Raw genomic sequence first — 72,089 nt, 5'->3', positions numbered from 1 at the left:
TCTTGATCAATTGCCAATTCCTTGGTCTAATTGCTCATGAGAAGAGATGAAGTATGGTCACTGATTATACCACATGTATTCCCAAATCAAAGTATTGGTAGGATTATATGTCACCATATCCATCCAAACCCCAATTTGGTCCAACATGAGAAAGTATTTCTAGCATGATCTCTTCATTCCTCTTCCAAGGTCCGAAGAGATCCAAGTATGAATAGCTTCTTTTCCAAGATAACTACCCAATAGGATGAAGATTGAAAGCTTTCTAGTAAAATCAAGAGAAAAGAAAGAAGAAGAATAATGAAAACTATTATTGATCCATCAAATTACAACAGAGCTCCCTAACCCAATGAAAGGGGTTTAGTTGTTCATAGCTCTTGGAATGGAAAGCATAAGTGTAAAGTACATTATAAAAACTAAAACTAGAAGTTGCAGAGAAACTAAAATATACAGAGTGTAGTTCTCCAAAATGCCAAAAGCTTTTTCTCACTAGTTCAAAACTACTCCTATATATACTACTCTTCTGATCTTCTAGTTGGCTCTTCAAGTCTTGGATATGGGCCTTTGGATCTTTAGTTGAAGCAGTTGCAGTCTTTAGTGGGCTCAGCTTTACTTGCAGAGAAAGTGTGAGTTAGGCATGGACGTTAGTTAGGACGTTAGTGGTGTTAACGTTAAGTGAAAATGTGGGTTCGAGAACGTTAGTGACGATCACCTTTTTCACTAACGTTCCTAACCCAAGATGGTCCACGTTAACTTCAACGTTAGTGGCACTAACGTGACCACTAACGTTGCCTCTTGGTCCTTCGCAAACGTTATTGGCATTCACCTTTTCCAATAACGTTTACTTGTTGCCCTTCCTCCCTACGTTAGAGTCCACGTTAGTATAGCTAACGTGACCCCTAACGTTAGTGTAGCTAACGTGACCCCTAAACGTGATCAAGAGATCAAAAGTGTTACAAAGATAGTCTCAAAAATGATATGAATATTAATGAAAATACAATAGTAAGAGGTCCTATTTATAATGAACTAGTAGCCTAGGGTTTACAAAAATAAGTAATTGATGCAGAAATCCACTTCTGGGGCCCACTTGGTGTGTGCTTGGGCTGAGCATTGAAGCTTTCACGTGCATAGGCTGTTCCTGGAGTTAAACACCAGCTTTGGTGCCAGTTTGGGCATTTAACTCCAGCTTTTATGCCAGTTCTGGCGTTTAACGCCAGAAAATGGTAGAAAGTTGGCGTTTAAACACCAGTTTGTGTTATCAAAACTCAGGCCAAGTATGGACTATTATATATTACTGGAAAGCCCAGGATGTCTACTTTTCAACGCAATTGAGAGCATGCCAATTGGGCTTCTATAGCTCCAGAAAATCCACTTCGAGTGCAAGGAGGTCAGAATCCAATAGCATCTGCAGTCCTTTTTCAGCCTCTGAATCAGATTTTTGCTCAGGTCCCACAATTTCAGCCAGAAAATACCTGAAATCACAGAAAAACGCACAAACTCATAGTAAAGTACAGAAATGTGATTTTTATTTAAAAACTACTAATTATATACTAAAAACTAACTAAATCATACTAAAAACTACCTAAAAACAATGCTAAAAAGCGTATAAATTATCCGCTCATCACAACACCAAACTTAAATTGTTGCTTATCTCCAAGCAACTAAGAACAAAATAAGATAAAAAGAAGAGAATATACAATAAATTCTGAAAACATCTATGAAGATCATTCTTAATTAGATGAGCGGGGCTATTAGCTTTTTGCTTCTGAACAGTTTTGGCATCTCACTTTATCCTTTGAAGTTCAGAATGATTGGCATCTATAGGAACTCAGAATTCAGATAGTGTTATTGATTCTCCTAGTTCATTATATTGATTCTTGAACACAGTTACTTTATGAGTCTTGGCCGTGACCCTAAGCATTTTGTTTTCCAGTATTACCACCGGATACATAAATGCCACAGACACATGACTGGGTGAACCTTTTCAGATTGTGACTCAGCTTTGCTAGAGTCCCCATTTAGAGGTGTTCAGAGCTCTTAAGCACACTCTTTTTGCTTTGGACCATGACTTTAACCGCTCAGTCTCAAGCTTTTCACTTGACACCTTCACGCCACAAGCACATGGTTAGGGACAGTTTGGTTTAGCCGCTTAGGCCAGGATTTTATTCCAGAGGGCCCTCCTATCCATTAATGCTCAAAGCCTTGGATCCTTTTTACCCTTGCCTTTTGGTTTAAAGGGCTATTGGCTTTTTCTGCTTGCTTTTTCTTTTTTCTTTCTTTTTTTTTTTTGCCTTCTTTTTTTTCTGCAAGCTTTTCACTGCTTTTTCTTGCTTCAAGAATCAGTTATATGATTTTTCATATTATCAAATAACATTTCTCCTTTTTCATCATTCTTTCAAGAGCCAACAATTTTAACATTCATAAACAACAATATCAAAAATATGCACTGTTCAAGCATTCATTCAGAAAAACAAAAAGTATCGTCACCACATCAAAATAATTAAACTATTTTAAAATTCGAAATTCATGTACTGCTTTTTCTTTTTCAAAAATACTTTTTTTCATTTAAGAGAGGTGAAGGATTCATAGGACATTCATAGCTTTAAAGCATAGACACTAGACACTAATGATCATGTAATAAAGACACAAACATAGACAGAACATAAAGCATAAGAAACGAAAAACAGAAAATAAAGAACAAGGAAATTAAAGAACGGGTCCACCTTAGTGATGGTGGCTAGTTCTTCCTCTTGAAGATCTTATGGAGTGCTTTAGCTCCTAAATGTCTCTTCCTTGCCTTTGTTGCTCTTCCCTCATGGCTATTTGATCCTCTCTAATTTCATGGAGAATAATGGAGTGCTCTTGGTGCTCCATTTTTAGTTGCTCCATATTGGAACTCAAATCTCCTAAGGAGGTGTTGATTTGCTCCCAATAGTTGTGTGGAGGAAAATGCATCCCTTGAGGCATCTCAGGGATTTCTTGATGAGGGACTTCCTCATGTTCTTGTTAAGGTCCATAAGTGGGCTCTCTTATTTGCTCCATCCTTTTCTTAGTGATGGGCTTGTCCTCTTCAATGAGGGTGTCTTCCTCTATGACAATTCCAGCTGAATTGCAGAGGTGACAAATGAGATGAGGGAAGGCTAACCTTGCCAAAGTGGAGGTTTTGTTAGCCACTTTGTAGAGTTCTAGAGATATGACCTCATGAACTTCTACTTCATCTCCATTCATGATACTATGGATCATGATAGCCCAGTCTATTGTAACTTCAGACCAGTTGCTAGTAGGAATTATAGAGCGTTGGATGATTTCCAACCATCCTCTAGCCACGGATTTAAGGTCATGCCTTCTCAATTGAACCGACTTTCCTTTGGAGTCTCTTTTCCACTGAGCTCCTTCCACACATATGTCCATGAGGACTTAGTCCAACTTTTGATCGAAGTTGACCCTTCTAGTGTAGGTGCGTGCATCTCCTTGCATCATTGGCAAGTTGAATGCCAACCTTACATTTTTCGGACTGAAATCTAAGTATTTCCCCCGAACCATTGTAAGCCAATTCTTTGGGTTCGGGTTAACACTTTGATCATGGTTTTTGATGACCCATGCATTAGCATAGAACTCTTGAACCATTAAGATTTTGACTTGTTGAATAGGGTTGGTGAGAACTTCCCAACCTCTTTTTCGAATCTCATGTCGGATTTCCGGATACTCATTCCTTTTGAGCATGAAAGGGACCTCAGGGATCACCTTCTTCTTGGCCACAACTTCATAGAAGTGGTCTTGATGGACCTTTGAGATGAATATCTCCATCTCTCATGACTCGGAGGTGGAAGCTTTTGCCTTCCCTTTCCTCTTTCTAGAGGATTCTCCGGCCTTCGGTGCCATAAATGGTTATAGAAAAACAAAAATCAATGCTTTTACCACACCAAACTTAGAAGGTTTGCTCGTTCTCGAGCAAAAGAGGAAAGAAGGGAGTAGAAGAAGAAGAAAATGGAGGAGATGGAGAGGTGTGAGTGGTTCGGCCAAGGGGGAGAAGTGTTTATAATGTATGAAAATGAAGGAGGTATGAGGGGTTTATATAGGAGTGGAGAGAGGGGTAGGGATCGTGTATTAGGGGTTGGGTGTGGGAGGGAAAGGATTTGAATTTGAAATTAAAAAGATTTGATTTTTGAAATTAAAGTTGATTGCTTGACTAACAAGAAATTAAAGAGAGAGAGAGAGAGAGAGAGAGAGAGAGTTGAGGTAGGTGGGGATCTTGTGGGGTCCACAGGTCCTGAGGTGTCAAGGACTTCTCATCCCTGCACCATTTGGCGTGTAAACGCCCCTTGGAGTGCCAATCCTGGTGTTAAACGCCAAGTTGCTGCCCATTTTTGGCGTTTAACGCCAGCTTTTCTTCCCTTTCTAGCGTTTAACGCCAGCTTGATGCCCTTTTCTGGCGTTAAACGCCAGTCTGGTGCCCTTTTCTGGCGTTAAACGCCCAGAATGGTGCCAGACTGGGCGTTTAACGCCCATTCTGCTTCCCTTACTGGTGTTTAAACGCCAGTAAGCTCCTCCTCCAGGGTGTGCTATTTTTAATGCTATTTTTTATTTTGCTTTGATTTTTGCAGTTGTTTTTGTGACTCCACATGATCATCAACCTAAGGAAAACATAAAATAACAATAGAAATTTAACATAGATAAGTAAAAATTGGGTTTCCTCCTAACAAGCGCTTTTTTAATGTCAATAGCTTAACAGTGGGCTCTCATGGAGCCTCACAAATACTCAGAGCATGATGATGGCCTCCCAACACCAAACTTAGAGTTTGAATGTGGGGGCTTTATTTGACTCTGCTTTGAGAGAAGCTTGTCATGCTTCTTCTCCATGTGTACAAAAGGAAATTCTTTAGCTTTAAACACAAGGTAGTCCTCATTCAATTAAAGGACTAGCTCTCCTCTGTCCACATCAATCACAGCTCTTGCTGTGGCTAGGAAGGGTCTTCCAAGGATGATGGATTCATCTTCATCCTTCCCAGTGTCTAGGATTATGAAGTCAGCAGGGATGTAAAGGCCTTCAACCTTTACCAAGACATCCTCTACAAGTCCATAAGCCTATTTCCTTGAATTGTCTGCCATCTCTAGTGAGATTCTTGCAGCTTGTACCTCAAGGATCCCTAGTTTCTCCATTACAGAGAGGGGCATGAGGTTTATACTTGACCCTAGGTCACATAGAGCTTTCTCAAAGGTCATGGTGCCTATGGTACAAGGTATTAAGAACTTTCCAGGATCTGGTTTCTTCTTAGGTAATGTCTGCCTAATCAAGTCATTCAGTTCATTGGTGAGCAAGGGGGGTTCATCCTCCCAAGTCTCATTACCAAATAACTTGGCATTCAGCTTCATGATTGCTCCAAGGTACTTAGCAACTTGCTCTTCAGTAATATCTTCATCCTCTTCAGAGGAAGAATACTCATCAGAGCTCATGAATGGCAGAAGTAGGTTCAATGGAATCTCTATGGTCTCTATATGAGCCTCAGATTCCTTTGGTTCCTCATTAGGGAACTCCTTAAAGGCCAGTGGACGTCCATTGAGGTCTTCCTCACTGGAAATCACTGCCTTTTCTTCTTCTCCAAGTTCGGCCATGTGGGACGTGTTTATGGCCTTGCACTCTATTTTTAAATTCTCTTCTGTATTGCTTGGGAGAGTACTAGGAGGGAGTTCAGTAACTTTCTTACTCAGCTGACCCACTTGTGCCTCCAAATTTCTAATGGAGGACCTTACTTCAGTCATGAAACTGAGAGTGGTCCTAGATAGATCAGAGACTACAGTTGCTAGGTCAGAGTGGCTTTGCTTAAAATTCTCTGTCTGTTGCTGAGAAGATGATGGAAAAGGCTTGCTATTGCTAAATCTATTTCTTCCACTATTATTGTTGTTGAAGCCTTGTTGAGGCTTCTGTTAGTTCTTCCATGAGAGATTTGGATGATTTCTCTATGAAGAATTATAGGTGTTTCTATAGGGTTCTCCCATGTAATTCACCTCTTCCATTGCAGGGTTCTCAGGATCATAGGCTTCTTCTTCAGAAGGAGCCTCCTTAGTACTGCCTGATGTAGCTTGCATTCCAAACAGACTCTGAGAAATCATATTGACTTGCTGAGTTAATATTTTATTCTGAGCCAGTATGGCATTCAGAGTATCAATCTCTAGAACTCCTTTCTTCTGAGTTGTCGCATATTCACAGGATTTCTTTCAGAAGTGTACATGGATTGGTTGTTTGCAACCATTTAAATGAGTTCCTGGGCTTCTTCAGGCGTCTTCTTCGGATGAAGAGATTCTCCAGCAGAGTTGTCCAATGACATCTTGGATAGTTCAGACAGACCATCATAAAATATGCATATGATGCTCCATTCTGAAAGCATGCCAGAAGGACATCTTCTGATCAATTGTTTGTATCTTTCCCAAGCTTCATAGAGGGATTCGCCTTCCTTATGTCTGAAGGTCTGGACTTCCACTCTAAGCTTACTCAATTTTTAAGGTGGGAAGAACTTTGCCAAGAAGGCATTAACCAGCTTTTCCCAATAGTTCAGGCTTTCTTTAGGTTGTGAGTCCAACCATGTCCTAGCTTTGTCTCTTACAGCAAAGGGGAAAAGCATAAGTCTGTAGACCTCGGGATCAACCCCATTGGTCTTGACAGTATCACAGATTTACAAGAATTCAGCTAAGAACTGATGAGGATCTTCCAATGGAAGTCTATGAAACTTGCAATTCTGCTGCATTAGAGAAACTAATTGAGGCTTAAGCTCAAAGTTGTTTGCTCCAATTGCAGGAATTGAGATGCTCCTTCCACAGAAGTCAGAAGAGGGTGCAATGAAGTCACCAAGCATCTTCCTTGCATTGTTGGCATTGTTGTTATTTTCGGCTGCCATGTCTTCTTTCTTTTCGAAAATTTCTGTCAGGTCCTCTCCAGAGAGTTGTGCTTTAGCTTCTCTTAGCTTCCTCTTCAAGGTCCTTTCAGGTTCAGGATCAGCTTCAACAAGCATGTCTTTGTCCTTGTTCCTGCTCATAAGAAAGAGAAGAGAACAAAAAAGTATGGAATCCTCTATGTCACAGTATAGAGATTCCTTGAGGTGTCAGAGGAAAACAGGAATAGAGGGATGAGGTAGGTAGATAAGAATTCGAACATATGAAGAAGGAGAGAGAGTCCAAATTGCTAATTGAGCATGAGTATTAGTCCTTAAATAGAAGAAGGTGAGGAGGGGGAAAATTTTCGAAAACAAACTTTTAAATAAAACAAAAAAATTTTAAAATAATTAAAAAGAATTTTGAAAAAGTGGTTGATGGTTTTTCGAAAATTAAAAGTGAGAGAGTGGTTAGGTGATTTTGAAGAAGATTTTGAAATCAGTAATAAAAAAGATATGATTGAAAATTATTTTGAAAAAGATGTGGTCGAGAGAATATGATTGAGAAGATATGATTGAAAAATAATTTAAAGTTGACCCTTCTAGTGAAAGGATGAGGATCTCCTTGCATCATTGGCAAGTTGAATGCCAACCTCACGGTTTCTGGACTGAAATCCAAGTATTACCCTCGAACCATTGTGAGCCAATTCTTTGGGTTCGGGTTCATACTTTGATTATGGTTCTTAGTGATCCATGCACTAGCATAGAACTCTTGAACTATTAAGATTTTGACTTGTTGGATGGGGTTGGTGAGAGCTTCCCAACCTCTTCTCCGAACCACATGTTGGATCTCTGGATATTCACTCTTTTTGAGCATGAAGGAGATTTCGGGGATCACCCTTTTCTTGGCCACAGCTTCATAGAAGTGGTCTTGATGGACTTTTGAGATGAGTCTCTCCATCTTTCATGACTCAGAGGTGGAAGCAACTGCCTTTTCTTTCCTCTTTCTAGAGGTTTCTCCGGCTTTAGGTGTCATTAATGGTTATGAAAAAACAAAAAGCAGAGCTTTTTTCCACACCAAACTTAAAAGGTTTGCTCATCCTCGAGCAAAAGAAGAAAGAAAGGAGGAGAAGAAGAAGAAATGGAGGAGATAGAGGGGTGTTTTGAATTCGGCCAAGGGAGGTTTAAGTGTTTATGATGTGTGAAATTGAAGGTGGTAAGGAGGGGTATTTATAGGGTAAGAAAGAGAGGGAATTCGTGTAAGAAGGGGTTGGGTTTGGGAGGGAAATGTTTTGAATTTGAATGGTAAGGTAGGTGGGGTTTTATGATGGGTTTTTGGGGAATAGTGGATGGATGTGAGTGGTGAAGAGATTACAGGGAAGAAGGTAGGACTTGATAGGTGAATGGTATTTGGGAAAGAGTGTTATGGAAAGGTGTGAAGAGGAGAGAGTTTGAGTTGGGGTAGGTGGGGATCCTGTAGGGTCCACAGATCCTTAGGTGTCAAGGAATTCTGCTCCATGCACCTTTCTGGCATTTAAACGCCCTCAGTGTGCCATTTCTGGCGTTTAACGCCAGCTCTGCTGCCTTTCCTGGCGTTAAACGGCAAGCTGATGCCCCTTTCTGGTGTTTAACGCCAGCCAAACACCTTTTTCTGGCGTTAAATGCCAGTCTGTCTGCCAATTCTGGCATTTAACACCCAGAATGCTGCCAGACTGGGCGTTAAACGCCCATTCTGCTATCTTCTCCTCTAGGGTGTGCTATTTTTGATGCTATTTTTGATTCCACTTTAATTCTACAGCTGTTTTTATGACTCCACATGATCATCACCTTAAAGAAAACATAAAATAACAATGAAAAATAAAATAAAAAAGTAATTAACATAGATAAATAAGATTGGGTTGCCTCCCAATAAACGCTTTTTTAATGTCAATAGCTTGACAATGAGCTCTTACAGAGCTTCACAGATACTCAGAGCGTGATGGTGGCCCCCCAACACCAAACTTAGTGTTTGAATGTGGGGGCTCTGCTTGACTCTGTATTGAGAGAAGTTTTTCATGCTTCCTCTCCATGGTTACAGAAGAAGATCCTTAAGCCTTAAACACAAGGTAGTCCTCATTCAACTGAAGGACTAACTCTCCTCTGTCCACATCAATCACAGCCCTTACTGTGGCTAGGAAAGGTCTTCCAAGGATAATGGATTCATCCTCATCCTTCCCAGTGTCTAAGATTATGAAGTCAGTAGGGATGTAAAGGCCTTCAACCTTCACTAAGACATCCCTTATAAGTCCATAAGCCTGTTTCATTGATTTATCTGCCATCTCTAGTGAGATTCTTGCAGCTTGTACCTCAAAGATCCCTAGTTTCTCCATTACAGAGAGTGGCATGAGGTTTATACTTGACCCCAGGTCACACAGAGCCTTCTCAAAGGTCATGGTGCCTATGATACAAGGTATTAAGAACCTTCCGGGATTCGATTTCTTCTGAGGTAATTTCTGATGAACCAAGGCATTTAGTTCATTGATGAGCAATGGAGGTTCATCCTGCCAAGTCTCCTTACCAAATAACTTGGCATTCAGCTTTATGGTTGCTCTTAGATACTGAGCAACTTGCTCTTCAACAATATCTTCATCCTCTTCAGAGGAAGAATACTCATCAGAGCTCATGAATGATAACAGTAAGTTCAGTGGAATCTCTATGGTCTCTATATGAGCCTCAGATTTCTTTAATTCCTCAATCGGGAACTCCTTATTGGTCAGTGGACGTCCAGCAAGGTCTTCCTCACTGGAAATCACTGCCTTTTTACTCTCTCCAGGTTCGGCCACTTTGGATATAGTTATGGCCTTGCACTCTCTTTTGGGATTCTCTTCTGTATTGCTTGGGAGAGTACTAGGAGGGATTTCGGTAACTCTTTTACTCAGCTGACCCACTTGTGCCTCCAAATTTCTGATAGTGGACCTTGTTTCAGTCATGAAACTGAGAGTGGTCTTAGATAGATCAGAGACTATGGTTGCTAAGTCAGAGAGGCTCTGCTTAGAATTCTCTGTCTGTTGCTGAGAAGATGATGGAAAAGGCTTGCTATTGCCAAACCGAATTTTCCCACCATTATTATTATTGAGGCTTCTGTTGATCCTTCCATGAGAAATTTGGATGATTTCTCCATGAAGGATTATAGGTTTTTCCATAAGATTCTCCCATGTAATTCACCTCTTCCATTGCAGGATTCTCAGGGTTATAAGTTTCTCCTTCAGAGGAGGCTTCTTTAGTACTGCCCGATGCATCTTGCATTCCAGTCAGATTTTGAGAAATCATATTGACTTGCTGAGTCAATATTTTATTCTGAGCCAATATGGCATTCAGAGTATCAATCTTAGAACTCCTTTCTTCTGAGTCATCCCATTATTCACAGGATTTCTTTCAGAAGTATACATGAACTGGTTATTTGCAACCATTTCAATGAGTTCCTGGGCTTCTGCAGGTGTTTTCTTCAGATGAAGAGATCCACTAGCAGAGTAGTTCAATGACATCTTGCACAATTCAGACAGACCATCATAGAATATACATAAGATGCTTCATTCTGAAAGCATGTCAGAAGGACACCTTCTGATCAATTGCTTGCATCTTTCCCAAGCTTCATAGAGGGATTCACCTGCCTTCTGTCTGAAGGTTTGGACTTCCACTCTAAGCTTGCTCATCTTTTGAGGTGGAAAGAATTTGGCCAAGAAAGCATTGACCAACTTTTCCCAAGAGTTCAGGCTTTCTTTAGGTTGTGAGTCCACTCTAAGCTTGCTCATCTTTTGAGGTGGAAAAAATTTAGCCAAGAAAGCATTGACCAACTTTTCCCAAGAGTTCAGGCTTTCTTTAGGTTGTGAGTCCAACCATATCCTAGCTTTGTCTCTTACAGCAAAGGGGAAAAGCAAAGTCTGTAGACCTCAGAATTAACCCCATTGGTCTTAACAATGTCATAGATTTACAAGAATTCAGCTAAGAACTGATGAGGATCTTTCAATGGAAGTCCATGAAACTTGTAATTCTGCTACATTAGAGAAACTAATTGAGGCTTAAGCTCAAAGTTGTTTGCTCCAATTGCAGGAATTGAGATGCTTTTTCCATAGAAGTCGGAATTTGGTGCAGTAAAGTCACCAAGCTTCTTCCTTGCATCTCCACCATTGTTATTGGGTTCGACTGCCATGTCTTCTTCTTTTTTAAAAATTTCTCTAAGATCCTCTCCAGAGTGTTGTGCTTTATCTTCTCTTAGCTTCCTCTTTAGAATCCGTTCAGGTTCAGGATCATCTTCAACAAGAATGTCTTTATCCTTGTTTCTGCTCATATAAAAAGAAGAGAATAGAAAAGAAGAGGCATCCTCTATGTCACAGTATAGAGATTCCTTTATGTGTCAGAGGAAAAGAAAAATAGAATTAAGAAGGAAGAAGAAGAAATTCGAACACAGAGAGAGAGAGGGTTCGAATTATGAGTAGAAGAGAAGTGTTAGTAAATAAATAAAATGAATAGAAAGAGATGAGAGGGAGAGTATTCGAATATTAATTAACAGAAAAGAAAAATATTTTTGTTTTTATTTAATTAATAAAGTTAGTTTCGAAAATATTAAAAGAAATAAAAAAATTAGAATTTAAAACAATTAGTTAATTAAAAAGAATTTTGAAAAAGTGGTTAGTGATTTTCGAAAATTAGAAGTGGAAAAGTAGTTAAGTGGTTTTGAAAAAGATAAGAAATAGTAAACTTTTTTTAAAATTAAAACAAACAAGTCAAGTGGTTTGAAAAAGATTTGAAAATAAATTTTGAAAAGATAAGAAGTTAGAAAAAGATTTTGAAATTAAATTTTGAAAAAGATATGATTGAAATTTATTTTGAAAAAGATTTAAAAAAGAAATTTAAAAAGATTTGATTTTGAAAATTAAAGTTGATGACTCGACTAACAAGAAACTAAAAGATATGATTCTAGAATTTAAAGATTGAACCTTTCTTAACAGGAAAGTAACAAACTTGAAATTTTTGAATCAAAACATTAAATGTTAGCAATAATTTAGAAAATTATGAAATAAAATTAAGAGAAAGATTTTGAAAATTAATTTAAAAAAATTTTCAGAAAACATGAAAGAAAAATGAAAAAGATTTTATTTTTGAAAAAGATTTGAAAGGATAAAATTTTTAAATTGAAATTTTGACTTGACTAACAAGAAACAACTAAATTTTGAAAATTTTTTACTAAGTCAACCCAAAATTTTGAAATTTATGAGTAAAATAAGAGAAAGATATTATTTTTTATTTTTGAATTAATGAAGAAAGAGTAAAACAACAAAATGACACAAGACATAAGAATTTAAGATTAAAACAACTAATGCATGCAAGAACACTTTGAATGTCAAGATGAACACGAAGAACACTTTGAAGATCATGATGAACATCAAGAACATATTTTTGAAAATTTTTAATAAAAGAAAGATATGCAAAACACCAAACTTAGAACTTTTTAGTGTTTAGGCACTAATAATTTGAAAATGCATATGAAAAACAAGAAAAGACACAAAACAAGAAAACTTAAAGATCAAACAAGGAAAATCATCAAGAACAACTTGAAGATCAAAGAAGAACACAATGCATGAATTTTCGAAAATTTTAAGAAAATTAAAAAATGCAATTGACACTAAACTTAAAATTTGACACTAGACTCAAATAATAAACACAAAAAAAAATTGGTTTTATGATTTTAATAATTTTTTTGTATTTTCGAAAAATGATTTTGGAAAAAGAAAATAAAGAATTTCAAAATTTTTTAATAAGAATTCCAAGATTCATGCAATGTTAGTCTAAAGCTTCGGTCCAAAAGAATTAGATATGGCCAAATGGCCAGCCAAGCTTTAGCATAACAATTACAAACATGTCCTTTATACAATGGAAAGTGGAAACCTCAGTCCAAAAGATTAGACATGGCTTAACAGCTAGCCAGGTTTCAACATATCTCATGAAGCTCTGGAATTCATTCTTAAAAATTCGAAAGAACATTTTTTTTTTTTGAATTTTTCGAAAACTATATATATATATATATTTTTTTCGAAAATAAAAATAAAAAGCTTAAACATAAAATAAAATTACCCAATCTAAGCAACCAGATGAACCGTCAGTTGTCCAAACTCGAACAATCCCCAGCAACGGCGCCAAAAACTTGGTGCACGGAATTGTGATCACACTTTTCACAACTCCGGTACAACTAACCAGCAAGTGCACTAGGTCGTCCAAGTAATAAAACCTTACGCGAGTAACGGTCGATCCCACAGAGATTGCCGGCTTTAAGCAAGCTATGGTCATCCTGTAAATCTTAGTCAGTCGGATTCAAATGGTTATGAGGTTTTGATAATTAAAAGATAAATAAAACATAAAATAAAATAAAGATACTTATGTAATTCATTGGTAGGAATTTCAGATAAGCGTTTGGAGATGCTTTGTTGCTTGTGAACCTCTGCTTTCCTATTGTTTTCATCCAATCATGCATGCTCCCTTCCATGGCAAGTTGTATGTTGGTGGATTACCGTCGTCAACGGCTACCATCCGTCCTCTCAGTGAAAATGGTCCAACTACGGTTTCTGTACGGCTAATCAACTGTCGGATCTCTCATCTCAGATGAAAAATAGCAGGCACAGCTACCGCACGGCTAATCATCTGTCGGTTCTCACTTGTGTCGGAATAGGATCTCTCTATCCTTTTGCACACTGTCACTGCGCCCAACATTCATGATTTTGAAGCTCGTCACATTCATCCCGTCCCAGATCCTACTCGGAATACCACAGACAAGGTTTAGACTTTCCGAATCTCAGGAATGCTGCCAATTGGTTCTAGCCTCTACCACGAAGGTTCGAATCTCACGGATTCGAATGCTCTGTTGTCAGGAGAGGCAAGTCAAATCCGTGGATCAGAGACCTAAGAGATTATACTCCAGCTGTCGTCCAATGACTACGTTGAACATCATGTAGACCGCTTGTGATTGTCAGGCACGCGGATCTTGGCTAAGCGAGTAACGAAGATAGTGGGTGATTGTCACGGGTCACCCCTTCATTCTGACTTAACTGAATTAAGTACGAGAGTATATCTTGGAGAAGAAGTAAGCGTGAATTGAAATAGAAACAATAGTACTTGCATTAATTCATGAAGAACAGCAGAGCTTCGCACCTTAATCTATGAGGTGTAGAAACTCCATCGTTGGAAAATACATAAGAGAAAAAGGTATAGGCATGGCCGAATGGCCAGCCTCCCAATATGAAAATTGGCATAAGCCTCAAAGTCCAAAGATCCTTAAAATGATAGGAAAGACTAGTATTTATACTAAACTAGTTACTAAGGATTACAGAAATTGAGTAACTAAGTGCAGAGAGTGTAGAAATCCACTTCCGAGGCCCACTTGGTGTTTGCTTGGGCTGAGCATTGAGCTTTACACGTGCATAGGCCTTTTCTAGAGTTAAACGCTAGCTTGGATGCCAGTTTGGGCGTTTAACTCCATTTTTGGTGCCAGTTCGGGCGTTTTACGCCAAAAAATGGTCTCTGGCTGGCGTTGAACGCCAGTTTGGGCCATTAATTCTCGGACAAAGTATGGACTATTATATATTGCTGGAAAGCCCAAGATGTCTACTTTCCAACGCAATTACGCACGCGCCAATTGGGTTTCTGTAGCTCCAGAAAATACACTTCGAGTGTAGGAGGGTCAGAATCAAACAGCATTTGCAGTCCTTTCTCAGCCTCTAAATCAGACTTTTGCTCAGGTCCCTCAATTTCAGCCAGAAAATACCTGAAATTACAGAAAAACACACAAACTCATAGTAAAGTCTAGAAATGTTATTTTTGCATAAAAACTAATAAAAATATAATAAAAAGTAACTAAAACATCCTAAAAAACTACCTAAAATCAATGCCAAAAAGCGTATAAATTATCCGCTCATCAATGACCATATGGTGAAGCTCTGGTAACCACAAACGGTCTTGACCACTGGGATTTCAGCTTCCCAGGAAGGAGTTTGAGCCTTGAATTATACAGAAGCACTCTCTGGCCTGGCTCAAATACTCTGATAGCAATCTTCTTGTCATGCCATAACTTGGTTCTTTCCTTATAGAGCTTGGCATTCTCATAGGCTGAATATCTGAATTCATCAAGCTCATTCAACTAAAGCATCCTCTTAATTCCAGCAGCCTGAGCATCAAGGTTCAGATACCTGATTACCCAGTAAGCTTTATGCTCTAGCTCCACTGGTAAGTGATAGGCTTTGCTGTAGACCAACTGAGAGGGGGACATGCCAATAGGAGTCTTGTAGGCTGTCCGGTAAGCCCATAGAGCATCATCAAGCTTCCTAGATCAGTCCTTTCTTGAAACACTGACGGTCTTCTCTAGAATCCTCTTGAGTTCCCTATTGGAAACCTCAACCTGTCCACTTGTCTGAGGATGATAGGGGTTGCCACTTTATGACGGACTCCATATCTCTGCAGAAGTAAGTCCAGCTATCTGTTACAGAAGTGACTTCCACCATCACTAATGAGTGTCCTTGGGACACCAAACCGGCTGAAAATATATCTTTGAAGAAAGCTCATTACCACTTTGGCATCATTAGTGGGCAGCGCCACAGCTTCCACCCACTTGGACACATAATCAACTGCCACTAGAATATAGTTGTTCGAATGTGAGGGTGGAAAAGGTCCCATGAAATTAATACCCCATACATCAAACAACTCAACCTCAAGAATCCCCTGCTGTGGCATCTCATGGTTGGTAGGGAGATTTTGAGCTCTTTCACACCTGTCACAGTGCTTCACAAATTCTCTTGCATCTCTGAAGAGAGTTGGCTAGTAAAACCCGCTCTGAAGGACTTTTGTAGCTGTCCTTTCACCACCAAAGTGGCCTCCATAATCAGAACCATGACAGTGCCAGAGAATTTGCTGTGTTTCTTCATCTGGAACACATTTCTAAATTATACCATCTGAACATCATTTAAAAAGGTACGGTTCCTCCCAAATGTAGTATTTTGTATCAGTCAATAACTTCTTTACTTGTTGCCTACTGTACTCCTTTGGAATAAAATCCATGGCCTTGTAATTTGCAATATCTACAAACCATGGAGCCTGCTGAATGAGGAACAATTGCTCATCCGAAAATGTCTCAGTCACAGCTGTGGGTGGTTGTACTCCTTTTTCAGGCTCAATTCTGGAAAGATGGTCAGCTACTTGATTTTCTGACCCTTTCTTGTTCTTTATCTCAATGTCAAACTCCTGGAGGAGCAACACCCATCTGATTAATCTTGGTTTAGAGTCCTGTTTGGTTAGAAGGTACTTCAAAGCAGCATGCTCAGTATAAACAATAACCTTAGAACCAATTAAATAGGACCTAAACTTATCAACAGCATACACAATAGCTAATAATTCTTTTTCTGTAGTTGTGTAATTTTTTTAGCATCAATTAACACACGGCTAGCATAGTAAATGACATGTACAAGCTTGCCATGCCTCTGTCCTAAAACAGCTCCTATAGCAAAATCAATAGTATCACACATCAATTCAAATGGTAAATCCCAGTTAGGAGGAGCTATAATAGGAGCAGAGGTAAGGTTTTCTTTCAGAGTTTCAAAAGCATGCAGGCATTCAGCATCAAACACAAAGGGAACATCAACAACCAATAGGTTTCTTAGTGGCTTAGCAATTTTTGAAAAATCCTTTATAAATCTTCTATAAAATCCTGCATGACCTAAGAAACTCCTGACTGCCTTAACATTAGCTGGTGGTGGTAATTTTTCAATTACCTCCACCTTTGCTCTATCAACCTCAATCCCTTTACTTAAAATCCGGTGTCCAAGAACAATACCCTCTGTAACCATAAAATGACATTTTTCCAAATTTAAAACAAGGATTGATTCTTAACACCGTTTCAAGACCAGAGATAAATGCTTAAGGCATGAATCAAAAGAATTACCAAAAACAAAAAGTCATCCATAAATACCTCAATAAACTTTTCAACCATATCAGAAGAAATTGAAAGCATACACCTCTGAAAAGTTGCTGGAGCATTACAAAGTCCGAATGGCATTCTCCTGTAAGCAAATACTCCAAAAGGGCATGTGAATGGTGACTTCTCTTGGTCTTGAGGGTCCACTGCAATTTGATTATATCCAGAATATCCATCTAGAAAATAATAAAAAGCATGACCAGCTAACCTCTCAAGTATCTGATCAATGAAAGGTAGGAAGAAGTGATCCTTCCTTGTAGCAGTGTTGAGCCTCCTATAGTCTATACACATTCTCCATCCTGTGACTGTTCTTGTAGGAATAAGCTCATTCTTTACATTCTTGACCACTATCATCCCTCCCTTCTTGGGAACTACCTGCACAGGACTTACCCAAGGACTATCAGAAATAGGTAAATAATACATGCTTCCCATAATTTCATTACCTCTTTTTGGACCACCTCTTTCATTGTTGGATTGAGTCTCCTTTGTGGTTGCACAACTAGTTTAGTATCATCTTCAAGAAGGATCTTGTGCATACACTTGGTTGGACAAATCCCCTTCAAATTACTAAAGGTCTACCCAAGAGCTGTTTTATGGCTCCTGAGCACTAAAATAAGCGCCTCTTCCTCTTCAGGCTTCAAGGAAGAGCTAATAATCACTGGATAGGAATTATTTTCACCCAAGAACACATATTTCAGAGAAGGGGGCAAAGGTTTGAGCTCAAGCTTGGGGACTTCCTCCTCCTTTATTGGCGTGTTCATCAGCTTCTTTTGGGGTGGGAAATTATCAACTTTAACTAATTCATACTCCGAAATAGGATCCAGAATGTCATCAAGTACCTCAGCTTCCAGTACCTTTTGAATAAGTGGTTCAACAACATCAATTCTCATACACACTTCAGAATCATTAGGGTGCTTCAGAGCTTCAAAAACATTAAGGACCACCTGTTCTTCATTGACCCTCAGGGTGAATATCAGAGCTCTACCTATAGCTAAAAAGGGTCTACCAAGAATAATAGAGGATTTTGCATCCTCTTCCATGTCTAAAATAACAAAATCAGCAGAAAAAATAAATGGTCCTACTTTCACAAGTAAATCCTCAACAACACCCACAGGTAATTTAATAGAAAGATCAGCAAGTTGAAGAGAAATACAAGTGGGTTTTACCTCCTCAATTTGAAGCTTTTTCATCACTGAAAGTGGCATGAGATTGATGCTAGCTCCAAGATCACATAATGCTCTCTGAATGGTGACATCTCCAATGGTGCAAGGAATCACAAAGCTCCCTGGATCTTGCATCTTCTCAGGAATGTTATGTTAAATAATGGCACTGCATTCCTTGGTTAACACCACTGTTTCTTGTTCCTTCTAATTCCTCTTGTTAGTCAACAATTCTTTCATAAATTTAGCATAGAGATGCATTTGCTCAAGAGCCTCTGCAAAAGAAATGTTGATCTGTAGCTTCTTGAAGACTTCTAAAAATTTAGAAAATTGCTTGTCTTTGGAAGCCTTCTGAAGCCTCTGAGGATATGGCAATTTTAGCTTGTATTCAGGAGCCTTTGGCAATGTAGGATATGTATCAAGAGAGTCTGGGAATGGGTTGTCTACATGCTTTGGAGGTGTGTGCTCTACTTCTTCCTTCTTCTCCTCTGAAGCTTCTTTTTTAACTAGCTCCTCATTGACCTTGGTCTCAGAACCAGCCACTTTACCACTTCTCAATTGAATAGCCTTGCAATCTTCTCTTGGATTCGCCACTGTTTCACCAGAAAATGTATTTGAAGACCTCTCAGGTATTTGCTTGCTCAATTGGCCCATTTGCACCTCTAAGTTCCTAATAGAAGCTCTGGTTTCCTGCATAAAATTCTTCATCATCTCCCAATTAGGGTCTTGTTGGGGTTAAAAATTTTCCTGCTGAGGTGATTTTTGTTGATGAGACTGAAATTGGCGGTTATTATGATTATTCTGTTGGAAACCGTCTTGAGAATTATTGTTAAAATTCTGAGATCTCTGAGGTTGGTCTCTCCACCCAAAATTTGGGTGATTTCTCCATCCTTGATTGTAGGTTTTAGAGTATGGATCATTGTTGGGATTTCTAGGACCACTCCCCATGTAATTGACCTGTTCAGAAAAGGATTGAGCATAATCATAGTTATCATTTTGCACAAAATTACCTGTCATGTCATAAGGGACTTCTTGAGGTGCATTCTGAGTGTTGACAGCCGAAATTTGCATTCCACTCAGTTGTTGAGTAATTAGATTTATTTGCTGAGACATAAGCTTGTTCTGAGCAACAAGAGCATTAACAGCTTCTACTTCCAACACGCTTCTCTTCTGAGAGGTCTCAGAGTGCCAAGGATTCCTGTTGGAGGAATATAAATATTAGTTGTTAGCAACCTACTCAATAAGCTCAATAGTCTCCTTTGGTGTCTTCTTCATGTGCAAGGAACCACCTGCAGAATTATCCAAGTGCATCTTGGACATTTCACATAAGCCCTCATAAAAGATATCCAGCTGAGTCCATCTAGAGAACATGTCTAGAGGGCACTGCCTAGTAAGTAGCATGAATCTCTCCCAAGCTTCATAAAGGGTCTCACCATCTTTTTGTCTGAAAGTCTGGTGGGAAAAATTTAGTCAGAAATCCAGTGACAACCTTGTCCCAAGTATCCAGACTCTCCTTGGGTTGAGAATCTAACCATAGTTTTGCTCTATCCTTCACAACAAATGGGAAGAGCATGAGTTTGTATACCTCAAGATTCTCTCTGTTGGTCTTCATTGTATCACAAATTTGTAGAAAATCATAGATAAATTGATTTGGGTCTTCCTGAGGGAGCCCATGATATTGGCAATTTTGTTGCATAAGAGTAACTAGTTGTGCCTTCAGCTCAAAGTTGTTTGCAGCTATAGGAGGCACCACAATACTTTTTCCATAGAGATCTGCATTAGGAGCCGTGTAAGAGCCAAATAACTCTTCTAGGTTGCTCATTCCCATTCAGATTTGCCATATCGGCATTAGCAGCAATATTATGATCCATAGTGGACTCTGCAGCCTTGTAAGGTCTTGCTTGTTGCAAACGCCGCCTAAAAGTCCTTTCAAGTTCAGGATCAAAGTCTAAAAGAGGTTCTTTGTCCCTGTTTCTTCTCATAAACAGACAGAAGACAAGAAAAGATGGCATTCTCTATGTCAGAGTGTAGAGAATTCCCAGCGAGGTAACATGTATAAAGAAATAAAATAAAAACACTAAATAATTAAAGCAAAAAGTTCAAAAATTATAAATAAATTAAAGTGAAAATTTCAATTTTTTTTAATTTGAACAAAAAAATTAAAATAAATAACTAGGTGACACCAAACTTAATTTCAGAAATTAAGAAAAAAAAATAAAATAATTGATACAAAAATCGAAAATTCAAGCTAAATATTTTTTTAATAATATTAATGAACTAGAAAAATAGAAATAAAGAAAAAATGAATCAGGAAAACGAAAATAAAATAGAATGAAATGAATAAAATATATATATATAGGAACCAAAGAAAGTAAAATAGAAAATATAAAAAAATTGACATAAAAAAAACAAAGAAAAAGAGGACGGGTGGCAAGGGACGTGTTAACGGAAAGAAAGATAAAAGGAAAAAAAAAGAAAAAAATTAAAATTAACAATAATAAAAAAACTAATTAAAAGAAAAATTATCTAATCTAAGCAATCAAATAATTAATAGTTGTCAATCACAGTCAATCTCCGGCAACGGCGCCAAAAATTTGGTGCGGAATTTATAGTCCACAAACTAACTGGCAAGTGCACCGGGTCGTACCAAGTAATACCTCAGGTGAGTGAGGGTCGATCCCACGAGGATTGATGGCTCAAGCAACAATGATTGAGTGATTGGATTAGTCAGACAAACAGAAAATAGTGTTGAGAGTTCAAATGCATTAAACAGTAAATCAGAGAATCAGAATAGCAAACAGTAAACAAGTTGTAAATTCTATATAGAGAAACAGTTAAGGCTTCAGAGATATCTATTTTCCGGATTGACTTTTCTTACTAACTATTTTAATCATACAAGATTTAATTCATGGCAAACTATACGTGACTAAACCCTAATTTCTTAGACCTTTTTAGTCTCCTCTAAAATTCATCAACCGCCAATTTCTTGGTCACTTAATTCCAATTAGAGGGTGAAGTTCAATTCTAGTTTATATGTCACAGAAATTCTAATTACCCAAATATAAGGATTATATGTCACGTATCCCGTTAAGTCCAGATAATTAGAAATTTAGGAGAATATGTTTTCAAGCTGTTGTTTAAGTAAAGAGCTTTTCCAAGTTATACAAAAACTCAATTAGAAAGAGGGTCATACTTCCGTTCCACCCAAATTCATAAGATAAAGAACGAAAACAATTCTTGAATTATAAATCACTATATGAATTAAAATAGAAAATTAATAGTATCAATCCATACAATAGATAGAGCTCCTAACCTTAACAGTGGAGATTTAGTTGCTCATGGTTCAGAGAGAAAATAAGGATTCTGAAAAACTGTAAAGTGCGGAATGAGGTTCAAGAGAAGAGATGAAGATTCCTTTTATAACTAATCCTAATTAATGTAAAATATATTTTCTAAGACTAAATAATATATTTTCCTATTTGTAATTAAAATAAAAGACTTAATCGAAATTAAATCAAAAACAATCATGCAGCATCAAGTAGATGGAAGGGGGACCACTGCTCCCTTTTTAACTGGCGCCTGTAATCATGTGCTTTTGGAGAATTTGTGGTTCTGGCACCTAACTTGAGAGATTCCAAGTTAGGCGCCACATTAACCGTACAGCTGGAAGAGAAGTGTATACTATTATATATCCTTGGAAATCTCTGGAAGCTAACTTTCCAATGCTGCTGGAATCACGTCAATCGGACCTCTGTAACTCGAGTTATTTAGGTTTGAGTGCAGAGAGATCAAGGTTGACAGCATCATTCGCCTTCTTCTCTTTTTCTGCGGAAACTCCATCAAATCCAGCCGAATGCTACCTAAAATAAACAGAATTACACACGACTCAAAGTAGCATCCATAGTGGCTAAAATATAATTAATTCTTGATTAAACTCAATAAATTGAATGCAAATTCACTAGGAAAATATAGGAAAGATGCTCACGCATTAAGCTACTCCCTGAAGTCCGAGAACGAGCCCAAATAAGAGAAGCAGCGTTAAACCAAAGAATGACAAACAGATACAACAAGAAATTCATTCGAAGAAGCTTCACCCCAAAAGACTTGGTCTTGATTAGAAATGACATCGGAGTCAACAAGTCGGGAGAAGGAAAGATTGCTGCTAATTGGAAAGGGCCATATAAGATAAGTGAAGTCTTAGGAAAGGGATACTACAAGGTAACCGACTTGAACAGTACCGAGCTACCAAGGTCGTGGCATGCTTGTAATATGAAAAGGTACTATAGTTAAAAGCAAACTCCACTCCCTGGTGTACTCTTTTTTCTGACTTCATGGTTTTTTCCTAAAAAGAGTTTTCCTGAAGGGGGTTTTAATGAGGCATCAAAGTGGAGGCTAGGAAAGAGTCTTGAAGACTCCCCTAGTAGCAAAAGAGCACCTTCACCAAATGAATAAAGATCTTTTTACCATATCTCTTTATAAATTCCATTAGTTATTATCATTATTCTACGAAACACACCGACTTAAGCTCGATAAAACGTGAAAATTCCGTGTCCGACCTACGTGGTTGGCAGGATAAAACGACCGAGGTACAAGTCGGTGTAAAGAGGTTACACGGTCGATCATAGTAACTCGGAATTCCAAAACTTAAAATGACTACTTAGTCAGAGGAACCGAGAAAATAGAAATGCATCGCAAAAATAACCTAAGTTACAGAAACTCAATAAGCGAAAATTGAGTATAAGGAATACAAAAAGAGACAAAAAAAACCCATCAAAAATCAAAGGCAAAAGCTGTCTCAAGTCTTTGAAAAATCAAGTAACTTAGATAAACCACAGCCTGCCAAGATAAAATGTTTTTTCAAAGCAAAAAGATCAAAGAGGTTTTTTCTACGAGAAACCTAGCAAAAGAAAAAATTGCAGAAAGCATGCACGCACCAAATATATTATAAAACCCTTATCCAAAAAAGGGCAAAAAGTTAAGCGCATTTTTTGTTAACGGCCTAAAGAAGCTAGAAGAGTCAAGAAACATCACCTCAAGCAACAAAAATAATAAAATTGTTCAAAAAGGGGCCACAAGTCGGGCCCCAAAATAGCTCAAATCAATTAGAAGAAGAAAAATTAAGAGTCACCAGAAGGAAGAGAGGTCGGATCAGCGGCAGGGGAGGACAGAGCAGTCTCTTCGGCAGCAGGGGTTGGAACATCTGAAAACGTCGGCTGAGATCCCTCCAGTTGATCCTCATGAGGAGGAGATTCTACAAGTCTTTACCCACGGGTCTTCAGCTCAAAATCCATCTTAGGTCGGGGAGGAGAAACAATAGCCCCATCCACAACAATCTTATCAGGATCAAGAGGGAAAAGATCCAGGCCAAGAGTAATAACTCCGATCTGCTCTTTGAAAATTCTCCAAGCCTCCTCCGAGCTCTCCGCCACGGAGTCCTCCAAATCCTGATAAGCCTCCCGACCTTTCTCCAGCTCTCGCTGGAGATTAATGTTCTCGGAAAAGACCCTGACATGATTCTACTTCGCCTTCTCCTTTAGGCCCTCTGCCATGGCACACTAGGCCATCAACTTCCTTTCCCTCTCCTGAAGTCGGGACTTGTCCTCCTTCAACCCGGCAACTTCCTCCTGGATCCTCTTCTCTTTCTCTTGATAAAGGAAAATCCTCCCCTCCAACTCTTCAACCTTTTGGGTGGAACCTAAAGAGTTAAGGGGAGTCTTCTCTAAAATATCAAGAAGTTTCGTGCATACCCCAGCGGCCCGAACACTCCCCCGAACCAAAATTTGAAGATGGTTTCGGACGGAAGCATTATCCATACTAATATGAGTATGGGGATAGATGTGATTCCAAACAAATCTGGGACCATCAAAATCAGATTCCCCAAAAGAAGAAGAGCCAGACGCTGAAGTCTTACGCTTCTTCTTCTCGGGTTCGGGAGAAGGTCAGACCGGGGGGATAGGGGGAGGAAGAGGAGTAGAAGAGGAGGTTACCATAATGGGACGATAGGAGGTCCCCAGATCATGAGGAGGAGGAGGAGGAGGAGCACCAGCAACCCTCGCAGTGTCAGCACGAGCCCGAGACCTTCTCTTGGCATCCTGAACTTTCTGGTAAGAAGATCCACTCTTCACCATCTCTGAAAAGAACAAACAAACAAATCAATCTACAGGTCGGAGAAGCATCACAAGCAAGTCAGAAACTACAGAATCCAACAACAAAACTACCTAGCTGGGTCCGCACGAAACTCGGAGAGCCTAAGAGAAACTTTTTGGTATCCAAATTGGGGGCTCTCCCCCAAGCATCTCGGAAAAACTCCACGATAGCCTCTTCTACCTCATCCAAATCCTCTAGGCCATATTTCTCTACAAGAGAGGCCTCTAACCAATAGAGAGAAAATCGAGGGCTGGAGTCTTCATCAAGAAAAAAAGGATGGTGTCCCTCTACAGCTTGGACTTTGAAAAAGAAATTTTTGAAATCGTGGAAAGAATCATCAAATATAGAAAAAACTTTCCGACCTTGAATGGTCCGGAAAGAAATCCATTGTTGCTTATTATTCTACCCACTGAAGGGCTTGGTCATATAAAAATGGTAGAAGAAGATCTTTAAAGAGATCGGAAAATCTAGCTCTTGACTGACAAGCTGGTAAATTCTCATAAAACCCCAAGAATTGGGGTGAAGCTGGGTGGGAGCAACTCGACAGTGGTGCAACACACTTATCTCAAAATCTGAAAAAGGCAAGAGAACTCCCAGGCGGATAAAAAGACAGTCATACATAAAAAAGAAATGAGGGTCAGCATCGGCAGCCTTCTCAAAACAGACCCGGACTTCAGGACCCGGGGCAATCAACTCATATTTGGGCTCGTCATCATCAGAGCCACAGATCCTATAGTGGGTGCGGAGGTCGGTAATATAGTCTGTGTCTACTAAGGGTTCCTCCCCAAGAACAGTATCATCTACCCACTCAGAAACGTGAGAAGTCATCTCTTCCAGTAAAAAAGAAACAGGAGAAAAGGCGACAAAACCTACAGAAAAAACGGAAAAGGATCAAAAACAGGGTCTCTAAAAAGCCAAAGCAGTCCCTCAAAAGAATAGAATCACTAGGCCTATCAACAGACTCACTACGAACGCACACAAACTCCTCTAAATGTGCAAAATAAGGCATTTGAATAAAGAAGAGAAAGAAAGGACTAACCTTTGAAGCAAGGACAAGCAGGCAACAGCGAACGCAGTACTCCAAAAAAGAATGCTAAAAGGCTTTTCTCTTTGAAAAAATAAGGATTGAAGGTAAGAGATTTCAAAAAATGAAAGAAGATAGAGAAAAAAGAGGGAAAAGTATTTATAAACACTCCAGGGGTAAAATGGTAAAATCGACGCAATCATTAAAGAGACGCGTCGTTACCATTGTAACTGCTCCCATGTGTAAATACAAAACCCATAACAGACGCGACGTTTGATTAGACATGACTGTTGAAGAATTTGAATCACGTCGGTTACAAAAATCACGTCGGTTCCTATAACACGTCGGCTACAAGCCCGAGTTCATATACTCAAATCCAACTCATAAAACAAAAGATTAGACTCGAGTAGGGGCACTGTTCATACCCTGACCCAACACTAAGGCCCAGGTCCAAATAAACCAAAAAGGCCCAATCCAAAGATTGGCCTTCGCTATCAACCGACCTCCTTATAAAGAGGTCGGACTGAATGCAGACTCCACTCCAAAGAAGTCGGGGTCGAAGGATAGCTGGCAGATAATACTTATTCAAATAAGTAACTGCCCCTAAAATCTCTCAACCCACTTCTAGGAGCCATATCTCAACTTTCCTAAGATAAAGGGACGGTTATCCACCTTAAAAGGTGGAATTACTCCAACGGTGGTTATTGGTTCACCACCATAAATACACTGACACCCCTCAGGTATCTCTAAATTCCAATACTCTCCAAACCTGCTTAACCCCTTGCTGACTTAGGCATCAGAATGTCTTTGCAGGTACCACCCCCCATTCCTTCATACACACAAGTCGGACGGCGGCTCCCAGACGCAAACAAGTCGGAGACCACTTCCTTCTGATGTTTGGGTTAACCTTACAAGTCCAGCCCATTAATCTCCGGTTACCCATCGTAGAGTGGTGGTGAAGAATATTAGAAATATAAAGATGGAATGGAATTAGAGTTTAAGAGTGAGTAAATTAGTTTAAAGGAATATAACTTAAAAAGTTTTTATACTATTTTAGGATTCAAATAATTTTATTTATTAGAATTTATCTTTTACTAGTGTATGTTTCCGTGTCCTGCACGGGATGATACATAAAATTATATAAAAAATATTTATTAAAAAATTAAATAAAAATTATATATAGTCATTATTATTAAAAATAATTAGTATTTGTTTCAATCAATTCGGATTGGTTGAATAGTCATCTCATTTATCCGTTTAAACAAATATTTGGAGTTCGAATCTTGCTTTGTTTGTATAACAATTCATTAGTTAACAGCAGACCCTTAATAAATAGAGCATCAATATGTGGTGGATTAGTTCTCGACTTGTCGAGTTAAGAAATCCGTAGAAAAAAAATTATATTTGTCTTTAAAATAGATTAATTTCTCATTAATAAAAATACTTATAGAATTTTGTCTTTGTTGAAATTTACCTGGGACAATTTTATTTGTTGGTATCGTATTCATTTTTTAAGTCAAAACAATATGATCAACATTATTAGTTGTTGAAACTTCACATTTTATAAAATGATCTTTAAATTTTTTAATTTATAAACTTATGTCATTACAAAAGTTATTAGATGGATTAATATTTCTTGGTAAGATGATGTACCGAAACACCATCGTTAAGTATTAATAAGTGTAAAGAGAAACCAATAACAACTTTATTATTCAATATATAATTTATTCTATTGAAAAATAAATTAATATTTCTTGAACTAGTAAATACATTTCCTTCTAATTTCTTATACTATTTTATTTGACAATATTTACCGTTAAAAAATAGCAAATAACTATACTATCCTACAATATATGATGTACAAATAATTTCTCATCTTAAAATTAATTATAGTTAGTGAAATAAAATTTAAAATATTTTTATTTTCTTACTCAAATCTAAATTTAAATTTAGAATTGATTAACAACTCGTTCTTTTTTAATTTCAATAACAAAAATAAAATTAGTTAGATACGAAATATTCAGCATTTAATTAATAATTCGAATCATTTAAATTTTAGTTACCAAAAATTGGGTTAAAAATTAATTATAAACTTAATAATCAATAATATATATTATATTAGTATGTAAATAATAATATCTAATGTATTAATTATTTTTTTTTTACAGGACTAATGTATAATCTATTGAGAACTGATTTATTATTCAAAATTTTTTTCATAAACTTTGTAATATGTGAAAATAATAATCTTATTTTTTAATTATTTAAAAAATTATTCATAATTTTTTAATTATGTAATTAACTTAATTAATAACCTTTATTGTTGCTTTTATACTAAAAAGTATCAATTTATACTATTACATATTTAAATTAGGATAAATTAGTAATTTTATATTTGCGTGTATTTAATAGGTTTCATGGGGCAGGTGCTTATGTCCGTATTTCCATTAGGGGTGGCAAACAGGAAAGCCCGCCCTACCCCGCCAAAAGCATACCATCTGGCAGATTGGACCGCCCCGCCCTGCCTAGTGAGACGGTACTGAATTTCTCCCCCGCCCCGCCTAACGGTAGGCTGGCGGGTTGACGGATCAAACCCGCCAAATTTCTCTTTTTTTTTATAAACCATTAAATATTAAACAATATATATAATTTCACAACCATTTCAATAAATTTATAATTTCTAAAGATATAAAAAGATTATAATTTCTAAATTTACAAATATTAAAGTATTTATAATTATAAATATATAATAAATATAATTATAAATCAAATTTTTTAAAACAAAATAATAAAACTAACATTGTCCAAAGCAAAACAAATATTGTCCAAAATATATAATTAAACATCTTCAAATTTATAATCAATCAAACATAAAATATAATCCAAAATATAATTTAGAATATCTTCAATTATAATTTTTATCCTCTTGGAGATCAATAACATTATTGAAATTTGTAAAAAAATGGCTCTGACAAAAAAAATACTTGGCTAGGCAAGGAAGCCTACCCCGCCTCGCCCCACCGAAACCCGCCAAAATCTATTTTTAAATTTGGCGATCTCAAATTTTCAGTCCACCCCGCCCTTTTTGGCGGATTACACGAGCTGACCCGACGGGTTTCATCCCGTTTGCCACCCCCTAGTCCCATCCATTTTCACGTGACAGGTCATGAGGATTCTATCTAACCCTAAATCCCGAGTAATTTCTGCAAATACATGTTTCCGCTATTTTTGTGATCATCCCTATTGATTGCATTCGCTGGCTCGTGACGTGGAGCTATTTCAACCACTCGGTAAATTCTTAGATAATCAAAATCTAGGATATATGATATATCTCTTTTTATAAAGTCACATGTATCCTTGTTATAACAATATTAATAGGAGATAAATGGATAAACACTAAGCTATTGTTTGGATATAAGATGGAAAATAAGAGGAAAGAAAATGAAAAGAAAGAAATGAGAGGAAAGAAAAATGAAAAGAAAAATATATTGTGTTGTTTAGATGAAGAAAAAATAAATAGAAAGAAAATAGAAGAAATTTTTTCTTTTACTTGGACGGAAGAAAAAGTAAGAAAAGAGAAAGTTATAATGGAGTAAAATTATATTAATATTTTTATATACTATATATAAATTATAATTTAAAGGGTAATTATGTACTTTTACCCTTGTTTGCACTTCTCCGTTAGTTTTTTGCAACTTTAAAAATTTACATGAGTTCCACATACACCTTTTTTGTTTTTCATTCAATTTCTTTGTTGATCCAAACAATGAAAAATTGATTTTTTCATCCATTTTCTTCTCCAGCATTTTATTTCCCTACAAATTCTTTTAATTCAAACAATACATAAATAAGTCACATTTTTTATATATATTATAACTTGTGAAATCATAATATTTTGAAAAGTGATGTATAGATAACTTAAATATTGATAAGTCTAAAAAATTTTTAAAAAAAATAAAATATAAAAAAAATTGTATGTTGATCCATAAGAATTTTTTTTTTAATTTGTCCATAGTTTACGATTAAAAATACAAAATTATATATATGTTATTTATCTTATATATTTTTTATTTTATAAGACTTATAATTTTTTTTATCAGTGATATTAGTGGTTATAGAAAAATTTTTACTTTTAAATAAACTTATAAAAAAATTAAAAACAAAATTGGTTGTAATTTTTCTGACTGTTTATTTAGTTTTTATTTTAAATTAAAATTAAATTATATATTTAATTTATATTTTTTTGTTTATCCTAATGATTATATATAATAGATAATATATTTAAGTATGTTTTGAAAGAAATTATTGAATTTTATATAATTAAATTTTTATATAATTTTATAGATAATATATTTAAATTTAAATTTTTATAAATTAATTTATTTTTGTTAAAGTGACTTATGCAATAAAAAATTCATAAAAAATTTCATATATTAAAGTAGAAAATAATCTATTTATAAATAAAAAATTAAAAAGTTATTCTTAAAAGTTGAATATGCAAATAAAAAAATAAATTATCTCTAGAATTTATTACAAAAAATAATAAAACTGTAAAAATAATGTATCTATATAAATTAAATTATATTAAATTATATATATATATTTAATCAGCCTAATTAATTAGTTATAATGAATTTGATTTAATAATTTAAAAATATTTGAATAACCCTTTTTAAAAATATGTCAATCCAAATAATATAGATTGATAAAAAAAATATAACTAAATTATATAATACAACATAATATTCCTAGAAGTTTGTTTTGTAGCAGATCTAATGCTAAGATATTTATCATTATTTATGGTATAATCTAATTTCACAATTATTCAAACCTTTTTTTTATGAAAAAATCGCATTATTTACTTTGAAAAAAAAATTAATCACTATTATAATTTAAATAAAATATATAATAGATATTAAACTAATTTATTTTTATAATTACTCAGTCACAAATATTCATCAAAGATATGAGATTTAAGAGCATACAAAATAAATATAACACCTACAACTTTTACATTATCACGATAAGATGATTATCATAAGTCTTTTTAGCATAAATTAAACAGAACAACATATAATAATAAAGAAACAATCAAATCCAAAAAAGTTATAGAACACCTATCATACACTACGACTGTTAACATTGAAGAAGTTTTAACAATTTATTCTTTTATTAGCTATCTTTTTATCTACTCTACACTTTTTCTACGAATATATTAAGGACAAAACTTATGCTTCAACCTTTTTAAATCTCATATATTCTTGCCAAACACAATATTATTATGCGTCGTCCATATTTATCAAAGAACTGAAAATAACAAAATCATCCATCTGTTCTTTATAGAAACTATTGAATAGAAGAATCGTTGGTAAAAAGATGATATTCTATTATAATATGTATAATTTTTTATGATGATAAAATAAAATTAAAAAGCATGGAATAATATAATATTGCATATATTTAAGTTAATTTTAATCTTTTTTAATAACAAGATTTGTTATAACGTAATTGATAAACAATGACAGTTAATACGGAATATATATTTTAAGTATAATATACATTTTATGATTTTGTACAAAACAATATTAGTTTTAATTTATATATTTATTATTGGTATTAAAAATAAAAAATATTTTTATTGTTAACACTTTTCAAACCTTTCTCAATTCTGACCGTGATTAGGCCTAAAAGATTACCCACCTCGTCAGAAATAAATGTAATTTAATCAATTTTCATCTAATAGTACTATAGATTGGCATAATCATAGGAGAATTAACTTTAGCGAGATAACAATATGGTATTTAGTTACCACATGAGTATTTTTATATATAGAATTATCAATCAATTATATATGACTTCTGATGAAAATAATATATTCAACATAGATATTGTTTGTTAGATAAAAGATAACAGATTGACAAAGAAAATTAATTACAATGGATATATTCATTGTAAGAAATATTTTTCTACGTAATACTATAAAAAATATCATGGTCACCCTGAATTATTACAGGTTCAACTTTCATCGACAGCGGTAAAATGCTTAAATTGAGACATTTTTTAACTATAATATTTGTCAAACAAACAATTAATGAAACACTCATCCATACCTTCTCATTTTAATTAAGTACATTTATACATAAAAAAAAAAGAAGAGTTGAAATCGCAAAAACAATAAAAATGATGGTTCTTATAATTTTGTGTGGCTATCTATGTATAGAAGATCAGAAGACCATGATTATCTAACAAAATTAATTTGTATTTATTGCATTCAATTTAAATAGGTAAAAAATCATCTTATTTTAGTTTAATCCTTAATTTACATGATTTAAATTTAGTTCAATATGTATGATTTGATTTGATTTAATTATTAGTGAAAATACTGGAGAGTCTATTTTATTCATAGATTTATTATTTTAATAATTAATAAACTAATCTAATTAATTAATTAATACAGATAATTAGTATAATTAATTTGGTTTAATAAATTAAAAAATACTAACAGAATATTAAAAGAAATAAATTAGGAAATACTACTAAATCAAATTAATATAAATTATAATAAATTGTAGGATAGTTAAATATCTAATAAAATTAATTAGTTGATATAGTTAATTTATCGCAATAAATTGTATTTAATAAGTTAAAAAAATAAATCGCTAAAAACTCTTAAAAGTATGTCACGTCAATTCCATCGTTAAGTGCAAAAACCTTATTTTTATATAATAGAATAGACAATAAATAGAAGAGATGAGAATATGATATGTGACATATTTTAATTATAAAATTGGTAATATGTAATAGATTTTTTTTATGAATCTTTATTGCTTGTTCATTGCTAGTTTTAACGTAATTACTTAATAAATTCTGCCTATAAAACTATCAACTACCTAATATTATGATTTAGTTAATAAGAACGTTGACATTAATATTTTTCATAAGTCTTGTTATTATTTATAATTAGGAAAGAGCCCTATATAAATTTATTTCTTTAAGGAATGTTAATTTATTTTGTTGCAAAATTCTATATTACCTTTAAAATTTTAGAGTAATTGAGTCTAATTTTTACATTTTGAAATGAGTTTACTCGAAAAAATTAATATGTAAATCACATTAGTATTACAAAATTACTTTATTAACATAATTAGTGGTGCTTACTTGAACCATTAAATTTAGCTTCTAATAATATTAAAGTCAACTTATTTTATTATCTTATACCTTCAAAGAATTTAACATAAAAATCTAATAATTGAGAAAAAAATTCATTACAATGAATATATTCATTTTAACAAATATTCTTTTATCTAATACTATAAAAAAATATACTGATCACTTTGAATTACGGGTCAACTTCCATCTACAGTTGTAGAATGCTGAAATTGAGATATATTCATCAAACAAACAATCAATAAAACATCATCCGTACTTTCTCATTTTGGGTACATTTATACATAAAAAAAAAATATACATAAAGGAAAAAAAAAGAAGAAGAAAAGAAGAGTCCAAATAGCATTTGCAATAAAAATCATGATTCTTATAATTTTGTGTGGCCATCTATATATAGTAGACCAGACGACTATGATTATCTAACAAAATTAATTTGTAATTTATTGCATTTGATTTGAATAGGTAAGAAATTATCTTATTTTAATTTAGTCCTTAATTCACATTATTTGAGTTTGGCTCAATATATATGATTTGATTTTATTTGATTTAATTATTAGTTAAAATTATCTCAGTTACCTATTTTATTCAAAAATTTATTATTTAATGACTAATTAAATAATTAGTACACACAATAAATTTGATTTAATAAATTTAAAAAATAAATTGAAAATACTAACAGAACATTAAAAAATAAATTAAAAAATACTATCAAACCAAATTAATATAAATTATAATAAATTGTGTGATATTTAAATATCTAATTAAATTAATTACTTGATATAATTAGTTTATCGTAATAATTTGTATTTAATGAGTTAAAACAAATAAATCGAAAAATACTGTTCTATCATTAAGTGCAGAAACCCAATTTTTATATAATAGAATAGGCAGTAAAACACACTAAGTCTTCCGAGAGTGCGAATTGCAGCTTATCAGGGCGGGTTCTTTCCTTGCCTTAGGGTCCTTTGAGAACGATTAAAGCTAAAATCCTATTCTCTGTACTTAGCTTAGTTATTCGCGATCCCATTCTCTTCGATCCTATCTCTAATGGAGTCAAAAAAATAGGGATTTGGAAGAGAATCTCTTTGTCTTTGTTTCCACGAGCGGAAAGGTAAGCAAATCAAAGCATGTTCGATAAGTACTGTCTGAATGGTAGAATTCAGCGCATTAACTTAGGTGATGACCATGTTAAATGTATGTGGGGAAACATTGGTTTATGCCCTAAACATATAATCACAAATTAGTTTTAATTTTTTTTATGATTAGAGCGTAATAATCTTTTTTATAGTCGGTTTTGGTATCATAGTCTTATTGATACCATACAAACTTTAATGCAATTAGAATAGATGGATATTGATCGGTTAAAATTCCTTGAGGCTTTCATCCCATACAATGAAGTCAATATTCAAACAACCATATAAATGACTTGGTATTTTCATTTTTCATTAGAGCATATCCAAATAGAATTAAACTCTCATGATGATCCACACAAACAAAAGAAGTAAAAGACAAATCATAATTGAAACTTAAAAAACTCATTACCATCCAAAGTATTTACTCGTGAACCAATATCTACCCGAAAGTGTGATTAGGACAAACATTTTCTACTTTACAAGAAATAATATTTCTAATTTTCTAAAATATATCAGTAAAGATGGAGAAAATAGAAACTAGAAGTATGCAAATGAAATAATTCAATATGCAGGTGGAAAAGGATACAACAAAAGTATATACTTCGTTCAATCTGGTCATAAATCATAATTAACTAAGCAGGGCAAATTCTTTATCCCGCATGGCTACCCTACTATATATTATTCCCTAATTTTCTCCTGTTAATGTATTCTAAATTTACAACTACTATTCACATTTAAATAATCAAATTTTAAGTGAAACATGCTGTCACCTCTTCAAGGCCCATCTCCGATCAATATCAGTGTAAACAAACTCCTGACAACGTACAATTCCACCGGCTCCACCAAAGCACAACCATCTCTCACTACCCTTGTTCATGTTCCATCTCACTCTATGCAAAGCTACCATTTTGGAAGGAAAGACTTCTGGTATATGACCAAAATCTGCCTTCTCAGTATCATCCCCGAGATTACTTGTCGGCGCATCATCTTTGTAAACAAGAGAATTACTTTCTGCTGGTTTTTTCTTGTCGCTACCAGTCAGTTTTCGTCTTTTGGGCTCCTTCACGGAAGACAATGCTTCCTCACATTCTGATGCCATACCCAAATCGTCATCACCACAGAGCGCTACCACAACAAATTGAAGAATTGGTAATATTCTTGAGAAATTATTGCAGATATCATCAAATTTACAAAGGCAAACCTGAAGTATGAGAATCAGGATTCGAAGCCTTCGCCATCTCACCGGTTGCACTTTTTCTCAGCAAGTCTCGAAAAGATTGAGCATGCCGAACCCTTTCGATGGACCTCTTTAATGGAAAGGGACCAGTTGAAACTGAACTATTGACCACAAGAGTTGAGTCCTCCTCAGTTACTGACCCACAGAGGAAGAATGGAACAGTATGGTGTGAATCACCTATTTCTACTGCTTTAGTCGTAAGCTGAGTACATTAAAAAACATAGGTAAGAAATGGGCAGAAGGGCAGAGAAAATCAATTTTTATAAAGCATTAGTCAAGAACTGCTACAAATTTGAGGAATATCCAACAAAATGTTTTAAACTCACCTGAAAACGGAAGACAGTACCATCTGCACCACAGTATGCAACCATGCCTGGCACAACAAAAATAAAACTCATCTTTTAGATGATTTAGATGATGATGATGATGATGATAATAATTAGAGACAACACATTATTTAAGTAGTTCATCATGATATTTAGAAACCTTAGAGAGTCACAAATTACCATTAACTGATAGCATGTTTGCAAAGAATATAACCATTAAAAAGGTACCTGTGTTACGTGACACTTGAACATTCCATATGGCAGATGATGAGACTGAATAAGTGTGCAACCACGGTTGTCTTTTCCCATTGTATGTTTTTCCATTTACAGGGAATTCATTTGCAACCTTCACCAAGCTAATGGTTTTCATTGTCCCATCTTCAAAGGACATAATGATGCAACTATAAAACATAAACAAAACAACTCTAGGTTAATCATCATGATGAGGTCATACAGCAATTCTGTCCTGTTGAAATTATGCATTACCTTGGCTTTGGCAACCAATCCAGACTATATATGTTTCTTGGCACAGGTTGCATACTCCTCAAAGGACGAAATGGATTACTACACACACATTTTTATCAATAAATCAGAACACTGAACTAGGTTTTTACGCAAATCTAGCTAAAAACCGTTTGTAGGGAGATATGCGCCTTGACATAATGAGATGTCAATATTCATCCTTTCTACCCAAGGGGAGAACTAATTACTCATGCACACGCAGATACAAAAAAAATCGCAATTAACGTGCCATTTGAAGAGTGTTCACCAGTTTGCCAATCTTAGATAAGTTTTACAACATATAATATAATTGCCACATTATTTGGAAACAATGTCCTCTATACAGAAAATTATATTCTAAGATGAAGGTGATTATAAACGATTGGAAGACAGAAATTTAGAATAAACCTAAAATTAAATAAAATCTGGTCAAGGAATCGAGAAAGGAAAATTTTCATTGAGAAAAGGTATTGTGCTTCTAGTGCAGCATCAAAAGTTACAAAGTAGACAAAAAAACAAAAAGGAAAAGAAAAAGCACTAACCGCAGGTCCCAAAACTTAAGGCCTTCATGTCCAGCAGTAACTATTATATTGAAACTCTCAGGATCACTAAAATAAAACAACAAAAAACAAGATACAATAAAATCGCTTATCCTGATCAACATTACACAGGTAAACAATGAATAAGGCAGACTTACAAACCATGTTTTTAGACTTTCATCAAGAAGAAAAGGGGACAGTTACATGAATGAAATCAGTTGTGTGCACACTAAATGAAAAAGGAAAATTCCACAACAATTTCAAAAGCCCACGAACACAATAAGTTTCATAAACTATGTAAATAACTAGATCATATTAGGTTGAAGCTGGAAATCAATTAGAATCTTTTCAGTTTAACAAAATGGGAAAATAGAGAGGTGAAAATAATATTCCATTATAGTCTTTTAATTCTTCCAAATCCTATAAAGACAAATAGCAACAGAAAAATGTTTGATGCAATTAAATAACATGTCTGTATTGAATTGGTTTCAATCATTACTAACCCTTCAAATGGTGCCCAGGCAACGGCTCTAATAGGAGCTGCATCTCCCCTGAAACAAAGCACAGGCTTTGTATCTGCATATAAAAAATTGGGTCAGTAGAATTATTGTCTAGTGAATCTGATGACTTTGTTTTTCAACACAGCTACCTTCCCTAAGAACAAATATGTAAACATGAGTATGGCAACAAAAACATTACCATCACATTTAGATGAAGTCTTTATAGAGAATTTCCACAAAGCAACCTAAATATAAAGCAAAATACATTAGCAGATATACTTTATAAAGAGTATTGAGATGACAAGATACTTATGTTTGAACTGAACAATGATGGTGAGAAACAAATTTAACAATAAATGCAGAATTACAAAAATATAAAATAAATAAGGGTAATATTATCAAAATGACTTCTCTTTATCCCTCCCAATAAAACATCATGAATGAATTTATTTCTTAGTCTTACTAACCTACTATGAAAAAGTAAAACAAAATAAAATAAAATAATGAAGCGTAGAACGGAAAATAGAAGAATAGTTAACAAAAATTATACCATTCCATCATGGCAGCCCACAAGTAAATAGTCATGAGGGGGCATGACCGACCACTCCACTGTCAACGGAATGCTGTGATATCAAACAATGGATGAAATTAAACCAGTGACTAGGCTAAAAGGAAACTTATAATTACCGGCATCAAGCAAGTTCAACTACCATAGGCAGCGCAGCATGAACGTTTTAAATTGAAGCACTTTTTTAAAATGTGCTCACTTCCAATATACTTATCCAATAATCAGCCAAGTTAAAATTAAATATGTTAATTTATTTTTCCCCTCAGTGATTGAATTCGTACAATTTTTCCCCTAGAAGGAACAAGTTAAGTAACACCATAAAAAGAGAAAGAAGAAGGAAGCATGCCTTTGTTTTCCACCACGCTTCAACATTGAGCATTTAAATACAGGTGCCAATTTTATAAAACGAGGATCAGTGCCGTCCCTATGCTTATAAATCTCCCTCAACACACGAGGAAGAGGAACCTCCCACCTGCAATTGAAACTTAGACATGTTGATAAGGCAACAATAACAAGGAGCATCCCATAAAAGAGTTGTGAAAATATCTGATACAAAGAGATTTAATGTCAAAAGCAAATAGCATAACATATGAGAAGAGAAGAATAACCATATAGAATAGAGTTGAACAACTCCAAACATAAATTACACCCCTATTTTGATATTCTGATCTAAACTAAATTTCAGGATAGGGTGCTGTGCTATTCTACAAATTGCATCTGAATTATGAAAAATATCAAAAAAATTTCAACTACCTGTAAATTTTTTAAACAAGAACAATAATATCAATAGGAGATGAGGCATCAGATATCTTACACTTCTAGAGATCCGTTGCCCAACAAGACAGCAAGATAGCCCATTCGGTGTTTGCTTACTGGGTCATACATGTTGGGCGGTTGCCATTTCACATCCCATGCCACCTTTCCATTATGAGCTAGGCAAGACACAAGTTTTGGCATAGTCACATTCCCTGAAATAGAATTAGGGGCGACTACATTACCCATTGCAGAGCTGCCATGAGGTTGACTTGAGTCATTCTCAACCTGCGTCAATAGTGCCACATCTTCGTTGCATCCCACATCCCTATGGTTAGCTTTCAACCTACTACTTTTAACATGAGTTTCTAAGACAGTACTGCATGCAGAAGCAGCTTTCTTGGTTTGTTTCTGCTTTGCAACTGAACACTGTTGCAAGGCTGATTCATTGCGATTTCCATCAGCTGCATCTGAAAAATTTATTTCTGCTGAATCTTCTGGAACCTGAACTGCATGAGCTTGCACAGCTTGATTCTCAGAATTTGAAGAACATACAGTAGCTTCTTTTGAACTCTTTTTAGGCCTTCCTCTAGGCCTCTTTATTTGTGCTGATTTTTCAGTTGAGGCCTCAATTATTTTATGTCCTCTTCTACTCATGTCAATGATAGGTAATATTTCTTCATTGTTCCAACAAACCCCATCTGAAGCAGGAAGCTCAGAAGAACTTTCTGGAAACTGAACATCTAGGGCTGGTACGTACTGCGGGGTTTCACTATTTGTGTTATCAATTACTTTTCCTTTGGGATTCTTTCTAGGTCTTCCTCTAGGCCTCGTCACCTTTGTTGACTTGTCTTTTTTAGGTCTTCTTTTCCCCTTATTTGTTGAATAACATTTTTCTTCATCCTGCTCGCGGATATTTAGAAGACACCATATTTGTATAACACCTCTACCAGTCAGTGGGGCACCCATCTTGTGGTAAGAAGAACCAGGTGGATGAGTAGCAACAGCAACAAACTAATACGGAATAAAAAAATGTCACCCAATATACAAAATGCCAAGGTTATAAAAATGTACAAAAGACAAAAGTTATATCCTAAATTCCTAATAACTTCTTAGAAGGGCAAAGCTCATGCAAATGCAGACTAACATCCGAGAAAGTAGTAACATAATAATTCCAAATACTTATCTGTATCAAATATAACAATATAACATATGATAGTGCAACGCATTAAAAAGCTCTGTCAATTGCACTGCTATGATGGAAGACATGTTACTCCTTTCATCCATCTATTTTCATAAATCTAGTTGATGGAGAACACATGGTTAGTATCGCGATAAATACAATACAAATCGCTGGGATTATCAAAATCATGCCTGAATCGCTTGAATTGCATCTGAATCACTTGAATAGCAATTAATATTGCAATTTGCAAACTGAAGATTCAGGAACTGGCTGGGTTCCGGGAGTTTTAGATCAGATCAAACGCGTCCCAGTTTGCAAAAAATTATTTCTTTCGCTCCTTTTTTTTTCAATCAAAGCCACAATTGCAGCCGACTCCTTTCCTCTTCAGTTCCAATTTTATATAAGTGTTTATAATCGAGGGAAAAAACAACTATACTTTTCTTCCTTGCGGCGTTCTGCAACTGCAAGCAGACAGGCATCATTCTTCTGCAAGTGAAGCACCATTCACTCGGCCTCAGATGCATTATTATTTATTTGTTTTATTGAATCTTTGACTTCTTTTCTTTATATTATTTAATATCTAATGACTTGTGGAATTGTTTCTTGTCATTATTTTATTGTTGGAGGGCAATGTTATGTTTGATGTTGTTTTGCCTTATGCCTAGTACTTCGCTTGCTGTGTATTGATCATTTTGAAAATTGAATTGCAAAACTTATCCATAGTTTAATTACTTTCTGGTCATTTTTATTTCTGGATATTATTATGAGACATGAATTATATGGTTATTTAGAGGTTTAATTTTATTTATTATTGTTGTTTATATCTTATGATACACAATACAATACAATATGATATGATATACGATACAGAAAATTGATGTTTTGATACACGATATGTATATCTATTTAATAGTCTGGGATGGGAAACCTCTCCCATCCCATGAGTCTTCAAATAGACAATGAACCTTGACATGTTAGATCTCAAAACCAACAAATAGACAGAGTACACCATTTAGCTCATGTTCAAACTTCAAAAACTTCCCCATACAATAGTAAGCCAATAAAAAGTAGCTAAAAAGATGGCTTGAAAGGCGGGAGAGAGAAACCAAGTACCTCACATTTAGCTGAACAATCAGGCCTTTCATCTATCTGAGGGCACCAATCTAACGCCCATACAGGGCCTCCAACACACATCACAAAGTCTCTGCATCTACAGCATTTGAAGTGTTTGGCCAAGTTAAATGATGAGCAGCGATGGAATACAATAATTTGTCAGGAACTTCAAAGTGGGCAGTAATGCCCATACTGATGTCAATGGATCAAAAGACCACCGATAGGCAACATACTAGTGATACCTGGATTCCTGCAATTTGGTATCCACAGGATGCTCTTTGCTTTGCACATCACACTAAGAACGATACACAAAAAGATAATGAATTGTTTGCAACACAACACCTGTAACATTGTTACTAATCAAGAGGAATTTTGATAAGATGAGCTCTGAAGAGGAAACAAATAAAAGGATACAAACAGCTTATACCTGGGGAACAGTGGCTGATGAGAACTGAGGCAAAGTTATGGCTCCAGCATCTTTTTCCTCAGAGCTCTGACATCTCTCAGTTATGTAACCAAACCTAATGCTTTTTGGTGGATACCTAAAATCTCTCCATTCTCTACACATTTGAAAAACAAACACGCTAGGAATTACTTATTTTCATTCAAATTAACACATCCAAACAAACTGACTATCAAGCTGTTTTCAGCATCTACATCACTATTTTCTATTCTCGGGATATCTCAATCTTAAAGTAAGTTGAAAACAATGCATTTCAAAAGGAATCTTGTATTGCCATTTGTTTCAATTTCTTCTGACTGAAAATAGTGATCACTTTTACCAAAACAAATCAAAGTTTTTTAGAAAATATTTATCTTAACCACTTAACTTCAGCTCTTGCTATTTCAAAAATTTAAAAGTTTCCAAATATTCTTTAAAGCGAAAGATGAAATAATTAACTTCTCTTAAACTGAAAAGTGATTCCTTTAGTAGTTAAAAATCACTTTGTCCAAAACAAATTTAAATAATAAAAAATAAATATAGAAGCTAAAACAAGTGCACCTAAATATTCTACAAGCACATAAAAAATTATTGTTTCCTTATAAAATGTACCCTATTATGATTATAAATACTGAGATTATGTTGTACATGTTTATAGCTAGAGTTGTAGCTGAAACATCACCAAATAACTACCTCTAATGGCTCAAGCAACTAACTCTAACAAGCACTAAGATTGGTCACTCAGCTACAAATGAGAACTCAGCTATTCACTAAGACGCTCTTAACATTAACAATGGGTATAACTTCAATCTAGAAGCAACTCAAAACAGTTTCTAACTGATTCATATGCAATTAAAATAAACACACCTCTAATAATATTATAATAATTATAAAGTTTAAACATATTACAACAAATTCTATTTATTTTTCAAGAATTGAAATTAAGTACCTTAAAAATGTGAGGGAGGAAGAGAATCTCTGAACGTCACTGTGATCAAAATCAGTATTCTGATCTTCCCCGCATAGTGCCGCAATGTCATCAATGTATCTGAAGAAATTCTCAGCAGAATAGTCAAATGAAGAAACCCTAATCCCGCTACTATTAGTAGCATTGTTACTAGCGCCAACATCGTTACCACCACCATTGTCAATGCTTACAGCTGTAGCAGTAGCACCAGAATCAGCGCCACTGTTTGCCAGTGCAGAATCTTCTGGAACATTTCCATCCTTCTTTGGTTTTGTTTTCATGTTCTTCTTAGTGTTCTTCTTTCCTTTGAGGCCAAAAAGTTCAGCGATGCAAAGCTCGTCTGCTTCCATTCCCTCAAGTTTTAGAGAGACTCGAACTCTAAACGTGTTCCCCTGTTGTTGTTAACATAGTTACTAGGTAACCCAGTCATTATTAAATAAATATACAAAAGTATAAAAATACCAAAGGCCAACATCTACTAAAATATAAAGGTATGTAATAAGGTAGGGAACAGGAGTTCAAGGAGCCATCTCAAGCAGGGAAGGGCGGGAACACCAAAACAGAGGGAATACTGTAGCAAAATAAGTAATATATAGCACACCAAAAAAATGAAAAATTAGCTAAGGCCAAGCGCCATGTGAAGGATAACAAAATAAACAGTAGTTACAACAGCAGCCCGTAGGTACGCAAAATGCAACAAGTCACTGAATTCAATGTTCACATCACACTGTGGCACGTGTCTTATGCAAAATGATTTTTCTCTAAAACAAATTTGAATGAAGGTTGAATGAAATAATGAACCTGCACATCTACATTATTACTTAATAGACCAAACATTGCAGTAGGTGGATAGCTTGTGTCATCTCTTGAGTCAAAATCCTTCACCATTTTTCCCTCCATTATATGAATAATTCCATTCATCCATGTGTTGTCTTTTCATGCTACCTATTGGCCTGTGATGTGCCTAATGCATGCTCTCATGTGCCGATAATTACTCTAGTTCATTTTTTGGGTTGAATTCAAAGTAGTAGTAAGTGCTGATCGTGCTGTTATTCATTCCACTAAACTTTAAACGAAGACTTTTCTTTAATATTTCTACCTAAAGCATTGTACAAGTCCTTTGAGAGTTAATGCATTGAACCAAAAACATGTAGTGGTAAGTGAATTGTATTTGACTATAAAATGAGTAATATTTTGGTGCTTCACGAATCACTACATCACAGAACCCTTTATTTTCCCGGAGGCAGTTCACTAGCCTGCTAAGTGAAAATGGAGATTGGAGGGAAAAAAATCCATGACAGTGCAACGTGAGCAACACAAGTCAACTCGACATTAAATTCTACTTCTATAGTTCATTAGCTTTGAATTCATACAAATTAAAGCTTTTTACTTGATGGTTCCATGGTGTTTGTGATTATAGGTTGAATGGTTGTTGATGGGAATTTAGGGAATTTGATTTTACTGGAAATAACAAATTGATAAGTGGGAAAGCATCTGTTATTGGCTTCCTGTTGTTGGATTTTAAGTCGTTAACAGGTAAGGGACTTTTTGAAAAGGGACATGCTTCTTAGACTTGTATTGAGTATCTAATGCTCTCAATTAGACATCACCATCATCACTATATATCCCTTTTTAGCATTTAGCAATAGAGTGAATAACCAACCCGGCCCCTGACAATTTATTTTGGGATTCCCTTTATCTCATAATCTATATCTCAACCTTTCTTTCTTCCTTTTCTATTATTTTTCACTCATTTTCTTCCTCGATGCCACTTAGGCAATTAGCTATCAATTCCAATTAGGCAATTAAAAATCACCCTGCAGCAACGGAGCCTATTAACAATCAACAATTAGGCAATTAACAATCAACTCTAACAGAGTCTATTAGCAATTAACAATCAAATCGAACAGAGTCTATTCTCTAAATCTAATCAAACTATCACATTGACAAAATTAACTAATTGTTTTTAACTAAATCATTCTGAACACATTAAAAACTAAATTAACCAAATCACATTTTTTTATGAACAACAGATTAAAAACGAAAAATTTAAGCAAGAAATATCAAGTAACCTTCGGTGGTCTTCCAACGAGCAGAGTATGAAGGAAGAGCAAGAATGTGACACGGAGAAGCTGGCGACACTGCAGCAGTCCTTCTCCTTATGTTTACAACGCGGAGAACTAGCAGAATATGAGGGATGGGGAGACTGCCAGCGACGAGCACGCGAGGGGCGACGAGCACGCGAGGGGCGACGAGCGCGCGAGGGGCGACGAGCACGCGAGGGGCGACAAGCACGCGAGGGGCGACGAAACTGGACCTGGCGACGCGACGGACGACGAGGCTGGACCAGGCAAAGAGGCTGGCACGCAACGAACTGGACCTGGCGACGGACGACAAAGCGTGCGGGACCAGGCAAAGAAGCTGGTGCCGCGAAGAACGGCGGGACGGCGGCGGCAATGGAGGCTAGGGTTTGTCACCTCTTTTCTTTCTGTTGAGCGAGGGAAGCAGCCGTTTCAAAGTGAGAGAGTGAGAGTGGGTTGGGAGGGGGATCCTTCGCTGGATCAGGATTTTTTTTTTTTTTACGAAAAATTAAAACGACGTCGTTTTAAGGGATTTAAAAAAATTTTGAGCTAATTTGGATCATAGTTGTAAGAACCGAACCGGTGATCAAATCGGTCAAGCTACTGGTTTATTGGTTTACTGGTTCAACCAATAAATCACTGGTTGAACCGGTAAAACCGGTCCTACATAAAAAAAATATAAAATAGTCAAAAATTTGAAAATTTTAAAATACATATCTTCAATAGTATCTTAATTTGACACAATAAAAATAATAATCTTTAAAATTAGTTGTACTACTACAATTGAATTAATGTTCTCGGACAATATTCAATCTCAAATCTAATACTCCTGAATTCACCATCATGGCATGTTCATCCAACTTATAGCAGGTAATAATAATAATAATAATAATAATCATATCCTTGTCATATAGTTATTAGTTCATATATATGGTCACATTATTCAAATTAAAGTCTTAAAAGCCTTTCAAAATCACATTATACTATTGATTCTTTTTTCTAATTTCAAAACTAACAATAAATTTTCCAACACTATGCAGCAACATTATTATTAAAGGAATCACCATCAACAAAAAAATCAACAATCTGCCATTAACTAGTTCAACAATATAACAAGTTATAACTCAACAATATATACATAATTAACAATCTGCCATTAACCTATCGGTTATTCACTCCCTTCAACAAATTAAAATCTAGTTTGCAGACCAATCTGGATGAGACAGATTCTGGCACAGCAATGTTACATCAACAAAAACAACTATACCCACTACGAATCAGAAAAAAAAATCTAACAATCTACCATTAACTAGTTCAACAATATAACAAGTATAACTCAACAATATATACATAATCAACAATCTGCCATTAACCTATCAGTTATTCACTCCCTTCATCAAATTAAAATCCAACTAAATAACTAAAAAAAAACAGAGAACATATTTCACAGTTTGGAGACCAACCTGGATGAGGCAGATTCTGGCGACGGAGAGACAACACCGCAGCAGCGACTGAGGAGACGCGGCGGAGAGGTACCACCACAGCAGCGACGCAGGAGACGCGACGACGATGACGAGAGACGCGGAGCCACGAACCCGACGTACTCGGACACAATGTGAAGCCGGCGAGACGAAGCAGAGGAAGAGAGTCTTCGAGACTGAGAGGGACTGCGAGGAAGAGAGTGTTGGTGGAGGAAGAGAGTGTTGGTGTGATGAGGGGAGGAAGAGACTCGAGAAGTTGAGACTCGAGATTGTTGGTGTGATGAGGTGAGGAAGAGAGGCTTCGAGAGCTCCAGCCTCCAGGTCCAGGGGTCAGGGGAGGGGTACTGGGGATTGGGGTAGCCGTTTAGGTAGGGTTAGGGCTTTTTCTCTCTTTTTTTTTTAAAGAAACAAAACGACTGCGTTTTTCGGTAAGAAAAGAAAAAAAAAATGATTTCCGAACCGGCCGGGTTTCACAAAATCACCGGTTTTCCGGTTTTAATCCAAAACCGAGCGGTTCAAACGGTTCTCTCCGGTTTTGTTCCTTATGCGGTCAATTTACTGACCGGACCGGTCAAATGATCGATTTACTGATTTTTTTGTCAAACCGGCCAGTTCAATCCAGTTCTTACAACTATGATTTGGATTTCTCAAATTCATCGGTTCATCGGTTTTTAGTTTTTACTAAAACCGCCTGAGTGGAATCCACTTTTACCGGTTTTTTTTATTCGGGCCTATGTGTTTGCCAAGACTGATTCTGTGATTGGTCACTAGTTTTCTGGTCTGATCAGTTCTGTCGGGCCGATTTTATTTTATAATTATAGTTTAACAATATTCAAACTTAAAATTAAAATTAAAACTATAATCAAATATGTAAATTTAAACAAAAAAAAATTAAGAGGTTAAATTTAAATAATTTTTCTATGTCTTTATTTTTTTTAACTTAAATAATTTAAAATAATTTATATAATTTTAATAATAATTTATTTTAAAAGAATTTAAAAAATTAGAAATTAAGAGGCTTAATGTGAAGGGTTGAGAGGAGGACAATCTCATCCGAGAGGTAAACACTAAAAAATTATGGTATATATGTAGGTTTTTTTTATTGTTCTCCTACTATTTTAAAAAGTATTTATCAAAATGCCACAATTTAAAAATTATTATCTAATTGTCACCCTTTTTATTATAGTGGCAATCTTTTTTTTTCCCGCAATGTTGACGTGGATACGCTGAACTGAGTTGCATTCAAAGCATGAAAACGTTGAATCAACATACGCATGAAGATAGAGCACTTAGCCAATCCACATTTTCTACAAAGAAACATCGAACGGAGAACTAGCATGTGGACAAAAATGCCAAAGCTGAAGGTGCCTCTATATTGGAATTGACCGGTACAATAGCACTCCCTTCCATGCACCTTAGTCCAAACTCACTTGCTTTCTCCGCTCACTTTATCATTTTTACTTCTTGTTCCAGGGGTTACCTGAAACGGTAGTTTGGGCCTAAACGAGAAGTTCAGTCTCTTTCTGAGGTAGCATCCGACTTGTTCTTATGCCGAGGTGTCGCTATCTGAGTTTCTCATGAGGAGGTGTAGGGTGGTACCTGTAAGAGACTCTGATGCTTAAGTTAGCAAGGGTTTTAAGCAAGTTTTTAGTACATTAGAACGTGAATATACCTAAGGGGTGTCAGTGTATTTATAGTAGAGTCGGTAACCACCTTTTTGGAGTAGTTCCACCTTTGTTAGTGTTTATCTTAGGAGTTTGTTGGGATATATCTTTAAGTCGAGATAGAGATAGTAGGAAAGATTTGGGAAGGCAGTTACTTATTTTGGATAAGTAAAGCTGGACCTTTTTGTCGTGTCCGACCTCTTAAAAGGTCGGGTAAGTTTGGAGAAGCCATCCTTTTTTGGATGGGCCTTTTATCCTTATTAGGCCTGTCATTATTTCTTGGCCAAGGTATTAACAGTGCCCCTACTTGAATCCGGGCTTTCATGAGGTCGGGTTCAAGCATGTATAGTTCCTGTTTCCTATCTCGGGTACGTCGCCTTTATGAGGTCGAGTACTTAACGTGTTTCAAATTTTGAAACGTTGCCACTTTTATGATATGGCGAACATTACGCGATAGTTTTATAGGAATTTGCACGTGGCTTTAAAGAGGGGTGAAAAATGTCTTTTTTGCCCCTTGTTTCTTATAAAAGCTTCACGCCTTTCTTTTCCTCTTTTCCATTTTTGAAAACACTTCTTTCTGCTTCATTTCCTTTATCCAAAATCCTTTGTTATTCTTCCACTGTTCTTGCTTCACAACAACGTTCTTAGCTCAAGATTTCTCCATCTTGAATCTTTTGAAGATTTTTGTGCGCTTCGAAAAGGAACATTCAAGCTTTCTTTCTATTTGACGTGCCCTTCCATTCGTGTGTTTTTCCAAGGTTGGTGTTTTTACCCATCTTGGTTGTTGTTTTCAACTGTTCTGGGTTCTTGTATCTATTTTGAATGATACTTTGAATGATGTTTGGAAATATTTGTTGATGATGGGAGTTTTATTTTTCCCTTTAACTGCCACTACTTGTTTGTTCTTGAAAACATTTTTTTAACTTGTCTATTGTTTGAGATTGTTGCTATGGACTTTGATTGTGTTGTCCCCAAATGGTGTTGTATTTGCTTGTTCGAAAGTGACATCATTTTCTAACTGTTGAATTTGTTTATGAAAACAGTTTTTTGAAATCGCTATTCTATAAAAACCCGACTTCCTTTAGTTGGTGTTCGAGTTCATTTCGTGACAGCTTCTTTGTTTGATGTATTTGTAGGTATAACTTTATGTCTCAATCTATTATTCACGATATGTCAACAAAAGTCTCTTCTTCTCTTTTAACTTGGGTAGACACTTCTGTCCTAACTCATGTTCCTGTGATTGATAGAGAGTATGCCGAAACTTTTCGTAGGCACCATAGGTTGTGTGAGAACCAGGAAGATGAACGAAACTACGAGATAGTCTTGGCTGATCCCGAAGAGAGGGTATGCTTTCCCCTATTAGATAGGTCGGAAATCCCCTTCTTTTACTCTTATGATTGCTTTTCATCTAAGATAGACGTTAGGCTTCCATTTTCTGATTTTGAGATTAATGTCCTCTCGACTCGCAACGTTCCCCCTTCCCAACTTCACCCTAATTATTGGGCCTTTCTGAAAATATGCCAACTTCTATGTCGGAAGCTTGATGTTCGACCTTCCCTCAAAGTTTTCTTTTACCTCTTTGTTCTAGTGAAGCCATTTGGTTCAAAAAAGCTAGCTTGGATTTTCTTTCATGCCATTCAGGGTAGGAAGGTTTTCTCTATCTTTGAAGAGTACTTTCATGATTTTAAAATTTACTTCTACAAAATCCGAGCTGTTGAGGATGCCCGACCTTTCTTCTTAGATGAGAATGATGAACCCTGTTCTTGTTATACTGGAAAGAGAAACCCGTGATAGCCAATTAAATGTAGATGATTTAGATGGCCTTGAGAAGAGTTTAGTTGGCTTACTTCAAGAGTGCTTGGGTCAGGCTCCTTATTTGGACAGCAAAATATTTTTTGGGGATCCCAATCAACTTCAGTCCGAGCTAGGTAGCTTTCTTACTTTGTGCTTATAAATTTTGGTTGTAAGTTTATGTTGGCGACTAATGTGCTTTTACTTGCAAAAAGAATGGCTCTCAAGTCGGCTACCATGAAGATACTCTAGGCCACCAGAAAGAACGTCGCAGCTTCAAAGTCAGACTCGGGCGCCGCAGCTTCAAAAAAAATTATACACGTCCCAGCATCTCGACTAATTCCTTATGACCCTCCTCCGGATAGTCCGTGGTTCGTCCTCCTCCTTCTTCATCCGAACATCCTCCAAAAAGACAAAAGACTGCTGAGGGGGAAAGTATTTATGACAAGGGCTTCAACGGGCTTGCTTGGAGTGAAAAACACATTCTTCCCTACAGCCATATTAGTATGGATGATGTGACCCCCAAGAACCATCTCCAACTCCTAGCCCGAGGTGAAATTTGGACAACAGGTGTATGCGCTGCCTTGGCCAAGGAATTAGAGAAAACTCCCCTTAGCACCACCCACGGCTCCTTGGTGGCTGCTCAAGCTGAGAGGGAGAAGTTGAAAGAGATAAAGAAGGAGCTTGAGGAGGAGAGAGATAGATTGACGTCCGACTTACATAAAGCTCGGGCCAAGGCAAAAAAGGCAGAGGTGGCCTTGGCCATGTCGGAGGGATTAAAGAAGAAGGCAGAGGAGAGCTATACCCGTATTTTTGGAGAGAGGCTTGACCTTGAGGAGGAGCTGGCTTAGTCTTGGGATAAATATGCAACACTTGATGAGTCTGTGGCTAAGGGAATGGATGAGATGTTTACGAACCTGAAAGCCCAGATCCAAATTATTGCTCTCGAGGGGGATTTTTCCTTGTACAGCCAAGATAATATTGTAGTAGATAGGAAGATCGTCGTGACTTCTGAGGATGATGAGGAGGTTCCTTTGCCCGACCTGAAGGCTTCAGGTGCAGAGGTCGATTAGACACCTCAGAATCCCAAGGTTCTCCCTGAGGTTGTCAACGTCGAGCTTCTTCCTTTGCCGACTAGTCCTATTCCAGATGTGCCAGTTTCTGAGTATGGCTCAATTCCTTCTGCCCAAGTGATGAGCGGATAATTTATACGCTTTTTGGCATTGTTTTTAGTATGTTTTTAGTAGGATCTAGTTACTTTTAGGGATGTTTTCATTAGTTTTTATGTTAAATTCACATTTCTGGACTTTACTATGAGTTTGTGTCTTTTTCTGTGATTTCAGGTATTTTCTGACTGAAATCGAGGGACTTGAGCAAAAATCAGATTCAGAGGTTGAAGAAGGACTGCTGATGCTGTTGGATTCTGACCACCCTGCACTCAAAGTAGATTTTCTGGAGCTACAGAACACGAAATGGCGCGCTTCTAATTGCGTTGGAAAGTAGACATCTAGGGCTTTCCAGCAATATATAATAGTCCATACTTTGGCTAAGAATAGACGACGAAAACTGGTGTTCAACGCCAGCTCTCTGCCCAATTCTGGCGTCCAGCGCCAAAAAAGGATCCAAAACCAGAGTTGAACGCCCAAACTGGCACAAAAACTGGCGTTCAACTCCAAGAAGGACCTCTACACGTGCAACACTCAAGCTCAGCCCAAGTACACACCAAGTGGGCCCCGGAAGTGGATTTATGCATCAATTACTTACTCCTGTAAACCCTAGTGACTAGTTTATTATAAATAGAACTTTTTATCATTGTATTCAGAGTCTGGGTTACTCCGGTTCCCCTCTGGGGCCGAGACCAATGAACTCCATTATCACTTATGTATTTTCAACGGTAGAGTTTCTGCACTCCATAGATTAAGGTGTAGAGCTCTGCTGTTCCTCAAAGATTAATGCAAAGTACTACTGTTTTCTATTCAATTCATCTTATTTCGCTTCTAAGATATTCATTCGCTCTTCAACCTGAATGTGATGAACGTGACAATCATCATCATTCCCTATGAACGCGTGCCTGACAACCACTTCCGTTCTACCTTCGACTGAATGAGTATCTCTTAGATCTCTTAATTAGAATCTTCGTGGTGTAAGCTAGAATGATGGTGGCATTCAAGAGAATCCGGAAAGTCTAAACCTTGTCTGTGGTATTCTGAGTAGGATTCAATGATTGAATGACTGTGACGAGCTTCAAACTCGCGATTGCTGGGCGTAGTGACAGACGCAAAAGGATAGTAAATCCTATTCCAGCATGATCGAGAACCGACAGATGAATAGCCGTGCCGTGACAGGGTGCGTTGACCATTTTCACTGAGAGGATAGGATGAAGCCATTGACAAGGGTGATGCCTCCAGACGATTAGCCGTGCCGTGACAGGGCATTTGGATCATTTTTTCGAGAGAAGACCGAAAGTAGCCATTGACAATCGTGATGTATCACATAAAGCCAGCCATGGAAAGGAGTAAGACTGATTGGATGAAGATAGCAGGAAAGCGGAGGTTCAGAGGAACGAAAGCATCTCTATTCGCTTATCTAAAATTCTCACCAATGATTTACATAAGTATTTCTATCCCTATTTTATTAACTATTTTCGAAAACCCCATTACTATTTTATATCCGCCTGACTGAGATTTACAAGGTGACCATAGCTTGCTTCATACCAACAATCTCCGTTGGATTCGACCCTTACTCACGTGAGGTATTACTTGGACGACCCAGTGCACTTGCTGGTTAGTTGTGCGAAGTTGTGAACCAGGGTATTGGCATCATGTTTTTGGCGCCATTACCAGGGAAAGAAAGAGCGATGAATTTTACATAATCACAATTTCTGCGCACCAAGTTTTTGGCGCCGTTGCCAGGGATTGTTCGAGTTTGGACAACTGACGGTTCATCTTGTTGCTCAGATTGGGTAACTTTCTTTTCGTTTTCTTTTCAAAAAAGTTTTCAAAAATCTTTCAAAAATTTCTCCTTTGTTTTCGAAAAAAAATTTCAAAAAAAAAAATTTTTTTAAAATAAAAATGTTTTCAAAAATTTTATAATTTTGTTCAAAATTTTTAAGAATGAATTCTAGTGTTTCATAAAGCATGTTGAAGCCTGGCTGGCTGTAAAGCTACTACTGTAGGGCATGTTAGACGTATCATGTCTGAGTTACATACTAAAGCTTGGCTAGCTATTAAGCCATGCCTGACCCTTTGATTGGAGCTTTAGAGAATAAGATTCCTGGAATTCATATTAAAAATTTTGAATCCTTATTTTTCTTTTCAAAATGATTTTCGAAAAAAATTAAAGAAAATACAAAAAAAAATCATAAAATCATAAAAATCAAAAATATTTTTGTGTTTCTTGTTTGAGTCTTGAGTCATGTTATAAGTTTGGTGTCAATTGCATGTGCATCTTGCATTTTTTTCGAAAATTCATGCATTCATAGTGTTCTTCATGATCTTCAAGTTGTTCTTGGTAAGTCTTCTTGTTTGATCTTTGCATTTGCATGTTTTGTGTCTTTTCTTGTTTTTCATATGCATTCTTGAATTCTTAGTGCCTAAGCATTAAAGATTTCTAAGTTTGGTGTCTTGCATGTTTTCCTTGCATTAAAAATTTTTCAAAAATGTGTTCTTGATGTTCATCATGATCTTCATAGTGTTCTTGGTGTTCATCTTGACATTCATAGCATTCTTGCATGCATTCATTGTTTTGATCCATAACTTTCATGCATTGCATCATTTTTCTTGTTTTTTCTCTCTCATCATAAAAATTCAAAAATCAAAAAAATATCTTTCCCTTTTTCTCTCTCATAAATTCGAAAATGAGATTTGACTTTTTCAAAAATTTTTAAAATCTAGTTGTTTTCATGAGTCAAATCAAATTTTCAATTTAAAAATCTCATCTTTTTCAAAATCTTTTTCAAAAATCAAATCTTTTTCATTTTTCTGAGTTATTTTCGAAAATTTCAAAAACATTTTTCAAAAATCTTTTTCTTAATTTTACATCATAATTTTCGAAAATAACATCACCAATTAATGTTTTGATTCAAAAATTTTAAGTTTGTTACTTACTTGTTAAGAAAGATTCAAACTTTAAGTTCTAGAATCATATCTTGTGATTTCTTGTGAATCAAGTCATTAATTGAGATTTTAAAAATCAAATCTTTTTCAAAAACTAATTTCTATCATATCTTTTCAAAAATATCTTCTTATCTTATCTTTTTCAAAAATTTGATTTCAAAATATCTTTTCTAACTTCCTAACTTCTTATCTTTTCAAAATTTGTTTCAACTAACTAACTAACTTTTTGTTTGTTTCTTATCTTTTTCAAAACCACCTAACTAACTCTCTCTCTCTCTAATTTTCGAAAATATCTCCCCCGTTTTTTCAAAATTTCTTTTTAATTAATTAATTATTTTAATTCTTAATTTTCATTTTCGAAAATTACTAACCTTTTTCAAAAACTACTTTCGAAAATCACTAACTCTTTTTCAAAAATTATTTTCGAAAATCCTCTCCCTCTTTCCTCTTATTCTATTTATTTATTCATCCACTAACATCTCTTCCTCACATCACTCACCAAATTTGAACCCCCTCTTCTATCTGTGTTCGAATTTTTCTTCTTCTTCTTTTTCTACTAACAATAAGGAACCTCCTTGCTGTGACATAGAGGATTCCTCTTCTTTTCTTTTTTTCTTCTCTTTCTTATGAGCAGGGACAGAGAAAAAGGCATTCTTGTTGAAGCTGATCCAGAACCTGAAAAGACTCTGAAGAGGAAACTAAGAGAAGCTAAACTACAACAATCCAGAGACAACTTGATTGAAAATTTCGAACAAGTAAAGGAGATGGCAGCCGAACCCAACAACAATGCAAGGAGAATGCTTGGTGACTTTACTGCACCAAATTCCAATTTACATGGAAGAAGCATCTCCATTCCTACAATTGGAGCAAACAATTTTGAGCTGAAACCTCAGTTAGTTTCTCTGATGCAGCAGAACTGCAAGTTTCATGGACTTCCATCTGAAAATCCTTTTCAATTCTTAACTGAATTCTTGCAGATCTGTGATACTGTTAAGACTATTAGAGTAGATCCTGAAGTCTACAGGCTCATGCTTTTCCCATTTGCTGTAAGAGATAGAGCTAGAATATGGTTGGACTCTCAACCTAAAGATAGCCTGAACTCTTGGGATAAGCTGGTCACGGCTTTCTTAGCCAAGTTCTTTCCTCCTCAAAAGCTGAGCAAGCTTAGAGTGGATGTTCAAACCTTCAAACAAAAAGATGGTGAATCCCTCTATGAAGCTTGGAAAAGATACAAGCAGCTGACCAAAAAGTGTCCTTCTGACATGCTTTCAGAATGGACCATCCTGGATATATTCTATGATGGTTTGTCTGAGTTATCAAAGATGTCATTGGATACTTCTGCAGGTGGATCCATTCACCTAAAGAAAACGCCTGCAGAAGCTCAAGAACTCATTGACATGGTTGCTAATAACCAGTTCATATACACTTCTGAGAGGAATCCTATGAGTAATGGGATGCCTATGAAGAAGGGAGTTCTTGAAGTTGATACTCTGAATGCCATATTGGCTCAGAACAAAATATTGACTCAGCAAGTCAATATGATTTCTCAAAGTCTGAATGGAATGCAAGCTGCATCCAACAGTACTCAAGAGGCTTCTTATGCAGAAGAAGCTTATGATCCTGAAAACCCTGCAATAGCAGAGGTAAATTACATAGGTGAACCTTATGGAAACACCTATAACTCATCATGGAGAAATCATCCAAATTTCTCATGGAAGGATCAAAAGCCTCAACAAGGCTTTAATAATGGTGGAAGAAACAGGTTTAACAATAATAAACCTTTTCCATCCTCCACTCAGCAACAGACAGAGAACTCTGAACAAAATACTTCTAATTTAGCAAACTTAGTCTCTGATCTATCTAAGGCCACTGTGAGTTTCATGAATGAAACAAGGTCTTCCATTAGAAATTTGGAAGCACAAGTGGGCCAGCTGAGTAAAAGGATCACTGAAATCCCTCCTAGTACTCTCCCAAGCAATACAGAAGAGAATCCAAAAGGAGAGTGCAAGGCCATTGACATAAGCATCATGGCCGAACCTGTAAGGGAAGGAGAGGACGTGAATCCCAAGGAGGAAGACCCCCTGGGACGTCCAGTGGTCAACAAGGAGCTTCCCTCTGAGGAACCAAAGGACTCTGAGGCTCATCTAGAGACCATAGAGATTCCATTGAACCTCCTTATGCCATTCATGAGCTCTGATGAGTATTCTCTTCTGAAGAGAATGAGGATGTCACTGAAGAGCAAACTGCCAAGTTTCTTGGTGCAATCATGAAGCTGAATGCCAAATTATTTGGTATTGAAACTTGGGAAAATGAACGTCCCTTGTTCACCAATGAACTAAGTGATCTGGATCAACTGACATTGCCTCAGAAGAGACAGGATCCTGGAAAGTTCATAATACCTTGTACCATAGGCACCATGATCTTTAAGGCTTTGTGTGACCTTGGTTCAGGAATAAACCTCATGCCCCTCTCTGTAATAGAGAAACTGGGAATCTATGGGGTACAAGCTGCTAGAATCTCATTAGAGATGGCAGATAATTCAAGAAAATAGGCTTATGGACAAGTAGAGGACGTGTTAGTAAAGGTTGAAGGCCTTTACATCCCTGCTGATTTCATAGTCCTGGATACTGGAAAGGAAGAGGATGAATCCATCATCCTAGGAAGACCTTTCCTGGCCACAGCAAGAGCTGTGATTGATGTGGACAGAGGAGAATTGATCCTTCAATTAAATAAGGACAACCTTGTGTTTACAACTCAAGGATCTCTCTCTGCATCTATGGAGAGGAAGCAGAAAAAGCTTCTCTCAAAGCAGAGTCAAACAAAGCCCCCACAGTCAAACTCTAAGTTTGGTGTTGGGAGGCCATAACCAAACTCTAAGTTTGGTGTTGAACTCCCATATCCAAACTCTAAGTTTGGTGTTGGAGAGTCTCAACAAAGCTCTGCACGCTTGTGAGGCTCCATGAGAGCCCACTGTCAAGCTATTGACATTAAAGAAGCGCTTGTTGGGAGGCAACCCAATGTTTATTTATCTAATTTTGTTTTTGTTTTTCATGTTTTCTTAGGTTCATGATCATGTGGAGTCACAAAATAAACAAAAAAAATTAGAAACGGAATCAAAAACAGCAGAAGAAAAATCACACCCTGGAGGAAGCACCTGTCTGGCGTTCAACGCCAGAACAGAGCATGGTTCTGGCGCTGAACGCCCAAAATGGGCAGCATCCTGGTGCTAAATGCCCAGAACAAGCATGGTTCTGGTGTTCAACGTCAGAAATGGCAACAAATGGGCGTTGAACGCCCAAAATGGGCACCAACCTGGCGCTGAACGCCCAGAGTTGTGTGCAAAGGTATTTTACATGCCTAGTTGGTGCAGGGATGTAAATACTTGACACCTCAGGATCTGTGGACCCCACAGGATCACCTCAGGATCTGTGGACCTCACAAGATCCCTACCCACCTCACCCTCTCTCTTTCCATTCATGATCATCCCTTCTGTTTTCTATTCACCACTCACATCCATACACACATCCCTCCATCTCCTCCATATCTTCTTCTTCTTCTATTCTTTCTTCTTTTGCTCGAGGGCGAGCAACATTCTAAGTTTGGTGTGGCAAAAGCATAAGCTTTTTGTTTTTCCATTACCATTGATGGCACCTAAACCTCTAAAAGAGGGGAAGGGAAGACAAAGGCTTCCACCTCCTAGTCATGGGAGATGGAAAGATTCATCTCAAGGGTCTATAGCTCAGTGGTAGAACATGTGGCTGCAAATCAAGAGATCCCTGAGATACCTCAGGGGATGCACTTCCTTCCACATAAATATTAGGAGCAAATCAACACCTCCCTAGGAGAATTAAGTTCCAACATGGGACAATTAAGGGTGGAACATCAAGAGCACTCTATCATCCTTCATGAAATAAGAGAAGATCAAAAAGCAATGAGGGAGGAGCAACAAAGACAAGGAAGATACATAGAAGAGCTCAAGGACATCTTTGGTTCCTCAAGAAGGAAACGCCACCATCACTAAGGTGGATTCATTCCTTGTTCTTATTTCTTCTGTTTTTCATTTTCTATGTTATGTGCTTATCTATATTTGTGTCTTCATTACATGATCATTAGTAGTTAGTAACTTTGTCTTAAAGATATGAACGTCCTATGAATCCATCACCTCTCTTAAATAAAAACTGTTTTAATTCAAAAGAACAAGAAGTACATGAGTTTCGAATTTACCCTTGAACTTAGTTTAATTATATTGATGTGGTGACAATGCTTCTTGTTTTCTGAATGTATGCTTGAACAGTGCATATGTCTTTTGAAGTTGTTGTTTAAGAATGTTAAATATGTTGGCTCTTGAAAGAATAATGACAAGAAGACATGTTATTTGATAATCTGAAAAATCATAAAAATTATTCTTGAAGCAAGAAAAAGCAGCAAAGAACAAAGCTTGCAGAAAAAAAAAGAGAAAAAAAAAATAGGCGAAAAAAAAAATAATAGAAAGAAAAAGAAAAAGCAAGCAGAAAAAGCCAAAAGCTCTTAAAACCAAGAGGCAAGAGCAAAAAGCCAATAACCCTTAAAACCAAAAGGCAAGGGCAAATAAAAAGGATCCCAAGGCTTTAAGCATCAGTGGATAGGAGGGCCTAAAGGAATAAAATCCTGGTCTAAGTGGCTAAACCAAGCTGTCCCTAACCATGTGCTTGTGGCGTGTAGGTGTCAAGTGAAAACTTGAGACTGAGCGGTTAAAGTCAAGGTCCAAAGCAAAAAAAGAGTGTGCTTAAGAACCCTGGACACCTCTAATTGGGGACTTTAGCAAAGCTGAGTCACAATCTGAAAAGGTTCACCCAATTATGTGTCTGTGGCATTTATGTATCCGGTGGTAATACTGGAAAACAAAGTGCTTAGGGCCACGGCCAAGACTCATAAAGAAGCTGTGTTCAAGAATCATCATACTGAACTAGGAGAATCAATAACACTATCTGAACTCTGAGTTCCTATAGAATCCAATCATTCTGGACTTCAATGGATAAAGTGAGATGCCAAAACTATTCAAGAGGCAAAAAGCTATAAGTCCCGCTCATCTTATTGGAGCTATGTTTCATTGATAGTTTGGAATTTATAGTATATTTTCTTCTTTTTATCCTATTTGATTTTCAGTTGCTTGGGGACAAGCAACAATTTAAGTTTGGTGTTGTGATGAGCGGATAATTTATACGCTTTTTGGCATTGTTTTTAGTATGTTTTTAGTAGGATCTAGTTACTTTTAGGGATGTTTTTATTAGTTTTTATGTTAAATTCACATTTCTGGACTTTACTATGAGTTTGTGTGTTTTTCTGTGATTTCAGGTATTTTCTGACTGAAATTGAGGGACTTGAGCAAAAATCAGATTCAGAGGTTGAAGAAGGACTGCTGATGCTGTTGGATTCTGACCTCCCTGCACTCAAAGTGGATTTTCTGGAGCTACAAAACTCAAAATGGCGCGCTTCTAATTGCGTTGGAAAGTAGACATCCAGGGCTTTCCAGCAATATGTAATAGTCCATACTTTGGCCAAGAATAGACGACACCAACTGGCATTCAACGCCATCTCTCTGCCTAGTTCTGGCGTCCAGCGCCAGAAAAGGATCCAAAACCAGAGTTGAACGCCCAAACTGGCACAAAAACTGGCGTTCAACTCCAAGAAGGACCTCTACACGTGCAACACTCAAGCTCAGCCCAAGCACACACCAAGTGGGCCCCGAAAGTGGATTTATGCATCAATTACTTACTCCTGTAAACCCTAGTGACTAGTTTATTATAAATAGAACTTTTTATCATTGTATTCAGAGTCTGGGTTACTCCGGTTCCCCTCTGGGGCCGAGACCAATGAACTCCATTATCACTTATGTATTTTCAAGGGTAGAGTTTCTGCACTCCATAGATTAAGGTGTAGAGCTCTGCTGTTCCTCAAAGATTAATGCAAAGTACTACTGTTTTCTATTCAATTCATCTTATTTCGCTTCTAAGATATTCATTCGCTCTTCAACATGAAGTTGATGAACGTGACAATCATCATCATTCCCTATGAACGCGTGCCTGACAACCACTTCCGTTCTACCTTCGACTGAATGAGTATCTCTTAGATCTCTTAATTAGAATCTTCGTGGTGTAAGCTAGAATGATGGCGGCATTTAAGAGAATCCGAAAAGTCTAAACCTTGTCTGTGATATTCTGAGTAGGATTCAATGATTGAATGACTGTGACGAGCTTCAAACTCGCGATTGCTGGGCGTAGTGACAGACGCAAAAGGATAGTAAATCCTATTCCAGCATGATCGAGAACCGACAGATGAATAGCCGTGCCGTGACAGGGTGCGTTGACCATTTTCACTGAGAGGATAGGATGAAGCCATTGACAAGGGTGATGCCTCCAGACGATTAGCCGTGCCATGACAGGGCATTTGGATCATTTTCCTGAGAGAAGACCGAAAGTAGCCATTGACAATGGTGATGTATCACATAAAGCCAGCCATGGAAAGGAGTAAGACTGATTGGATGAAGATAGCAGGAAAGCAGAGGTTCAGAGGAACAAAAGCATCTCTATTTTCTTATCTGAAATTCTCACCAATGATTTACATAAGTATTTCTATCCCTATTTTATTAATTATTTTTGAAAACCTCATTACTATTTTATATCCGCCTGACTGAGATTTACAAGGTGACCATAGCTTGCTTCATACCAACAATCTCCGTGGGATTCGACCCTTACTCACGTAAGGTATTACTTGGACGACCCAGTGCACTTGCTGGTTAGTTGTGCGAAGTTGTGAACCAGGGTATTGGCATCATGTTTTTGGCGCCATTACCAGGGAAAGAAAGAGCGACGAATTTTACATAATCACAATTTCTGCGCACCACCAAGCCAAGGACGCTGTTACTAGGGATGATCTTAATCCTTTGTAGTTTCTTTTCATAGTTTTTAAATGGCCCGATGTGTGGGTCCTTTATGAACAATCTTTTTTTTGTAATAGCTTGTAGCTTCTTGAACAATTTATTTTGTTTTAGTTGTAGTTTAAACAACTTTATAAAACTGTGATAAAGAATCTTTCTTCATTTCAATAATAAATTTAGATCTTCGAATTAGTTCTTAGCCTCTTCAGCCATTTAATTGAAGATCGTGTCTTAGCAACTTTTAATGATGTTTCTTTGCTAAGTTAAAAGGTAATGTCAGCGAGTAGATCAGTATATTGATTTCCTTTGTAAGTTCTGACTTCGTGTAGTTGGACTTTATCAAGTTACTTTTATATTTTGTTTTTGTCCTGCCTTGATTTTGAGGTCAGTTTCACGAGTTGTTTACATAACTTCTTACATTAATTTGTAGCTCGTCCCTTTATCTTGCCGACCATTCCAGGTCAAACAATCATTTTTATGGTTTATCGAGCTTAAATTAATACATTTTTATAGGAAACTTATAAAGAAAAGATGAATTATCATTAATGAAAAATGATTTACATAAGTTTGTTACCGATGGCTCTTTATTGCCCTTAGCTATTGTTATGGTACCTTGTTAAAACTCCCCTCAAAGAAAACCCTTTTTGGAAAAAAAATCTTAAGGTCGAGAAAAATAGTACGCCAGGAAAAAAGATGCGCTACCTAACTGTAGTACTTCTTCAGGTTATACATATGCCACGACTTCAGGAGTTCCCTTCCTTGTAGGTCGGTCACTTTATGGTAACCTTTTTTCTAAGACTTCAGCAATCTTGTAGGGTTCTTTCCAGTTTTTAACTAGCTTACTTTCGACCAACTTCTGGATCCCAATGTCATTTCCGATCAGTATTAGGTTGTTTGTGGTAAAAGCTTCTTTTGATCACCTTTTGGTTATACCTTGATAAACCACTATTTTATGGTTTATCTTGTGCTCAATTGAGTGGATTTTATCAATCTTTCATACACTTATTAACATGATTTGCATGAGTTTATGTTTTCCTTCCTGATTTTGTGCTATGATTGAAAACATGCTTCTTTGGTCTTAATTTTGATATGTTTAATCTTCTCTTATTACCACTCGATGCCTTGATATGTGCGTTAAGTAATTTTAGGATTTACAGGGCAGGAATGGCTTGGAGGATGGAAAGGAAGCATGCAAAAGTGGAAGGAATACAAGAAGTTGAAGGAACTGCAAAGCTGTCAACCTGACCCTCTCGCACTAAAACTGTCATAACTTGAGCTACAGAGGTCCAAATGATGCGGTTCTAGTTGCATTGGAAAGCTAACGTCCGGGCCTTCGATTTGATATATAATATGCCATAGTTGCCCTGACTCTAGGCGACGCGAACGCGTGATCCATGCGGACGTATCGCAGTGACAAAAATCAGCATGGCAGATTTCTTCTCCAGCGATTTCTGGGCTGTTTTCGACCCAGTTTGCGGCCCAGAAAACACAGATTAGAGGCTATAAAGTGGGAGAATCCATTCATTCATGAGGAGGTCTTCAATAATTCACTTTTCATAAGTTTAGATGTAATTTTTAGAGAGAGAGAGGTTCTCTCCTCTCTCTTAGGTTTTAGGATTAGGATTCCTCTTAAAGGATTTAGGATTTCAACTCTTCATCAGGTTCAATATTTCTTTTACTTTATATTTCTCTTCTACTTTCAGATACTTCAATGCTCTCATTTAATTACTTATGTTACAAAATTGGCTTATGAACTCTTTATATTTTTGGATTAATTTCCTTTTATTAAATGCAATTGAGGTATTTCAGATTTATGATTCTTATTTAGCCTTTTTATATTCTTAGCTTTAATTGATTAACTGGAGGCTCTTGAGTTATCAACTTATCGTGATTGATTGTTATGTCGGCTAATTGACTGGAATTCCACTAACTCTAGTCTTTCCTTAGGAGTTGGCTAGGACTTGGGAATCTAACTAATTAGTTCACTTGACTTTCCCTTGCTTTCGTAAAGTTAACTAAGTGGGATTAACTTCAATTCTCATAGGAGTAACTAGGATAGGACTTCCGAATTTTCATACCTTGCTAAGAGTTTATTTCACAGTTATTTATTTATTTTACTTGTCATTTAAATTACTTGTTCCTTACTTTCAAAACCCCCAATTTACAAAACTCATAACCAATAATAAGAACATACCTCCCTGCAATTCCTTGAGAAGACAACCCGAGGTCTGAATACTTCGGTAATCAATTTTAAAGGGGTTTGTTACTTGTGACAACCAAAACTTTTGTAAGAAAGGACTTTTGTTGGTTTAGAAGCTATACCTGCAACATCATTTTAAAATTTAAATTTCAATAACCTTTTGATTTAAAATTGTTTTTATTTTTGTTTTTAATTTTTATTTGTTACTATGAACTCTCACCCCTTTGGCTATGAGTCTGGTTATAATTATGTTGCAGGAAGAGGAAATTACAATGAAAATAGGCATCAAGGTTGGAAGAATCAAAGATGGAAGGAGCCACAAGGATTTGATCAACCCTCTTGGCAGCAACCCCCTCCAATGCACTATGACCAACAACCATTCTGTGATGCATACCAAGATGATGACTATGGTGGACCCCCTTGTAGTTACCAACAAGTCCCGCCATATGGTTATGAACCATCTCCTCAACACAACTTTGAACCACCATACTCACAAGCCCCTTACCACCAAACACCACCATATGACCCTAACCTATATCCACCACACCAACCACCATATGAACCATACCTAGAACCACCACCTCAATATTCACCATCTCCATATCCTTATCAAGAAGAACCACCTTCCTATTATGAACCCTTTCTCCAAAATAATGAACCCTCATATCCACCCCAATCTCCAATGGATGACAAACTTCGTGGTCTTCTTCAAGGACAAGCGAAGATGCAAAGGGCCGTACTGGAACTCACTACTGCCTTAACCGAGGTAGTAAATATAATAGCCTCCCGACATCTGAGAACTCAAAGTACTCCCATGGCTACATGTGGAGAATCTAAAGAAGAGCGTAGCATGAAGGAGACACTAGAAACTTCAGTGGACAATGAGGAGCATGGCTTTGTATTGGAACAAGTGGAGGAAGCCATGATAGTTGTAGAGGAAGAAGTGGTTGAAGACCTAGGAGATGCAGAACCTCCATGGAAAAGTCCAGTCATAGAACCTCCTTTCAAGACATTTGAATTTGATGCCAAAGAGGGTGTACAACCTCCAAGGCATATCATAGCTAAAGACTTTGAAGATGTTGATCAAGAGATGGAAATTAAAGAAGAAGTTTGCAAAGAGGTGGAAGTTGTCAAAGAGCGCAAGGGAGTGGAGCTTGAAATCACCTTGCCAAAGTTATTGGAGACCTCTCCGCCTAAGTCACCATCATCCTTCACAACATTCAAGTGGGTAAAATTCATATCCCTTAGCTTTCTCATCCCACTTGAATATGGTTTACTTGAGACAGATGGTCAACTTAGAGCTCTTTGTGGCTATAAGAGTAAGAGGGAGATGGTTAGTGGTAAGAATTGTCATGCAAGGTTCAATATGGTTGCATGCTCCAAACTGAAGTATCATGGTTGGAAGAATACTAAATTGTATGGGTCTAGGAAGCTGTTTGAATGCCTCAGTGAGAATTCAGATTGCTTACCACCCGGTTGGAACACTAATGATCAACAAGAAGACGGGTGCAAAAGCAAGATTTGGGACCCCGGAATTCATTCTGGCAATCAACACTCTTGGGGCTTTGTCACTTGTTTTAACCTGCTTGAAGGCTCTCTGCGCCTAGTTTGGGACCCCGGAGGCCATTGGAATCACAAACATTGGTAGAGATTCCTGGATGAGTTCAAGCACAAGTGATGAGCGGATAATTTATACGCTTTTCTGGCATTATTTTTAGTATATTTTTAGTAGGATCTAGTTACTTTTAGGGATGTTTTTATTAGTTTTTATGTTAAATTCACATTTCTAGACTTTACTATGAGTTTGTGTATTTTTCTGTGATTTCAGGTATTTTCTGGCTGAAATTGAGGGACTTGAGCAAAAATCAGATTCAGAGGTTGAAGAAGGACTGCTGATGCTGTTGGATTATGACCTTCCTACACTCAAAGTGGATTTTCTGGAGCTACAGAACTTAAAATGGCGCGCTTCCAATTGCGTTGGAAAGTAGACATCCAGGTCTTTCCAGCAATCTATAATAATTCATACTTTGGCCGCGTTTAGATGACGAAAAAGGGCGTTGAACGCCAGTTCTACGCTGCAGTCTGGAGTTAAACGCCAGAAACACGTCACGAACCAGAGTTGAACGCCAGAAACACATTACAACTTGGCGTTCAACTCCAGAAAGAGCCTCTGCACGTGTAACATTCAAGCTCAGCCCAAGCACACACCAAGTGGGCCCCTATAAGTGGATTTATGTATCAATTACTTACTTCTGTAAACCTTAGTAACTAGTTTAGTATAAATAGGACCTTTTACTATTGTATTAGGCATCTTGGGACGTCTGGTTCTTAGATCATGGGGGCTGGCCATTCGGCCATGCCTGAACCTTTCACTTATGTATCTTCAAACGGTAGAGTTTCTACACTCCATAGATTAAGGTGTGGAGCTCTGCTGTTCCTCATGAATTAATGCAAAGTACTACTGTTTTTCTATTCAATTCAACTTATTCCGCTTCTAAGATATTCATTCGCACTTCAATATGAATGTGATGAACGTGACAATCATCATTATTCCCCCACGAACGCGTGCCTGACAACCACTTCTGTTCCACCTTAGATTGGATGAGTATCTCTTGGATCTCTTAATCAGGATCTTCGTGGTATAAGCTAGATTGATGGCGGCATTCATGAGAATCCGGAAAGTCTAAACCTTATCTGTGGTATTTCGAGTAGGATTCTGGGATTGAATGACTGTGACGAACTTCAAACTCGCGAGTGTTGGGCATAGTGACAGACTCAAAAGGAGGGTGAATCCTATTCCAATATGATCGAGAACCTCTAGATGATTAGCCATGCAGTGATAGCGCATAGGACCATTTTCACAGAGAGGATGGGATGCAGCCATTGACAACGGTGATGCCTCCAGATGATTAGCCATGCAGTGACAGCGCATCGGACCATTTTCACAGAGAGGATGAAAAGTAGCCATTGACAACGGTGATGTCCTTACATAAAGCCAGCCATAGAAAGGAGTAGGATTGATTGGATGAAGACAGCAGGAAAGCAGAAGTTCAGAGGAACGAACGCATCTCTATACATTTATCTGAAATTCTCACCAATGATCTACATAAGTGTTTCTATCTTTATTTTCTAATTATTTATTATTTATTTTCGAAACCTCCACAATCAATTATTATCCGCCTGACTGAGATTTACAAGGTGACCATAGCTTGCTTCATACCAACAATCTCCGTGGGATCGACCCTTACTCATGTAAGGTTTTATTACTTAGACGACCCAGTGCACTTGCTGGTTAGTTGTGCGAAGTTGTGAAGTTATGCTTGGACCATGGTATTGTGCACCAGTTTGTTGGCGCCATTACCAGGGAGAGAACGAACAAATAATTTTACAAATCTAAATATGAGTGATCACGATTTCGCATACCAAGTTTTTGGTGCCGTTGCCGGGGATTGTTTGAGTTTGGACAACTGACGGTTCATCGTGTTGCTCAGATTGGGTAATTTTCTTCTTTTTTTATTTTCAAAAAGTTTTCAAAAATTTTTCAAAAAAAAAAATTCTTTCAAAAATTTCTCATCTGTTTTTGAAAATTATTTCAGAATTTTTAAGAATGAATTCTAGAGTTTCATGAAAATTGTTGGAGCCTGGCTGGCTGTAAAGCCATGTCTAACTCTTTTGGATAGGGGCTTCCAACCATCAGCATAGAGGCAAGTTAATTTGAATATCAGCTGTTGTATGCCTGATTTATATCCTAAAGCTGGCTGGCTATTAAGCCATGTCTTACCCTCAGATTGGAGCTTTAGACTAAGAGCACAAGATTCCTGGAATTCATATTAAAAACTTTGAAATCCTTATTTCTTTTTTTCCTAGATGTTTTTCGAAAAAAAAAATTTACAAAAATCCAAAAAAAAAAATCATAAAATCATAAAAATCAAAATTATTTTGTGTTTCTTGTTTGAGTTTTGAGTCAATTTTTAAGTTTGGTGTCAATTGCATACTCATATTGCATTTTTCGAAAATTGCATTCATGCATTGCATTCATCATGATCTTCAAGTTGTTCTTGGTAAACCTTCTTGATTGATCTTCATATTATATTGTTTTGTGTTGTATGGAGTTTTTCATATGCATTCTTGAATTCTTAGTGCCTAAGCATTAAAGATTTCTAAGTTTGGTGTCTTGCATGTTTTCTTTGCATAAAAAATTTTTCAAAAATAAGTTCTTGGTGTTCATCTTGACATTCAAAGTGTTCTTGGTGTTCATCTTGACATTCATAGCATTCTTGCATGCGTTCATTGTTTTGATCCAAAAATTTTCATGCATTGAGTATTTTTGTTGTTTTTCTCTCTCATCATAAAAATTCAAAAATAAAAAAAATATCTTTCCCTCTTTTCTCTCATAAATTCGAAAATTTGAGTTGATTTTTTCAAAATTTTTAAAATCTAGTTGTTTCTTATGAGTCAAATCAAATTTTCAATTTAAAAATCTTATCCTTTTCAAAATCTTTTTCAAAAATCATATCTTTTTCATTTTTCTTATTTATTTTCGAAAATTTTAAAAATATTTTTCAAAAATCTTTTTCTTAATTTTATCTCATAATTTTCGAAAATATCATCAACAATTAATGTTTTGATTCAAAAATTTCAAGTTTGTTACTTGCTTGTTAAGAAAGATTCAAACTTTAAGTTCTAGAATCATATCTTGTGATTTCTTATGAATCAAGTCATTAATTGTGATTTTAAAAATCAAATCTTTTTCAAAACTAATTTCAATCATATCTTTTCAAAAATATCTTTTTATCTTATCTTTTTCAAAAATTTGATTTTAAAAATATCTTTTCTAACTTCTTATCTTCTTATCTTTTCAAAATTGATTTTCAAAATTTGTTTCAACTAACTAACTAACTTTTTGTTTGTTTCTTATCTTTTTCAAAACTACCTAACTAACTCCCCCTCTCTAATTTTCGAAAATCTCTTCCCACTTTTTCAAAAATTCTTTTTATTTAATTAATTGTTTAATTGTTTAATTTTAATTTTATTTCATTCCTTATTTTTCGAAAATCACTAACTCTTTTTCAAAAATTATTTTCGAAAACTTCCCCCTCTCATCTTCTTCTATTTATTTATTTATTTACTAACATCTCTTCCTCACTCACCAAAAATCCGAACCCCCTCTCTATCTCTGAGTTCAGATTTTCTCTTCTTCTTTTCTTCTACTCTTCTTTTCTTCCACTCACCTAAGGGAACCTCTATACCTGGGCAAAAAGGATCCCTATTATTATTTTTCTATTCCCTCCTTTTTCATATGAGCAGGAGCAAGGACAAGAATATTCTTGTTAAAGCAGAACCAGAACCTGAAAGGACTCTCAAGAGAAAACTAAGAGAAGCTAAATTACAACAATCCAGAGATAACCTTACAGAAATTTTCGAACAGGAAGAGGAGATGGTAGCCGAAAATAATAATAATGCAAGGAGGATGCTTGGTGACTTTACTGCACCTAACTCCAATTTACATGGAAGAAGCATCTCCATCCCTACCATTGGAGCAAACAATTTTGAGCTTAAGCCTCAACTAGTTTCTCTGATGCAACAAAATTGTAAGTTTCATGGACTTCCATCTGAAGATCCTTTTCAGTTCTTAACTGAATTCTTGCAGATATGTGATACTGTTAAGACTAATGGAGTAGATCCTGAAGTCTACAGGCTCATGATTTTCCCATTTGCTGTAAGAGACAGAGCTAGAATCTGGTTGGACTCTCAACCTAAGGATAGCCTGAACTCTTGGGATAAGCTGGTCACGGCTTTCTTAGCCAAGTTCTTTCCTCCTCAAAAGCTTAGTAAGCTTAGAGTGGATGTTCAAACCTTCAAACAGAAAGAAGGTGAATCCCTCTATGAAGCTTGGGAGAGATACAAAGAACTAACCAAAAAGTGTCCTTCTGACATGCTTTCAGAATGGACCATCCTGGACATATTCTATGATGGTCTGTCTGAATTAGCTAAGATGTCATTGGATACCTCTGCAGGTGGATCCATTCACCTAAAGAAAATGCCTGCAGAAGCTCAAGAACTCATTGACATGGTTGCTAACAACCAGTTCATGTACACTTCTGAGAGGGATCCTGTGAATAATGGGACGCCTCAGAAGAAGGGAGTTCTTCAAATTGATACTCTGAATGCCATATTGGCTCAGAACAAAATATTGACTCAGCAAGTCAATATGATTTCTCAGAGTCTGAATGGAATGCAAGCTGCATCCAATAGTACTCAAGAGGCATCTTCTGAAGAAGAAGCTTATGATCCTGAGAACCCTGCAATAGCAGAGGTAAATTATATGGGTAAACCTTATGGGAACACCTATAACCCCTCATGGAGAAATCACCCAAATTTCTCATAGAAGGATCAACAAAAGCCTCAACAAGGCTTTAATAATGGTGGAAGAAACAGGTTTAACAGTAGTAAACCTTTTTCATCATCTTCTCAGCAACAGACAGAGAACTCTGAACAAAATACCTCTAATTTAGCAAACTTAGTCTCTGATATGTCCAAGGCCACTATGAGTTTCATGAATGAAACAAGGTCCTCCATTAGAAATTTGGAAGCACAAGTGGGCCAACTGAGTAAAAGAATCACTGAAACCCCTCCTAGTACTCTCCCAAGCAATACAGAAGAGAATCCAAAAGGAGAATGCAAGGCCATTGAATTGATTACCATGGCCGAACTTGGGAGGAAGGTTGAAGACGTAAATCCCAGTGAGGAAGACCTCCTGGGATGTCCAATGTTCAATAAGGAGTTTCCCTCTGAGGAACCAAAGGACTCTGAGGCTCATCTAGAGACCATAGAGATTCCATTGAACCTCCTTATGCCCTTCATGAGCTCTGATGAGTATTCTTCTTCTGAAAAGAATGAGGATATTACTGAAGAGCAAGTTGCCAAGTTTCTTGGTGCAATCATGAAGCTGAATGCCAATTTATTTGGTAGTGAGACTTGGGGAGATGAACCTCCCCTGTTCACCAATGAACTAAATGCATTGGATCAACTGAGACTGCCTCAGAAGAAACAGGATCCTGGAAAGTTCCTAATACCTTGTACCATAGGCACCATGACCTTTGAGAAGGCTCTATGTGACCTTGGGTCAGGGATAAACCTCATGCCCCTCTCTGTAATGGAGAAACTGGGAATCTTTGAGGTGCAAGCTGCTAAAATCTCATTAGAGATGGCAGACAACTCTAGAAAACAGGCTTATGGACAAGTAGAGGACATGCTAGTAAAGGTTGAAGGCCTTTACATCCCTGCTGATTTCATAATCCTAGACACTGGGAAGGATGAGGATGAATCCATCATCCTTGGAAGACCCTTCCTAGCCACAGCAAGAGCTGTGATTGATGTTGTCAGAGGTGAACTAGTCCTTCAATTGAATGAGGACTCCCTTGTGTTTAAAACTCAAGGACATCCTTCTGTAAACATGGAAAAGAGGCACAGTAAGCTTCTCTCAAAACAGAGTCAACCAGAGCCCCCACAGTCAAACTCTAAGTTTGGTGTTGGGAGACCACAACCAAACTCTAAGTTTGGTGTTGGGAAGTCTCAACAATGCTCTGAACATCTGTGAGGCTCCATGAGAGCCCACTGTCAAGCTATTGACATTAAAGAAGCGCTTGTTGGAAGGCAACCAAATTTTTATTTAATTATATTTTTTATTAGTTATATGTCTTCATAGGTTCATGATCATGTGGAGTCACAAAAATAACTGGAAAAATTGAAGAAAAATAAAAAACAGCATTAAAAACAGCACACCCTGGAGGAGTTCACTGGCGTTCAAACGCCAGTAAGGAGCATCTGGCTGGCGTTTAACGCCAGAACAGAGCATGGATCTGGCGCTGAACGCCAGAAACAAGCATAGAACTGGCGTTCAACGCCAGAATTGCATGCAAAGGCATTTTACATGCCTAATTGGTGCAAGGATGTAAATCTTTGACACCTCAAGATCTGTGGACCTCACAGGATCATCTCAGGATCTATGGACCCACAGAATCCCCACCTTCCCTCCTTATAATCCTAGATTCTTCCACATTTTCTTCTTCATCTATTCTTTCTTCTCTTGCTCGAGGACGAGCAAAATTCTAAGTTTGGTGTGGTAAAAGCATTGCTTATTTTTCTTTTCCATAACCATTGATGGCACCTAAGGCCAGAGAAATCTCAAAAAAAAAAAAAAGAGAGAAGAGAAAAGGGAAGACAAAAGCTTCCACCTCCAAGTCATGGGAGATGGAGAGATTCATGTAAAGGATTTATAGCTCAGTGGTAGAACATTTGACTGCAAATCAAGAGATCCCTGAGATACCTCAGGGGATACATTTTTCTCCACACAATTATTGGGAGCAACTAAGGGTGAAACATCAAGAGCACTCCATCATCCTTCATGAAATTAGAGAAGATCAAAAAGCAATGAAGGAGGAGCAACAAAGACAAGGAAGAGACATAGAAGAGCTCAAGGACATCATTGGTTCCTCAAGAAGAAAACGCCATCATCACTAAGGTGGACTCATTCCTTGTTCTTAAATTTTCTGTTTTTCGTTTTCTATGTTAAATGTTTATCCATGTTTGTGTCTTCATTACATGATCATTTGTGTCTAAGTGTCTATGCCTTAAAGTAGTGAATATGAATCCATCACATCTCTTAAATGAAAAATGTTTTAATTCAAAAGAACAAGAAGTACATGAGTTTCGAATTTATCCTTGAACTTAGTTTAATTATATTGATGTGGTGACAATGCTTCTTGTTTTCTGAATGAATGCTTGAACAGTGCATATGTCTTTTGAAGTTGTTGTTTAAGAATGTTAAATATGTTGGCTCTTGAATGAATGATGTCAAGGAGACATATTATTTGATAATCTAAAAAATCATAAAAATTATTCTTGAAGCAAGAAAAAGCAGTGAATACAAAGGTTTGCAAAAAAAAAAAAAAGAAAAAAATAGCGAAAAAAATAGAAAGAAAAGAGAGAAAAAGCAAGCAGAAAAAGCCAAAGCTCTTAAAACCAAAAGGCAAGAGCAAAAAGCCAATAACCCTTAAAACCAAAAGGCAAGGGTAAATAAAAAGGATCCCAAGGCTTTGAGCATCAGTGAATAGGAGGGCCTAAAGGAATAAAATCTTGGCCTAAGCGGCTAAACCAAGCTGTCCCTAACCATGTGCTTGTGGCGTGAAGGTGTCAAGTGAAAACTTGAGACTGAGCGGTTAAAGTCAAGGTCCAAAGAAAAAAAAGAGTGTGCTTAAGAACCCTGGACACCTCTAATTGGGGACTTTAGCAAAGCTAAGTCACAATCTGAAAAGGTTCACCCAGTTATGTGTCTGTGGCATTTATGTATCCGGTGGTAATATTGGAAAACAAAGTGCTTAGGGCCACGGCCAAGACTCATAAAGTAGCTGTGTTCAAGAATCAACATACTGAACTAGGAGAATCAATAACACTATCTGAAACTCTGAGTTCCTATAGATGCCAATCATTCTGGACTTCAATGGATAAAGTGAGATGCCAAAACTATTCAAGAGGCAAAAAGCTACAAGTCCCGCTCATCTAATTGGAGCTATGTTTCATTGATAGTTTGGAATTTATAGTATATTCTCTTCTTTTTATCCTATTTGATTTTCAGTTGCTTGGGGACAAGCAACAATTTAAGTTTGGTGTTGTGATGAGCGGATAATTTATACGCTTTCTGGCATTGTTTTTAGTATGTTTTTAGTAGGATCTAGTTACTTTTAGGGATGTTTTTATTAGTTTTTATGTTAAATTTACATTTCTAGACTTTACTATGAGTTTGTGTATTTTTCTGTGATTTCAGGTATTTTCTGGCTGAAATTGAGGGACTTGAGCAAAAATCAGATTCAGAGGTTGAAGAAGGACTGCTGATGCTGTTGGATTCTGACCTCCCTGCACTCAAAGTAGATTATCTGGAGCTACAGAACTCAAAATGGCGCGCTTCTAATTGCGTTGGAAAGTAGACATCCAGGGCTTTCCAGAATTATATAATAGTCCATACTTTGGCCGAGTTTAGATGACACGAAAGGGCGTTGAACGCCAGTTCTCTGCTGCAGTCTGGAGTTAAACGCCAAAAACACGTCACGAACCAGAGTTGAACGCCAGAAACACGTTACAACTTGGCGTTCAACTCCAGAAAGAGCCTTTTCATGTGTAACATTCAAGCTCAGCCCAAGCACATACCAAGTGGGCCCCAGAAGT

General features: G+C 36.5%; 1 protein-coding gene and 3 non-coding genes across 7 annotated transcripts; 1 reads left to right on the top strand and 3 right to left on the bottom strand.

The window, feature by feature from the left end:
• The first annotated feature begins 10,441 nt into the window (after positions 1 to 10,441).
• LOC148568475 (small nucleolar RNA R71) lies at positions 10,442 to 10,549 on the top strand. The gene has a single exon (XR_015882218.1). It is a non-coding gene; the product is annotated as a small nucleolar RNA R71 (small nucleolar RNA).
• Positions 10,550 to 34,032: 23,483 nt separating this feature from the next.
• LOC107639452 (uncharacterized) lies at positions 34,033 to 45,555 on the bottom strand. Of its 4 annotated transcripts, XM_021121264.2 has the most exons (17): positions 45,162 to 45,537; positions 43,690 to 44,361; positions 41,600 to 42,009; positions 40,636 to 40,768; positions 40,451 to 40,503; positions 40,209 to 40,305; positions 37,974 to 38,926; positions 37,506 to 37,631; positions 37,142 to 37,214; positions 36,791 to 36,836; positions 36,595 to 36,667; positions 36,095 to 36,160; positions 35,538 to 35,615; positions 35,280 to 35,452; positions 35,052 to 35,098; positions 34,690 to 34,927; positions 34,033 to 34,613 (listed from the first exon to the last, which is right to left on the bottom strand). In XM_021121264.2, the coding sequence occupies exons 3-17, from the start codon at positions 41,965 to 41,967 to the stop codon at positions 34,255 to 34,257; spliced, it is 2,883 nt and encodes a 960-aa protein (XP_020976923.1). In that variant the 5' UTR covers positions 41,968 to 42,009; positions 43,690 to 44,361; positions 45,162 to 45,537; the 3' UTR covers positions 34,033 to 34,254. The 4 variants fall into 4 exon arrangements, with proteins under 4 accessions (XP_020976923.1, XP_016198435.1, XP_088340237.1 ...); XM_016342949.3 differs by lacking the exon at positions 43,690 to 44,361 and having other exon boundaries at positions 45,162 to 45,555; XM_088484111.1 differs by lacking the exon at positions 43,690 to 44,361 and having other exon boundaries at positions 40,451 to 40,550; positions 45,162 to 45,549.
• Positions 45,556 to 53,909: 8,354 nt separating this feature from the next.
• On the bottom strand, positions 53,910 to 54,017 carry LOC148568474 (small nucleolar RNA R71). The gene has a single exon (XR_015882635.1). It is a non-coding gene; the product is annotated as a small nucleolar RNA R71 (small nucleolar RNA).
• Positions 54,018 to 67,698: 13,681 nt separating this feature from the next.
• Positions 67,699 to 67,806, bottom strand: LOC148568473 (small nucleolar RNA R71). The gene has a single exon (XR_015882804.1). It is a non-coding gene; the product is annotated as a small nucleolar RNA R71 (small nucleolar RNA).
• Between the last annotated feature and the right edge of the window lie 4,283 nt (positions 67,807 to 72,089).

Source organism: Arachis ipaensis, chromosome B4 (assembly GCF_059453495.1).
Source record: "Arachis ipaensis isolate K30076 ecotype BB chromosome B4, ASM5945349v1, whole genome shotgun sequence".
Taxonomy (NCBI): domain Eukaryota; kingdom Viridiplantae; phylum Streptophyta; class Magnoliopsida; order Fabales; family Fabaceae; genus Arachis; species Arachis ipaensis.
This window is presented reverse-complemented; position numbering and strand designations above follow the sequence as displayed.

Excerpts from the sequence above, each read along its gene's own strand:
- LOC107639452 (XM_016342949.3), bottom strand. The coding sequence starts at position 41,967 with ATGGAAGCAGACGAGCTTTGCATCGCTGAACTTTTTGGCCTCAAAGGA. Across the intron at positions 38,927-40,208 it reads ATTGTTCAGCTAAATGTGAG|TTTGTTGCTGTTGCTACTCA; the intron begins GTACTTGGTTTC and ends ATTCCGTATTAG. Across the intron at positions 35,099-35,279 it reads TCAAGTGTCACGTAACACAG|GCATGGTTGCATACTGTGGT; the intron begins GTACCTTTTTAA and ends TTGTTGTGCCAG.